We start from the raw sequence: 72,089 nt of genomic DNA, 5'->3' as shown, positions 1-72,089 counted from the left end.
ATTTTCTCATTCGCATTATGCATTTCAAACTAAGAATCCCCCCTCCCCCCATCGCGTCAAGGAGATCAAATATTTTGAATTGAAATTAACACCAAAACGGAATTTAAGAAATACTAAACCCAGTAGTTTTTATGAGGTTTTGATGAGCGACACATTTATTAAAGCAGGTAAAAACAGGATGTGCCATTTGCTTGAAAGCGTTAACTTTCGAAATTCCATAAAAATATTTCCTACGCTCTGTACTGCTTTCCCTGAAAATTTATGAATTTTAATATTAGATTTTTCTCAAAGTGCAATACCAGCTTTTCTAAATCGGATATCTACCAATTCCCGATTATGTTTCTGAACTCTGAAAACTTTGATTCATTGCAATCAAAATACATTATGAATAGATCAAATTTTAATTAAAGTGCGGTTTGTATTGAATAATGTACGAATGATTCGATTTTCAAATTTAAAAATACGTATTTGGAGGGAAGATTCTGACGTAAAGCATGGAGCACTATCATTAATATTTTCCTTGGCATTTGTTTAAGTTATTCAAACATAAGATCTGAAAATATTTCTAGTATTGGTGGCACTCGGATACAAGACTGAAAATATTTAAAATTTCAGCTAATAATATTTTGAATTTAGCGTTAATTTAGCGAAGCAATTTTCAGGCGGAAAACTTAAAATTCACCTCCCCTGAAATGTTATAACAACTAGTTTCGTGTAATAGCATGTCCGAGAATTCACGATTTCAGGGAATAAAGAAAAATCCTACGAAATGAAAGTGAATAATGCTAACTGAATCCAGCTAAATATATAAAAATTCAAAAATACTAAATATGTTAATGCAGTATAGATTGATTTTTTCCATTAATATAAGCCTACACGAATGATATCTAAACAAATAGGGAAATCCATTACTAATAAAAAGGAAATTAAGGAATTATTTCATTTTAATGTGAAAGAGGGTTTTGCCATTAAAGAAAATTTAAAGAGAAACAAAGATTAGTTCAAACAGCAAGAGAATGTTTAAGGTAATGATCTACAATTTCAAGGTACACTATGGATTCCAAATACAAATTAGCGAGGAGCACTTCATTCCTACTCTATTTACAAAGTAATGCCGTTTAAAATCCTACGAAATGTTAGTGAAATCAGAATTTCAATAATTTCTTTTATTCTCCTACCCTTATTTACGATAGAATTGGAAATTTGACTTATTCATTAGGAATTAATCATTTCAAAAAATTCGGGAAAACTTTTCAAGATTGAAAAAATCTTTTCCAACTTTCTTTTACATTTTTACAACCCATAAGAAAAGTTGTTTTTATCACACATTTTAACCTCGATCTCTCCGAAATGTTCTTAAGCATTTAACAATCATTTCTCTAAACATAGAAAATTTGAAATTCTTCAGTTCTACGGTGTAGGAAGTTAATAGCTTTAATGCTTGGAGTTTTAAAATATGTACCAACATTTTATTCTTATACAAAAAAGTTCATCTTGTATTCGATAAAAACTATCTTAACCCTAACATTAATTATCAACTATAAAATTAATTTTTTAGGTGCAACATCTAGATTTGCCTTTCGATTAAGTATTCAAACTTACTTTGACCAATTTTTACAACTCAATCCGCGATTTTCCTTATCACAATTTATAAGAAAGTGTTTGAATAACATCATATAATCAGCAAAACTAGATCACGTTTGCATATGTTGCCTAAAATTAGTAAAAGCGATGTTTGGTAGAATTGTAAACAAGTTTGATTAAATATTCGATATTAGAAATATCCTGACATGAAATTATACCGGGAGTTGAATGAAAGGCTTTTACGAAGAACCTATTTTTAAAGGATAGGTTTATCACTAAACAAAAAAATAAGAAAATTACTTGAATAAAACCGAGTAACATTTGGAAAATTCACTTTCATGATTTTAATAATAAATATTATTATTATATCAGAAAAATATTCATTTCCCGTTTTTAACGTTTGGGAATTCTAATTATTTCCAGGTTACTCTTGCTTTGCGGTTCATTTCTGAGGAAGAATTCGGTTACACCATATTCTAAAATGCCCTTCATGTTCCTTTAAAATTATTTGGATTGGGATTAAATGTATCGATTTGTAAATTATTAAAAGGCATCAAAATTTAAAAACTCTTGTATTTTGAAAGAATAGGGAAAAAACATTCGCAATCTCCGAATATTCGATGCAAGTAATTTCTAAACGTCTAGGATACCACAATTATATAGATATACCTGGTTAGTATAATGCGATGAAGTCAGAAATCCAAAAAATCTTCCTCTTTTATCCCAAAATGACATGGCTCGGTTTGATGCAATTCAGATGATCTTTTCTGAAACCAGTTTAGATTCAGTACTGTATTTTATTGCGAGAAATCGAATGAAAGACGCTTGCAGCAACGATATGTAATCCATTACATAAAGAGAGTTGAGTATATTGATAAAGGTGTCGATTCTTCGTCATCGAAGTTACTTTTTGCGAAATGATGAGCTGGAAGAGAAATTGCGATTAACATTTGTGTAAATTATAAATATATTGAAAATTATGTATATTTTAGAATTGAAACATTGTTATTTTATCTTCATTCATGTGGAAAACATTTTTTCGCTTCATATATTTTGCATCAAGAATGATTATTCTTGATGCATGTATTTTGCATCAAGAAGGATTATTCTTGATGCATGTATTTTGCATCAAGAAGGATTATTCTTGATGCATGTATTTTGCATCAAGAAGGATTATTCTTGATGCATGTATTTTGCATCAAGAAGGATTATTCTTGATGCATGTATTTTGCATCAAGAAGGATTATTCTTGATGCATGTATTTTGCATCAAGAAGGATTATTCTTGATGCATGTATTTTGCATCAAGAAGGATTATTCTTGATGCATGTATTTTGCATCAAGAAGGATTATTCTTGATGCATGTATTTTGCATCAAGAAGGATTATTCTTGATGCATGTATTTTGCATCAAGAAGGATTATTCTTGATGCATGTATTTTGCATCAAGAAGGATTATTCTTGATGCATGTATTTTGCATCAAGAAGGATTATTCTTGATGCATGTATTTTGCATCAAGAAGGATTATTCTTGATGCATGTATTTTGCATCAAGAAGGATTATTCTTGATGCATGTATTTTGCATCAAGAATGATTATTCTTGATGCATGTATTTTGCATCAAGAATGATTATTCTTGATGCATGTATTTTGCATCAAGAATGATTATTCTTGATGCATGTATTTTGCATCAAGAATGATTATTCTTGATGCATGTATTTTGCATCAAGAAGGATTATTCTTGATGCATGTATTTTGCATCAAGAATGATTATTCTTGATGCATGTATTTTGCATCAAGAATGATTATTCTTGATGCATGTATTTTGCATCAAGAATGATTATTCTTGATGCATGTATTTTGCATCAAGAATGATTATTCTTGATGCATGTATTTTGCATCAAGAATGATTATTCTTGATGCATGTATTTTGCATCAAGAATGATTATTCTTGATGCATGTATTTTGCATCAAGAATAAAATTCGAGAGCGAATTACTCGCTAAAACGAATGTCCACTGTACCTGTACCAAACCAACCGAGTTCACAATAATAAAAATTCTATCCTTGAGTTACTTTATATAGCTTTGCAATCACATAAGAAATTTAAAAGAATGAGTGAATAATTTATGGCACAAGCACCAGAACTGACCAAGCTGCACCAAATGATCTAGCATCTATGTTAAAAACGCAATAGAATATTAAAATATATGAATATCTCGTAGCTTGGCAGAACACATGATCTTGCCCTGATATATCACGATATATCATTCCTATGCTTTTTATTGACACTGTGCGTGAGATGTCAGAAATACGACTTAATCAGCTTTCATTGACATTCTGAGGCACAAATTTTCACAAAAATATTTTGGAAGTTTCTTAGCAGATTGGTTTTACAATGTTTCCTGTGGCACCACGGTGTGTTTTTTTATGCGATAAATATAAAGGTGAAATATCTACACCTTGGTTAAGGTTTCGGCGATAATGTTTGGTTGGTTAAGCCTTGATTAAGGTTTGGCGATAAGGTTTGGTTGGTTAAGCCTTGATTAAGGTTTGGCGATAAGGTTTGGTTAAGGTTTTGGTGATAACCATGATTTTCAGTGTGTTTACAAAATGTTATGAAAATAAAATTGAGATTTGCACTTCACCAGGTTTAATCTTATTAAAAAAACACGACATGAAACTAGAACTATGTGATAGTTTTGTAAAATCAATCAATCTGTCAAAAAAAAGACAGACTCCACATGCAAAAAATTGTGGGCCTATATTTTAAGTATAAACAAAACTGTTTTTATGTTTTATACAGCATTAATTTTTTTCACACTTTTGTAATAACGATGTTTATCAAAAATTTATAAATATTGATATTTGTTCAAATTATGCATTTCAAGGAATCTTCGCACACTAGTCGTAACATCACAGCCTAGTCGAGCATCTATCACCTGTAACCTCCACGGCGTTCAACAATTGTTCCGGGTAATCAGAAGCATGAACAGTCTTAATTTACATGCTGTGTTATGCTACTCCTTTAAGAAATAATCCTATTATGCTAGCAAGTTATCAGTAAAGTGTAATAACGTTCATTACGCAAAAAATATAACTACTGGGTTGACATTTGGTTAATAGTGACTTCCTGAGGAGTGACATTCACAGAAAGATTTTTTCCCCAAAATTTCATATTATTGATTAAAAATTAAATTCATTTCTAGTAAAGAAAGGAAAAATTTCCTCAACACTTCTAGAACATGAAAAAAAAAGCTATTATACGAATTCAAAAATCTTTTCAGTGCGACCAATTTCTGGATATTTAATTTTTTTTCCAAATTCATTTTAAAAAATAGTAATGCTTATATGCTGTGATAAATTTCAAGCATCTTATTTAGTTACGTATTTCAATCGCAAGCTTAAGTCAACCCTAAAGCAAAATATAGGAGAGTAATTTTATACATTTTTAAAGTGTAAAAATAAAGACTTAGACGGATATTTTCTTGTAAATCTAATTATATAAAATCACTTCATATAGAATACATTAATGAGTGAGATGGGATTAGACGACGATTCAAGCCTAAAACGTTATTCTACTAAGGAGTAGAAATTCGAAATTTAAAGACTTTTTTTCCTTAATCTTAGTGATAAATAAAGAGTAGTTTTAATTACTTTTAAGCTATTGAGTTTCAAAAACTATAATCTAAATTCTAATTTTCTGTTAATACACAAGAAAATTTTTCTTTTCGTTTCTTTGAGATGATTTGGAATTATTCACATGAAAGTTAAAAATGAAACTACTTGGTCAAATGACGAGCTGAATTATGCACATTTTCGATCTAGGTAATATCCCAAAGCATGAAAATAAATCTTTTTTTAGTAAAGGACAGGCATTTGGAAATATCGAGGAATTGTAATAAAAATAACAGTTCTACGCAAAACTAATTTGAATATATATATTTTTTAAATTTCATTATTTCCATAAGATTTCTTCAGTTTTACGAAAATTAAGAATTCAACTAAGTTTTCATATTTCAGATTGGTTCATTCATGCGTCTAGTAAATGATAGCGACATTTATATAGTAATAGTTTGTACAATAATTGTTTAAAAATGAAAAAAAAAATCTATTTTCTAAGAAAATCTCCGTTTAAATTATTAATAGTAATAAACCTGATCGGAAAAAAGAAATAGATTCAAAATTAATGTTTCAGTAAAAAGATTTTTGAATCTTCAATAAATAAAAATCTCGTATCTTGTTACTATATTCATGTGAATCGGAATAAAAACGTTACTTACCCATTATCATTCAATCGGGTATCGACTATGAACAGGGTTTAAAAACGCTATATGGTACTAAACACTTACAGATATTTAAAATGTTCAGTAATACAAGAAACACTAATAAATTGCATTATGTTCCGAGTACGAATATATTCAGATATTTTATGTAATTTATAAATTTAGTTTTCAACCTTATACAAGGAACAACAAAATCAAAACTAGCAAATCTTCTGAGTATTTATCAGTTTTGTGAGATTCCAGAAATTTCTCATAAATCTTTTTCTTCTTCCAAAGATGAATACGAGGCAGCTAGTCAACAAGTCAATATTAAAAAGGGTTACAAAAATAATTCTCCAAAGTCGAACCCGAAAGAAACATACTCAGTAAATATAAATGTTATTAAAAAAGCAAAAATAATTTCGGTAAATTAAAAAAGAAATTGCCGGTTTTTGAAAAAAATTAGGGCAAAATTTAAAAAAAAAATGGTTTGTAAAATTATCAGCAATCATAGGTGATTATTTTATGATCTATAAACGAGATTTTCACATAAAGGACATCAAAAAGTGATGGCCTAGTAGCATAGGCATCAATGAAGATACACCCTGATATTGTTTGGCTCCAAATCATAAATTAATCCTTCTGAAATATTCCATCATAACCTCTTTAGATTCTGGAAACAGCCGATTATGTAGTCTTCGTCCTAGCTCGAATGAATTATTGTCTCTTCTGTTTCCCAAATGGACATCCAGGTATGATTTCAATTTTCATTATCAAAGGATTGTAAATTGAATAGTTATTCTAAAAATGGCTTAAAACTAGACAAGAGTGTAAAATTTTAAAGACCTTTACAAATGATATTAAAGAATGAAACACGCATATCATTATCCTTAGATTGTGCTGAAAAAATGGGAAGTTTCTCGCATACAATTAAATAAAAAAATTTATTCAAAATTACATTTAAGATTCGTATAGATCTAATGCAGAATATATGGTTGTGCAATACACGAATGCAATAACTTTCTACTACGCATTATATATGCATAAAAACCTCAAGTTCGAAGAAGTGTTTTTTTTTTTTTTTTTTTTTTTTTGCGTTCTTCAAAATGTATGAAATTATAATGAAAGTCAAAATATAAATTGTATTTAACAATCGTTTCAACAATAATAATTCTTTACAATATTTCCAGATACACTGATGGAAGTTGAATTATATTTCAAAAATACAACTGGTGTAAATTCAATTTCTATTAATACGTTATATGAAATGAGTTAAAAACATAAAATGAGATATATTCCTAAAATTAAGAATAGAATGTTTTTGTTCATTTATTTATCTTATCACTGTGTTGTAGAGTTGTTATTTATAATCCTTGTGATGTCGAAATTAACATAAGGCTAAAATAATTTTTAACTTTCTCATATACCAAAAAAGAGGAGGTATATGCAAAAGAAAGTTTGCCGAGAGAGAAAAAAATGATCCTTCTCTGAGGAGAGGACATGCCCCCTTTCCCTACTACCTTAAATCATAGTCAAAAAAAGTTTCTTATCCTTTTCCCCTTCATTCGTAATTTAAGAGGAAGGTTCTTTTCTCTCTCTGAAAGCTGTAAAGGTTCATTCTCCATCTCATGAGATCACCCACCAACAGATAAGGTTCGACTTTTCCCAGCTCCTCTTATCTCATAGAATTCCTAAATATTTATAACCTTTTATGAATCTCTCACACCAATTGTTTTTGACACTCCAATTACACTTTACCTACTTCTGTTCTAAAAAATAAATGAATCTGAGATAGTCATAAATTTTTGTCTTCTTTCCCTAATTCATTTAATACAGCAGCACTGACTAATGTTCCTCTCACTTTTAACCAATCCAATTATTTTTACCTGTTTATTTGTTAGCAAATTGGGGAGTTACTGGTATTGCATTTTAGTTAGATTTTATCTCTTCTTCCCTTTCTATCAATGCTGATTAAAGATTCAGGCTTGTTTAATGGGATGTTTTTTGAACAAATTTCTCATATCAAGCTGCAAATCGCCCATTTTCTCACTTCGATCACTGAAGTCCCACTTGTTTTGCACAGTCTTTGAAAAATTTACAATATGCAGTTTAGACAACCTTATTTTCTTACCTCAAGCCTCATTTTTAATGATCTGGCTTCTTTGAACACCTGAAAAATGGTCGCACCTGCTTTCCCCCTTTTTATCCTATTTATGTCTTCGAAGTGGACATGTATTCACAGGATTAGGCAGTGGAGGGCGGTAAAGGGTTAAAAATTTGTCGGTAGTTCATGAAGGTTCTTGGAGATGAACAGACGTCATTCTTTTACACTGATTGGTTTATAACGATGCAAGAGAAACGTAGAAATGTGTTATTGTAATTTGTAACAAATGGATAGTGATTTGGATTGTCTTTATAAATGAGATATTTCGATTATTATTTTCACATTTCCTAGCTAAGCTGAGCATTAAATATGTTTTCAGTGTTCTGAATTAGAGTGCATAGTATTCCATGCGAAACGCGATTTTAAAAAGGCAACTTTATATATATATTATATAATATAATATAATATAAAGTTAATTCCAATTTCTTATTTTGTCTGTGTACGTATCTAAAGTTATATGCTATATATTTTTTTTAATTTTAAATGGAACTATTTTCTAATATTCATTCTGTCTTCGGAAGAAAAATAATAGTTATTTGTTTTCTTATGCAGTATTTTCAAAATATTTCTTTGGTGTTCGTTTATTTTTTGACACTCTGATTTTCTATTGTTTTAAGAAGCACGTTTGTAAGCGCACTCCTGCATTTATGCTTGGAAATTTTCTAATTTGACAAACTTGCATTTACATTTTAATGTCTGTAACATCTTCCTTTTATTGTATATTGAACAAAATACCTCACGATTGTTACTCTCAATAGTTTTCATAATGAATAAGATTTCTTTCTTCCTTGCTTTGTTTCGTCTGCACTATGAACAGTCTTAAAATGTTTTCAAAAATGACTTAAATGGTGAATCATTATCCTTCTCTGTAGATAATGAGTGAATCATAGTAAACATTTTTAGAAAACTCGTTGCCTTCGAACCTGCATGAGAAACGAGATAAAATCGAAGAAAATGTAAGATAGGAAAATGTTTTATGTTATATATTTTTTATTTTCATGATTTTTCAATTGTGATGTTTTTTTTATTTTAAATTGTTTTAATAAGTAAATAAACATGAATATTTCCATTGTCATTTTTGGGACGAGTCGAATGATGATGCTTGGACACATGGTGTAATCAATACGTATTTTAGTTAGTTTAATCTTTAATTTTTGTGTTTTTCTTAACAGTTTAAAATAATCGTTTCTTTTTAATTCTTATTCTTAGATTCTTGATAAAAAAAATCTCAATTATTTATAAAAATTAATTATTTGAAAACAGCAGAAATGAGGATCAAATTGAAGGATTAGTAAATATATTGCTTCTCCTTTAGTTTTGTGTAACTTTTTTTTCACATCTAACAAGTCTAATGTATTTCTGACTTTTAAATTATTTCTTTATTTTTAAGGCTTTAAATGCTTTTCTTCCATTATATGGTTATTGGATTACTTTTAAAACTGCAGGAAACAATGATTAAGTACTGTATTTTTTATTACTTTTTTTGTCTGTATCTTCGAGATTTAAAAAAAAAATTCTTTCCCCTCTTTTGGCTTGTATTAGTTATTACAATCCACTAAAAATTCAAACGCCAAATCAACGATATCAAACTAAAAGAATAAATTCGATATAGATATAGATCGATTACTTGCCGAAGCCAAAGATGCAAAGTTCTTGATGTTATCAATATTGTTCGTTTGTTATTTAGATTTATTTTACGAAGAGTCATTTCCACCCTAGTTCCCACGGATTTGGTCCGCTCCGGGGCACACTTTCTTTAAGTGTGTCGGGCTTCACGACCCAGAGGTACCCTAGTGGTCTGCTTTGCCTTCCAGATTCCCCTCTTCTCAGTCTACTGCTTTCTGCTGTCTTGCTTCCTTCCCTCGACAGCAAGTGAGGGATCTCTCCATGAGAAGCTGTAGCCGCTCTGTTTATTTCTTGCTTTTCATAGACATCCAAAAATACGTGTTGGCCATACATGGCAGCCCATTAAACTGGCAGTGCATTGTGGTCCCCGGTGTATCAATAGTCCGGTAGCTATCAACCCGAATTGTTAGTCTGCTAGGGGGGGGGGTCACTTCTTGGGTTTCGCGTTAAGGGTGGTTGGTCACTGTCCCCGGAGGTGACTCTCAGCGCATAGGTACAGATTAGCAATATGATAAGCCCCGAGGCTGGAAATATCTAGAGCCGGTGGCTGCCACCCCTTTGTTGAGCTCCGTGGTAGGTGGTGTCGTTGGATCTGAATCCTTATTAATGTTGCATGGGTGCCAAAACAAAATCTTCCTTCAGTAGTCATCACAAAGAACTCAATCTCAAAAGTAATCTTCCTCATTTTAACCATTATTTCGTCATTAAACGAGTTTCTTAAAAGAACGATTAATTTAATTCCGTTTCACCATACCTTGTACAGAAAGTTATACAGTGTACAGCAACAATTGGTTGAAGTCGCCTCTATCCGAAAGATGCGTTCTAGTGACTCGCTGGTAGAAGTAACTTCTAAATTGCAAGCCCAGCAAGTTAAGAAATTGAAAGCCTTATCCAACTTTCTCGTTACTGTCTTCTGTAGAAAACGAAGCCTCCACCTAGACTCTGTCATTAATATCGGGAGTATTAAATAGCTATTGTTGATGGGGTTCGCTTTTTAGGACTGATATTTGATCTTAAAATCACTTTCCTTCCTCATATCCCCTATCTGTGTAAGAAATGTGAGAAATCACTTAATATTTTAACAATCCTCTCAACTACATCATGGGGAGCGGACCGAATATCTCTACTTCGCATCTATCAATCTGTGGTGGTAACATTATAAGCCAGTTAACAACTTCCGGAGAAGAGTGTACACTTTTGTCTAGTGGCTTTGTTACGCGGCTACGAATCCTAACGTTGCGAGTTCGAACCTCAACCCGCACATTGGTGACCCTGGTTCTGAATAACCGCATCCTTCATTCAGCTGTCGTGGCTCCATCTACCGGCAGCAACCACTCACACACGCTCGCCGTCGCCAGCCATAACACTGATCACGTGTATTGATTGGTTATTGTATGATAGCGTAGTTATATCGAGTAGAAATATCGCATAGTGTATGATTCTGCGCGTGCTAGTGTTCTAAAGCAATTAGATACTATGCATCATACAGCCCTCAGGATCTGTTCTGGAGCCTTTCGAACTTCGTCTTTGCACAGCTTATTTGTCGTTTATCACCAACTGCCGCTAAATCAGAGTCGCCAAAAGTTGTGTGTTCAATATTTTTTCTGACTGCAATGCCATACCACTCACCCTATGTGTCACATGAATATTCCTGTTGGCATCGCCCGATTACACACTACTCGTCCCTCTAATATCCCTCCTTTCTACGATAGGATGAAACAATTACTTGCCAATTCATATTTTTTAATGTGCATATCCAACCGATAAATTTTATATTCCTTCCACCTTGGGATGTTCCACAAATTTCATTTCATAATCCATTTTCTACCTTTGATAAATCTACAGTTTCAACCTCCATTTTCCAACAAATTTTTAATTATCACCGATGTCAGTTTTCAGATTACACCGCTGTGTTTATGGATGGATCAAAAACTGCTCATCATGTAGGACGTGGTATCGTCTTTTCTGAAAATATTTTAAGTATACGATTGGACAACACTCGCTCCATTTTAAAGGCCGAATTGGTGGCAGTTTTGCTTGCACTAGAGAAAATTCTCACTCTTGAGGAACAAAAAGTTTTGCATTTATTCCGATAGCATGAGCGCTGTTGAAGTTCTTGACCATCATCATAATATGACGCATCCATTAGTTCTTGATAGTTTATGCCTTCTGCAAACTCTACAATCTAAAAATTTTGACATAATATTTTGCTGGCTACCTAGCCACGTTGGTATAAATGGAAATGAGAAAGCAGATGTTGCAGCTAAGGAGGCCTCTTTATATTTAAAATGACCATTCCCCTATCTTGATGCGAAGAAATATCTTTTTCATCATTTTCACTCATTCTGGCAAGAATCATGGGACCTTCAAATATCTAATAAGTTGCATTTGATCAAATAAAACATTACATTGTAGCAAGTTGTCCTGGCGAGAGAACATCAAATTGACTCGACTTTGCATCGAGCACACAAGTTTCACCCATAAATACCTTTTGTTTGGTGAATAGTGTCCAAACTACACATCATGTCAAGTCGAATTTACCATCATTCATATTTTAAGAGAATGTTCTGTTTAATAGCCATCAGCTGCATTATTTCAGAACATTGTGCTTAAACATCCGTGACTTGGTAGGAGAAAATCCTCACACGAAAATTTTTAAATTTTAAAAATAAATTGGGTTTTTACATTTTATCTATTTTTATAATTTTTAATTATACTTTTTGAAAATTTTATATTTTTATAATACTTGATATTTCTATTGTCAAAACTTTTTAAAATAAACGTTTAAATCTTTTTTATCTCATTTTACCATATGTTTGGCGTAGTAGGCCAAACCTGGCTCTTGTGCCATAAAATTCAAACTCCCGTACTGTCAGTTTTCACGCATCGCCAAATTTCTCCTAAGGAGTAATAACGTGTGGGGAATTGTTTAACGTTCCTCTAGAGGAGATCTCCGAGGAACTGAAATCCAAGGAGTAACTCGTGTACGCCAGATCACGTTCGGTAGGATGGACAACTCCTACCCACCAAATATTACATACTTACCTTCCATATAACAAAAATACCTGAATTCATTTATGCAGGATATATAAAATTGCCTGTCCGCCAATACATCCCCAATCCTTTAAAGATGTTTCCAATGCCAGCATTTTTGCCTCTCTCAGGTTAATTCCCGAGGGACACTAATATGCGCCCGTTGTGCTGAAAAAGGCCACGACAGGCAGCAATGTAACGCCGAAGAAAATTGCATGAGCTGCGGCGGGATTCATGCATCATTTTCTCGGTCCTGTGAACGATGGAAAGTTGAAAAACATATTACCTCAATTACATTTAACGAACACATTACCTATCTCGAGGCTGGAAAAAAAATGTTCTAAATCAGACACCAAAACTTGGATTCAGCTATCTTTTGTAGCTAAAACAACCTTATGTGCAAATAGTTCCTGCACAAATTGTGCAAAATATTCCCCCTTCAACTCAAAAGTATTAAAAAGTCATCCGATTCTGAAATTGAAAATGAAAAAACACTATTCCTGAAACTAGCAAATCGGTCAGACCTAAAACTAACTCAAATTTTCAGAAATCACTTAAATTTAAGCTTTCGAAACGAGGAATCTCACTAAAAGATATCAGATTAAAGTTGAAAAATCTACATCACAAAATTCTGTCGCTTTGGGACTTGCGACGCAAGATAATGTTCTTAAGGACTTAGCGTCCATTTTTGGCATACTTAAGTCCCAATTCCATTTCTCTTCATCGATCTGATGAAGATGAATTGGTTACAAATGAGTTGCGATGTTTCGCCAACTCTTGATAAAACTCGCTCCAACATTCTTGATATTTCTGTTTTTTAATGGGTACTTTCGTTTCCTGGAGCTGTCATGGCCTTTGCTCCAAATTTGTTAGTATTAAGCATATTATTAACAATCCCACTTGTTTTGCTTTTAAGGAAACTTTCCTTAAACATGACATTCTTATGAAAATTCGTGGCTGTAACTGTGCTCTGAAAGATGCTAATACTGGAAATGATCCTTCCAGGGGAGTTTGCATCCTAACTTCCAACCTTTATCCAAGCTCTCATTTAAATTTACACACTTCTTTATAAGCTGTGGTTGTTCAAGTCCACATACAGACCCTTGTCACAGTTTGCAGTATTTACTTGCCCCCACGCTGTCATTAATCAAAATAAACTTAACAGTTTAGTGGACCAACTACCCAAATCGTTCTTGATTCTTGGCGATTTTAATGCTCATAGTATTTTGTGGGGTTCGGAAAGTACAAATTCTCGTGGGCGATAAATTGAACAGTTTATCTCTGATAGCTCTCTGTCTGCTTAATCATGACGAGAAAACCTATTTCCATGAACCCACAGTTACATTTCACAGTCTGGATCTGGCTATTTGCTCTCTCGATCTCTTTCCGTTGCTCAGTTTTACAGTTGGGAATGATCTCTTTGATAGTGATCACTTCTCGTTAATGATTCCCTATGTTGATAGAGACTGCGCGACTTCTTGTCCCCTGCGTTACTTATTCCAGTGGGTAGACTGGACTGCTTTCATGCAACAGGCAATAAAATCCGAGAATATGATCAGAACGACTGATATTACAGAGGCTGTACAAAATGTAGTTGACTACTTAATTGACGCTGCCATCCCCAAACCTCCCCTCCCCACGTCTGAGGAAATTCCCGAGACTGTGGTGGAATGCAATTTCCCATGACAATCACCGAGAACAAAAGCAGCGGTAGAATATTGTCCGTAGATATTCCACAACAGAGAATTTAATTGCTTTTAAACGTGCCAGAGCTAATGCTCATCGTATCCGTAGGTAAAGCCAGAGAGAGAGTTGGATTAATTTCATCTCTTCTATCACAGCCTTTTCTTCTCCGAAACTATTCTGGAAGAAGGTTAAGGTGGCTAATGGAATTTACAAAGAATTTTCTATTCCTGTTCTGAAGACAGAAAGCAGAAGTGCATCTTCTCCATTAGATGTCGCCAATGCTCTCGGATATGCATTTGCACAAGTTTAGGCTGCTTATTGGTATAAGCCATCATTTGTAGAAATTAAAAATCCTGCATAACAGAAACCATTGTCTACTCAAAAATACCTTCCTTACAATTCGGAATTTAAAATGCACTAATTACTAACGGCTTTATCGAAGACTCATGATACCAGTCCTTGTCCTGATGAAATCGCATATAACATGATTCTCCATTTGTATACCACTTCACTTTCCAATCTTTTATTTTTATTTAACCGCATTTGGATTGAACAGAAGTGTCCTTTACAATGGCGTGATTCCAATTCTCAAACTCGACAAGGACTCCAGGCACTATAGGCCTATTGCACTCATCAGTTGTCTTTGCACGATTCTTGAGTTCATGGTTAATGCCCATCTTATATTTGAACTGGAAACGAAAGAATGCATTCTGCTGCTGCAGAGTGGTTTTCGCCGAAGACACTCAACTTTTGATAATATTTTCTTACTCGAAACTCAAATTCGCAATGCATTTTTCCTTCGAAATCATCTGGTCTCTATCTTCTTCGACACAGAAAAGGCACGGCCTATGAACGGTGCCTGGTGGTTTGGTATTCTCTTTACATTTGCAAATTTTGTATTTAAAGGAAATTTTCCCATGTTTTTAAAACAGTTTTTATCGTTGCGCACACTTCATATTCAGATTGGTAATTTATATTCCGATCCTTTTATTCATGCCGAGGGTGTTCCACAAGGAAGTCTCCTCAGTGTTACACTTTTTATCATTCATTTCAGTCAAATTCTTAATATTTTACTTTCATCTATTCAAGCTACGTTATATGTGGACGATCTTCGGATTTCCTACCAGGGGAGCAATATGCTCTCAATAGAGCGAAAACTGCAGGTTACAGTTGGTGCGATGAAAATGGGCATACGATTTCTCCTGAGAAGTCAATGCCTTCACTTTTTTAGGAAACGAGCCATTCCTTTGGATCCTTCAATCCATATTAGGAATACCAGAATACCTGTGGTTAATGAAATAAAATTTCTGGGAATAATATTTGACCGTAAGCTCACTGTCCTTCCACATGTCCTACATCTGCGGAAGAAGTATGACAGGTCATTAAACATTCTCAAGGTACTTTCCAGAACCTTCCTTGCTCCTTAATTTACCAAGCAGTGACTTTATCCTGTATTGAATACGGATGTGTGGTATATAGCTCTGTGCAGTCTATTGTCTTAAGCAGGCTAGACACTATACACCATACTGCCTTAAGAATCTTCTCAAAGCTTTTCGAACCTCTCCAATGAAATACTTTGTTTCCTATCACCAGCTACTACTAGATCTTCGGAGGAAGAAAAATATCTGCCCAGTATTGCATTCTAGCATTGTCTGTCCCGAAGTATCTTTTGCAGTCTATTACTTCCGGCGAGTCTTCGGAGACTTTATACTGACCGACCCTCGCGTATTCTTTCCTTTTGCGAGGGAATTAAATTACTGCTTAATAATTCTGCCCTTTAAGACATGGTGATTCAGACCACCGAGGTATTTTCTTTTCCGCCCTGGGGCAATCCTCAGTTTTCCTTTTTAAATCCTTTCTCAGATTTTCAGAAGATGACCGTTGAACCTATAATATTCCAAAACATTCTTGGTTCCCATCGCTCTCATTATTCAGATTACTTTCAAATTTTCACGGATGGCACAAAGTTAGACGGACATGTTGGTCGTGGTATTGTCTTTGGTACCAATACATTCAGTTACCATCTCGATACGTTATTTTCTGTTTTGTCCGCTAAGTTGGTGGCGATCTTCTATGCCCTTCAAAAAATGTCTATCTCCCTTGAAAGGAAATTTTGTATATATACTGATAGTATGGGTTCTCTAGTGGTTCTTTCCCGTTTTTCATAACGGAATTCACCCGGTTGCACTGGAAATTTTAGATCTTTTAAAGACTTTAAAAGATAGGAACTATGACGTATTATTCTGCTGGATTCCGAGTCATATCGGAATTGGTGGAAATGAGATGGAAGATGCTGCTGCAAAAGGAGCTATTTCTTTTCTCGGGCGAGATATAACGGCGCTCAAAAATTATTCTTGAGGGCCGCTTGTTCTCAGTATGGCAAGAGTCATGGGATCATCAATTCAGGAATAAATTTCATTTTATAAAACCCAAAATTTCATTGTGGCCTTGTTTCCAATGCGTGAGTACGATGTCTAGACTCCGCATTGGTCACCCGTCTAACTCAGACATCTTTTACTAGACCAAAGAATTCCTATTTGCTCAAGTTGCTTAGTAACTTTAACCGTTGTTCATATTTTGATCGAATATCCTGAATTTAGCTTTCATCGTCAACGATATTTTAACTGCTCGTCATTGGACATGCGAAGGCTGGTGGGCGAACATACCCATCAAAACGTTTTTAAGTTTTTAAAAGCTATTAACTTTTATCATTTTATCTAAAACACTTGACTTCGTAAATTTAACTTTTTGTTATTTTTATTATAATACAACATATAAATATATTGGATAAATTTTAATACAATTTCATATATAATAATGATTTTTATTTATATAAAAAGTATTTTTTAACTATATACCATAAGGCTGGCGCAGTATAGCCCTAATTGGCTCTTGTTCCACTAAATACTACAATTCAGTCCAATCCTACAATTCCTTACCTTCATCTATAAGAACACTAAGTTTCATGCTTCTATTAATAAAATTTTCTGAGAAACTAAAAATTCAAATTTATTGACTTAGACCATTTTTCCGTACTTCTGGTCGACATTTGAATGAATCTTTCACTGATTCGGGAATGATGCATACATTACAAAATGTTATTAAACACATTTATTAACATTATTATTTAACCTTACAGAAGTGGCCATTTTGAAGACTGATGTTTCTTTCTAGATCAAAATGACATTCATTTGTTCAGAATACATTTCACAGAAAAGAAGGATGTAATTTTACCTGAAGTAGGGCCCAGTTGAAAAATTCTGGACTTTGATCATGTAATTGTCCATATAACTGTTGCAAAAATTCAAGAACTTCAAGAATGCTGTATAAAATTTCATGTTTTCATCTTCATTCATGTTGTTCCATTTTTAATGCTGAGACCTCTGCAGTTTTGCATGCTTTGTTAGAGATTTTAAATAGACGTAATGAATACTATATTATTTACACTGATTCTGTTAAGTATTTTACGGTCTTTAAAATCACTTGACACAGTTTTAACTCGTCTGAGAATCGGTCACACTAGATTCACACATAGACATCTGTTATTAAATGATCAATTGCCAATGTGTCCACGTTGTGATTGTGGCGTAACAGTTTATCATATCCTTACTGAATGTCCATATTTTAATATCAACGCTTGTTTTATTTCAAAACAATAGCAGTGACTTTGCCATTGTTGCTTGGCAGAGACCCACATAAGAACCTTTTTGTCTTTTTAAAATCTATAAGTATTTATTCCTTAATTTGAACTCATTATTATGGTTCCATTATGACTTTTTGTAATTTATCACCGTTTTACCAACCGTTATATTTGTATCACTTTTTATAGAAACAATTTTTATTAAACTTTGAATTAGAAATAAACTTGTTTGGCGCAGTATGACCTTCATATTGGTTATTGTGCCATAAAACCTAAAATCAAACCAAATCAAGAATGCTGTATCAATGCCAATTATTAAATTGAAAGGTTATCTAATTTTTGGAATATTGAATTCTGAGCTGACTGTTCGTGTTCTAGCAAGAGAGTAATTTGAAGAATAAGCCCAAATGTCAATTTCTAGATCACTTGTTTAATGTCTCATCTTTGCAATTGTCCAACTGTCGACAAGTTCCAACTGTCGGCTAATCGACTAAAATTAACAACACTATGTGTGATTAACAAATTTCTTTCAAATCGTCATAATTGGATGATTTACTACTAGACAAATATTTGCTTATGACAATTTTTCTGCATTGAATAAACTTGCGTTTTTGTAATAAAGTTTCCATCTAAATTTCTTCATTACTCCCCCGAAATTTAGAAAATGTGAAATTTTGTGCGTAAATAAATGAACGTAAGAGAAACACTTTACTAATTGATATTTTTTCTCTTTGGGAAATGTATCTAAATTCAATATTTTAAAACTTTTTACTATCAACCCTAACAGAAACGAAAATGTTTTTATATAATCTTCTACTTTATTTAATGAAACTTTGCAAATAGAAGTATCTATCGAAGTGCAATATTTCAAGAAACAATAGCTTGTTCTATTTTGGGACACCCTGTTTATCATAAGACTGAAGAGCAGCCTGATGCCAGAATTTCAGCCACATTGAATGACCCGATACACCTGAATTTAAGATAACTTATTGATGTATACATTATAATCGAAATATTATTAAAGGTAGAGATTCTTTAATTGTCAAATTTTTCATAATTTTGAATATAGAACTTGATTTTATAACTTTTAAAACTTTTAATGTTTTAGACGCATTACCTTTCATTTGACGAATATGAGTTTTCTAAATATTTATTATTTTACTTTAGCTCAGTTGAAAAAACATTTATAATGGCATCACCATCGTTTTAAGGTTTGTTTGATTCTTTATTCAATAATTTAAGCTTCCACTGCAGAAGAAGGGAAAAGCGTACTATTGGTGGATTTTAATAACCATCAGAAGTAAGTAATTCTCTGTCGTATGTTTAAATATTTTGACTCCGTTGTTCCTTGTCTTCCACTTTTAATCGGACATAAACCACATTTTAACCTTTTCCTTTATTTAAAGGAGGCGGGTTTTGTCAAAGAAATTTGAAATGTTGATTCCTTCTTATCGTTACTCTTAATTTGTAGTTGTCTTTTTAATATCACATTATAAACATTTTATACATAGTTTTAAGACGTAGCACTAATGCTTTCATCTAGTTGCGGCGCAATTTATACAGAAAAGGGATCTTGCGCTAGAATAGTACTCATTCACTCACTCTCTGTCGTTTGTCAATATTTTTAAAATCGCGATTCTATATTTTTTGTATTATAAAGAATGAATACGTAATCAAAAAGTCATATTTTTGATATTCAAATGAAATGTCATTGCATATTTATAACAAATTTTTAAACTACTGTTATGTGTTCTCAGAAAAGCAAAGCGAAAAAAAAAAAGTATTTATTTAAGCGAAAGAGTGCAGGATAATTCCTCTTAATTGTCTTTGTAGTGTAGCTATTTTAAATTATATATGACTTAACAACTTTATCAATAAAAGAGATGCTGCTTATATAACGTATAGTTTAATAATTATGTTGCAATAAAAGAGCATCAGATAGGCATAAAATATGAAAGAATACGACTTTCCCACTATTCATCTCTTTGAAAAAGCACTTTCTTTTTTTTACTCTACTTAAATAATTGAAAAAAAAAAACGTTACACTTTCGAATTACATTTTATTTTTCTTATTCAAAAATGCTAAGATGAAGCAAATACTAATGAAGCAATGTCTGACAGAACTCAAAAGCAGACTAAAGAAAAATATAAAAATAAACGAAACTATTCTAAGTAGTCACACAATAATATATACATATTTCTTACAAGCACACTCTGTTGACATATAAACAGGCATCAAGTATATTGTGTTTGGTAAAAATGATCAACGAACTATTCTTCGGCCCCGCTTGTCCTCTAATATTCAGCGCTATCTGCAGATTACCTGTAAATGCAAAAGATTAGCAAAAATAATATCTACCTATTATATAAAAAAAGTTATGTAAAACAATGCGTTTTAATCTCTTTATGAATGGTAGATAGCGAGTCACCTGATCCATGACATTTCAGGTTTATTTTGCTAGGATTGTTTGAAATATTTAATGATTATCACTTCATAATAAGTATTTATATCGCACTTGACGGTGAAATGATGACAAAAAGGAAAAGTAAAACTTTAATTAACACGAAATTAATTGCAAGTGAATTTAAAACAATATTATTTTTAATTCTATTTTTAAACATATTGCTTGTGGCACCACTACTGAATAGCCTTCAGGCTTATCTTTTTCGAGTAATGGAAAGTAATACACGTGTTGGCCCCAGAGCCTGACTAAAGCAGGGGCATACGGGTCAGTTGCCCCAGACCCCCACATCAGAGGGGGGGGGGCAAATCGAACAGAAATTTTATTTTACGTTTCCTTCTTTAATGAACTTTTTTAAACAAAATATCAGTACAGTGTAAAATTCGTCAGTTTTATGTTAGCTTCTTCGCTAATCTAGCGTATGAACACACAAAAAAACCTATATTTTATAGATTTGTTACGAAATTTAGGCTAAATCGGGCTCTGGTTTGCCCGGCATATTTTTTAAATAGTAATGGGGCTTCCAGCAATGAAAAAGGAAGAAAAAATGGAAGGAACACCTAGCGAGAATCCGTCACTTTGAATAGAAAATCTGATCGTAAAGCTGCTAATTGGCTGCAAAATGTGAAAAAATGACTCCGTATTTGGATACTGGAGATCGAAGCAAAGAATTTTCTCATTGTGGGGCTTGAGTTTTGAATCGGAAGTAGACCAATCGGAAAATGTATACTTAAATCATGAAAAGATTAACTTTCCAGCATTGAAGAAATGGCTAGTAGAGTTTTAAAATTTTCCAATTAAATAAAAAGTTTATTGGATTTTAAAAATTGCTAAACGGAAATGGCAAACATCGCGTACAGTATCGAACAACATCGGGGTTGACCAGCAGGAGGCAAAGGCCCTTAGTATTGTAATAAATTTATTATTCATCTACTAGCCACAAATTTGAAAAGTGCGCATTTATTATGCAAACGAGGACTGGAAAAAAACGATGAAGAGGTGACAAAAAGTGTTCTTAATTTCAAACAATTATGTTATAGATCCGCGTTAAAAGAGCGGAACTTTTAATATTGAAAGAACAAATGTAAATAAATACTACTAATTGTTATCTTTAGTGTCTGAGTGATTTTTTCGTGCATTTTTGTGAATGTATACTGATTCTGCTTTCATCAAGATGGCGCTGCGTGCTCACGCTAGCGGATTATTCATGCGATGCACAAGCCAACTGTATTTTCTTTCTTCTTAAAAAAATAACATTTTTATTTAAAGAATAAACAATAAAAATAAGTTTTTCTTTGCTAGTTAATGGAATACATAAATAAATCTCAAAAAAAAAGAAAGAAAAAAAATAGATGGCGTTGTGTGCCCACGAGAGCCAATTATTCCTTACGATGCAAAAGTCAACAGAATTTTCTTTCTTCTTTTAAAAAAATAACGTTTTTATTTAAAGAATAAACATTAATAATAAGTTTTTATTTGCTAGTTAATAGAATATGTATATAAATCTCAACAAAAAGAAAGAAAATAAATTTGCTCGTGCATCACGTGAATAATCCGCTGGCACGAGCATGCAGCGCCATCTTGAGGAAAGTAGGATGACCACAAATGTAATCTTAAATGTCTATCTTAATACAATTTTATAATTAAAGATGAAGTTTCACTTTAGACATCATATTGTTGGATCAATAGCATAATATATTAAATAAAAATCTGGTAATAATGTAAAACGAAATTATGAATGGAAAAAGCGTTGCTTTTTTTTTAGACAAATTCGTGTGTAAAGTTCATAAATGTGGTTCCTTTGATTTAGAGTCTATTTTAAATAGACAAAGGTATTTTGTAATAGACATCTTTATTTAGAACTCTGTTTAAATGATGTTTATAATATCTGAACCTGCAGTTCATTACTGCATAAAGAAGAATTTATTAATTTTGTTACTCACAATTTTTAATAAACTAATAAACATGCAATGATTGTAGCGCGAATAAACAAAATAATTAGCAAACCGTTACAAACAAAGTCTGGAGAAATGGAGACTGTCCAAGCGAGTTAAAATATTCAAATTAGACAAAATCTTAAAATTTTACAATATTTTCTATTGAAAATTGGAATTAACTAAATGAAATTTTTCCAAAATTATTTTAATAGATTTATCGTAAATTGCAAAATTGCAAGAAATGCATTTTTGCCACACTTGTAGTTTTCCTTTTAAATATAAATCTAATATATAAAATTCTCGTGTCACAGTTTTCGTTGCCATACTCCTCCGAAACGGCTTGACCGATTTTGATGAAATTTTTTGTGCTTATCCGGTATCTATGAGAATCGGCCAACATATATTTTTCATCCCCCTAAATGTTAGGGGTAGTCAATTATTAATTAAAAACTAACTTTCCCGCCAAAAAAATCTTCCATTTTCCCCACCGCCAACTTTTCCGCCAAAAAAATCTTCGATTTTCCCCAACGCCAAATGATTTAGGCTTTAGTTCTTTTTTTCTCCCAACAGTAATGAGGCTAGGGTTAAGATTTTTCGGCGGATTATTTCAAACGATTCTGTTTATTTTCTTAATGTTTTATGCATTTAAAATTAAACATTGTTAATGAATCCATGTTTCAGATTCATTCTGAAGTACTTTTGAATTAAAATAGCACAGAATAAAGGAAATTAAAAATGTCTAATCTTCATAGCGTTACCCCAACTGGCGTAGAAAAATTCACGCATTTGCGTTACGTAAAAGGCGAAGAAAATTCACGCATGCGCACTGTGTACTGATCGTTGGCATGGCAACCATTATCAACGGACGATTTAAATTACTTTTAGGTTAGTTGTATGCTTTTGTAAGTAAATTGTATTTATGTTAGTTATATATTTTTTGTATATGCTTATAGTTTTAAGTACATCGTTTTTTAAGTAGTTTTTTTTAACCTGTTTACAATGATTTAAATTATTTTTAGGTTAGTTGCATGCTTTTGTAATTAAATTGTATTTATGTTAATTATATATATTTTTTATATATGCTTATAGTTTTAAGTACATCGTTTTTTAAGTAGTTTTTTTAAACCTGTTTTCGACAGATTATTTTAAACGATTCATTTTATTTTCTGAGTGTTTGATGCATTTAAAATGAAACATTGTTAATGAATCGATCCATTCATGATGAATCTGAGAAAATTTTGTTGACAAATTCTTGAGATATTACATAAATTAAGAAAGATATTCTTTAGTGCCCATAAAGTTTAAACGCTCAGTGACTCTATTATCAGTAATCATATTATTAAAAAAAAATGCTTTGTTTCAGTAAAAAAATATTATTATATTAATTGCAGATTAATCCTTTACACTTTAATTTAAAGCATAAATTCTACGAGGGGTAACAGAAAATTAGAGAGATACATATCACGTTATGACTGAAGGCCTTTATAATATTATGAGTGAATTATATGACTATCAAAATTTGAAGTTTTAAAATATTTTGCTGAAGAATAAACTATTTTGCTGAAGAAGTTGGAATTGCATAAAATATTTAATTATTAAAATTTTAACGAACACTAAGATTGGCGAACCGGCTGGTCGCCAAAGGCGGCTAGTATTATATATGAATTCATTTTAGATATTAAATCATGCATTTTATATAAGAAAACTCAAAAATAATTTCAAAATATTAATTATCGCTTAAATTATTAATTATAATAAGTAAATGTTTTATAAAGATTAATCACATTTTCATTTTTTTTTTTCATTTTCATTTCAATTGCAAATTAAAAATGTAATTAAGTTATAAATGATTTGAATGATTTTCAAATTAAAGATGCAATTTGTTTTTAACTTCATATTGGAAAATTTATTAAAAATAAAAATGTGATTAATCTTTATGAAACATTTACTCATTATAATTAATAATTTAAATGAAAATTAATATTTTAAAAATTATTTGAGAATTCTACGCAGTTATTTAAAATGAATAAGTAGGTATGTTATTAATAAACGTTTATTATTATGTTTACGTTTTATTGATTATTATTATTATATTACGTTTTATTAATAAAATAAAACGTGTTGTGAAGGATTGATGTCCCATTCTGAAGATAGTCAAGTCATTGTGGGCGGACTTAATATCTTAAACAGATGACAAGAAAAACGCTTAATATACATTCGATTGATCCACGATAACAATTTGATGACGCATTTAGTTCACCCACGCGGTGAGGGCTCCTCACATTTGAAGCTGAGATTCAGAACAGTGATGCCAAATATAGATATTAAATAATGCAAATATCTCGAACAAAACTTCGTGCTTTTAAAATAAGATTCGAACGAGATATTTGAATTGGATTAAAAAAAGTCTCGCTAGTCTGGCATTTAAGCTGAATATGTAAGTAACTGAATAAAGTTTATGGCATCATTTAAATTTTTTTTTTCAAAACAGCACAATAATTCTTTTTTTTTATAAATAACATTATGAAAGAAACTTACGTTTATTTATTAAATTTTTTAGGGCCGCGGTGGCCTGGTGGTAAGATCTCGGCTTCAGAAACCGGACGGTTTTAGGTTCGAGAACCAATCCCACCGCCATGTAAGCGGGTCTGGCACACGCTAAATCGATCAGGGCCAGAAGTCCTCCCACTGGTGTGGTGCGGAAATTAGGAGAGAGGGTGCAAGTTCAGGTGCCGTCATCTGACCGCGGTTCAAAATGACGAGGTCAGTCCCAAAATAGCCCCAGTGTTGCTTAAAAAATGGGTCTTGAATATAACTAAACAATCTATTAATTTTTTGGTAACTTCTTTAATTTAGAAAATAGTTTCAAATATCTCGTTGCCAAATATTTTTATTTTTGCGAGGATTTTTATTCAGTTAACTGACATCAAAATTCTATGAATGAAATAGGACTGCGTTCAGATTCCAAGAGTACATAAACAGGAAATAGAAACTGTTGTCAATTTTTAATTTAAAAGAAAAGGAATGAAAGTTATTGACTGCAAAGAAAAATAATTATGCTTTTTTCTTTTTATTAATGTTACTATAGAAGAACTCTTCGCTTATTTACTAATTTTTTTGGAAAGTTCATTAATTGAAGAAATAGTTTTAAGTACTTCGCTGCTGGAAAATTTTTATTTTTGCAGGGATATTTATTCAAACGACTGCCAACAAATTTCTACGTAGGAAATAGCCGCGTGTTCAAATTTCAAGAGTACATAAACAGGACATAAAAACTGTCGTCAATTTCTAATAAAAGAAAAAAGAACACAAGTTATTGACTTCGAAGAAGAGCCATGATTGGAATGAACGTCAATTGAGAAATTTTATCACCTTGTTATCAAATTTAATGATACAAAAAATTGGAGGTGAGGATTCCGAAAAGAAATTTTTAGAACTGCGACGAAAAGGGAACCACTGTAATAGCAGATAAGATGCCCGATAAAAAGAAATTGTGCGAACTTGTGAAAGAAACCGAAAGTTTCAAAACGAGTGGCAATAATTGTGAGATATATGGGGTTTTTTGCAACAAAAAAATATCTGCATTTATTTATAATCACTAACTGTATCATATGTTTTTATTGATAAGGTTCTCATATTCAAAAATTATATTTAGGAACTAAGCTTTCTGGAATCACGAATTCCAAAAAGAGTTTTCAAATAGAAACTTGGCGGGGAGTAGGGCAAATACTTCTTGCCCTATTTTACATCTCAAGGTTATTGAAAATTCTTTCCGTATCGATTCTGTTTTTTTATAAGAAAAAAAAAAACTTCCAGACCTCGGTTTCTTTAGAAAATTTTTGATCGTTTTCACAAAGTTTAAAAGAAGATAAAGGCATTTATTAACAATTGCTGTAAGAAAATTCATTGAAATATTCATTTGGATTCGATGTACGCTAAACCCGATATCGTTCTCTTGTTTATCCCAATATTAAAATCGCGATAAAAAAAGAGATTGCTTTTCATGTACATTAATTCCAAAATAGAAATTTACCTCTCTATTTTATTAGAAAATATACAAACTTTTTAATTCATTCTCAGTTCTTAAAGGGATCTACAGCAAAGCACAATGAGAACCATTAAAAAGCATTTGATAATTTCATTCATTTTTCACCAAATTGTACCATAAAAACCGGGGAAGAATTGATGAAAAATAGTAAATGTGTAAACGATGGTCGAGAATTGCCGAGATGTATTATACCAGATGTTGTCCCGAATGGAACTCTCATTATTTGGAAATATGCCATTTCTAAACTTTCGGAAACGTGGCAAAACATAAAAATGTGAACCGGAGCTATATAACCCACATCCAGAAAGCTATATGGCATTAAATGCCAGCAGAGTAGTGTTTGCTTTGAAAGTCCGGTGCATTGGGGATAAATATATTGCCACATTGAAGAAAGACAGTCGAATCTCCATGGCCGAATGGTCATGGCATTGGTCTCATGATCAAGAGACCTGGGTTCGAATCCCACTAGAGACATTGCGATTAATAGTATATGTAAATACTTAATTCCTGAATTTTATGTTTTCCTTTATTTCATGTTCCAGAAGATACTGGACATTTCTTTAGTTTACCAGACAAGTGTTCTGGACTTTTCTTACTGCCTCCAGAAGAGTATTCTGGAACTTTCTTTTCTTCTATAAAAGCAGAAGATTTGTCAGTTACTGTATTCTCAGTTCAGAGTTCAGTTAATAAATTGGTTTAGCTCTACCTCTTGTGTGTGCCATTCAGTTCTATACTATAGTATATACATGACAATATGAATAAATGTTTCCAGGAAATATAAATTAATAATTATTTTCTCTTTACTTCATAACTAACAAGATCGTTCTGACCGCCTTGCCTCTGTGAATGTTTTAGATCAACATTCGTGTACAACCATGTACGGTTACAATGAAGTCGTCATAATTACAGTAAGATTAGGATCTAATAAAACATCTTAAAGATCAATCAACAGTCCATTTTCTGATTGCATGTTGAATTGCGTATTACAAAAATTTGAAGAAAATTTTAAAATGGGTTGCTGTTTCAAATAAATCAAAAAGAATTTTTTTAGGTACTGGAATCCTAAAGTAAGCAGACCTGAAGTTAAACAATGAACAATTCTCTACTTATGAGAAGTGTCTAAGGTCGAATATACAAGAATAGGGGCTTCAAATGACTATATTAATTGATTTCAAAGTGCGTTTGGCACGCAATCTTTCTTCATCAGAAGCAAAGCCGATGACTTCCTTACAAATTCTGTTTCTTGACAAGGAAGGGTCAGAAATCTCTTGATCTCAGGTGGAATATATGCCTCTGTTAGAGATTTTATATAAAAACATTTCTTTTTCCAGATCACATTGGAAGTCTCTAGCAAAAAGTAAAAACTGGCCATTTCAATATTTTTGTTCAATTTCATTCTAGTTTCTTTGATTGAAAAGCGTAAAAATCTGTGCTGCACATTTCCCATAAGGCCAGACAAGAGTTTCTAGATTGCAGCACAAAAGGCTACTGATTTTATGATAATACGTGAAATTGATTTTCCGTTGATGTACCAAGTTTTTTACAAATTACACTGAACACGTATATGTCTCTTAAAATGGTCTCTTAAAATTCTATTGAATCGTATAAAACGTAAATAGATTGAAATAAAGAATTGATGTTTAATTTCTCGTGTAAGAAGTATATAAAAAGTATTGTAATCGTCAAAAAAAAATTGAACTGGAGATTTTGACGAATCTCCACGTTTTAGACCTCCATGAAATCGAAAAACACATTTGGGAAAATGTCTCTGTCTGTGACAAAGATAACTGAAAAATGGTTTGAGCTAGATGGATGAAATTTGGTATACAGTCTTTACACCGAATTTGTAGATTTCTATCAAAGTTTGTACAAAATCGGTTGATAAGAAGTCTGTTTGTCCGGCTGTTCGAATATAAGTTAACACGATAACTACAAAATGAAGATATATATATATATATATATATATATATATATACTTAATTTTGTATGCAGATTTATCTATAGTGTAGATACCTTTTATATAATTATAGCCAGTCACCCCGTTACCATAGAACTAAGCCATATACGTAGGGAAAATTGTGACTGGCTGAGTGTAAACGCCAATCAGAGTTTGACCCAAATCCAAAAAGAGCTAGACAGTCTCTTGGTATGTACTGTCAGAAGCATGCAAACGCAATAACTCAAAAAAGCAATGACTTAAATTTATCAGATTTGAAATATGATTTTGTGACTATTAAATCTGTGTCTAATTTTTGATGCAATCGGTAGAAGAAAACGCACACAAAACACAAATTTAATTTTCGGATACTATTAACCTCCTGTCAGGATTAATCGCCAAACAAAACTCGCCAAGAATTACACAATCGATTCAGTAAAAATATTAAATTTCAAGCCAAAGTTCAACATTTCTTAACTATTGTAAGCCAATGTCATGCAAGGCGTTCTCTGGGATAACACCTTTATTAGAAAGTATGCGTGAACATTTTGTGGAGGCCAATCTTTCTGTTTTAAAAGCATGTAATGTTGCGTGACATGATAAAAGATTCTATGACAATGTAATCATTAGCATCGCATTAGAAACGCTAGATACGATTCATTCAGCTGTTAATCAACTATTCTCAACCAGCACTATCTGCATTCACGTGTCTTATTTGGATATACATTTTGAAGGAAATGAACAACAGTGAGTGCAATAATTTCCGACTAAGAGATGAATTTTCAATCATCTCTACTTATAATAAGGATGAATGCGTTTCCGTGATTGTGTGTTGGCGCTTTACAGACGAGGCCCGTTGTTTTAGAGCTACCAAATACGGCACATATATACTTTGGAAGGTGAGAATGTGCACTTCGGAAAGACTTTTTTAAAATTTTAATTTATTAAAAACTAAGCGAAATTCCAACATTTGTCCGCGATAAATTCCAAAAATCTTATTACACGGGAAGAATTTTTATATCCTCTTAAAATTAAAAAAAAAATCTTATTCAATAATATCTATCATTATGGCTTATAATTTTCCAATTTTCAATTTTCAAAATTTTAAGCATTTGCCAACAATACATTTAATATAAAATAAAATTAAACTTACACGAGCACGCTATGCTTGCATTAAAAAAAATTAAGTTAACTATCATTGCTATCTAAGCATAAGAACATTAATTTTTAACATGGTTTTTGTGAAATTAAATAAACGTTTAACATATTATCTCTTAAAGAAACGAACGCAAAAAAAGTTTCTGTAACTTTTAAAATATATGTATGATTAATTCAATAATTCTGTATTATTTAAAATAAACATCGTTTAATATATGTTGAATGTTCTCTTTACTATCCTATCAACGGTTAGTTTCTAAACCGGAAGCAATAGGCATACAGATATAATAAGAGAAATAGTCTTAATGAAATAAAGAATTATATTTTATGAACTTTGAATCAATAAATGTTCTGATGTATTACAGACTTTTAAATTTTCATATAGCTCCTTTGTCCTATTAGTCTTATTTTATAAAATATTCTAGAGACACTAATGAAGAAAAGGTCAATCCTTTCGCGGCAAAAACTGATTTGAATCATGAGTCTTAATATCATTATTTTTAAAAGTGCGCTATTTTAGACCTCTTCATTGATCGCCTCGAGAAAAATTAGCCAATCAGCGCCCGGAATTTCTTTAAGTCTAATTAGCCTATAATAATAATGTTTAAAGTTTCTGAACTCGGTCAATTTTGGTCTCAGACGATTGAAGTGTTTTTGGATTTCAAATTTAGAGCATTTAGAATATTTTGCTGAATATCATCCATAAGATATAAAGCCTGTATAAAATTAAAATCCCATAATTTTTCCAGATGTGCATTTATTGGTTGAAACAAAATATTACTTATGTCATTTAAATTTTTAATTGAATATTATGTTAAATCAAAAATTATTTTATGGAATAAGTGTTTTAGATACCGCATAAATAAAAAAATTTCTGTACTATACAAAAGACTTCAATGATTAACGATTCTTTTTTCTATATTCATATTTGGTATGTAATGAGATCCTGGATTGTGGAAAATAATTTTTCCTAACAACAAATATCTGTGAGAAAATCCAACTTGTTGGATTTTATTCATCACGTCCAAATTACTTGGCGGCGTGAGTGTTTAAAATATTAGAGGTGTTATATTATTTACTGATAATAATTTGACATTGATAAAAAAATATACGCTCAAACAATTCGATTGAAAAGTATGAAAATAGTTAAGACGCCATCCCCTGTAGATGGGTGCCTCGAAGAATAAGTCTTCTCCAAAGTATAGGCGGTTAATATATAGCTCCACCAAGGGTCATTTTCTTTCTAAATGTAAATAAAAGATGTTTTTTGAAGCTGGATTTTAAACAGTCGCCTCCACCTTTTCTTTATTATTTCGGGCATCTTCAGCAATAGCATTTCCTGCTTAATTAAATGCTGCCCAACTGCATCAACTTTTCATATCCTCGAGCTAATATATGTATTCTCTATTGTTCATTCAAAATAAATGCAAGAGAAAAACAGAAAAAAGAAGTTAAAAAATATACGAGAAAGAATAAAGCATTTGCTGCACAAAGTTATCTTAGAAGTTACATAAAAATGACAAGTATTGAAATAAGCAATGGTGATTCTTTATTTGATTTCATTTGGAAAATGTCTTGACCTATCTTGATTGAAAATCAAGCCATTTTGTGGATATTTATGGATATTGAATAATGAAATGTATTCTTCCCATTGAAGGAAAACAATAATAGATCTCAAGCCTGGAAAGAGAAAAATATCTTATCTTCCACTGCTTTTAAAAGGGGAAAAGATTTTATACTGTACACTCCCGAGTGTCCGGCCTAATGTGGCGGAAGGGCAGGCCGGATAACAAAAAAGCCGGATAAGGCAGAGTTCTATGAATTTATTTCTTTGCCTACCAATACCAGAAGACCAAGTTTTTATACCAAAACTCGCATAATACGTATCTTCTCACTTCTTACTGAGTACTACACCCTCCGTTTATCTAAAGCCACGTAGAATGTGAACGCGGCGGCGGCCCGGTCGAATCACAGAAACAGTTGTCGGTAAAGTGTCGAGTTAAGAGAAGGCTCTGTACTGGTAGTTTATGTAAATTTATACTGCACTGCACGTTATAGAATTTATTAGAGAAAAAGTAAGTTAAAGGATATAAACTGTTCAATTTTTAGCATAAATTGTGTAAAGCTTAGCTTAAATGCAGGAAACAAAAAAAAAAAAAAACATTTATCTAATACTTGAGAAAAGTAACTCAATATGATTTTATTTTTCATTGATAAATTATTACGCAGATATGAAAAGATAACCCTGAAATAAGAGTCAAAATTTAGTTTTTAGTTTTTGAAAAAGTCCTTAATAAATAACTGTTTCTACAACGCCTTGCCTTCCTCATTTAATTATGATAAAAGAAAACTTGGCCGGATAGTGGTGAAGTGTATAGTCGCGAACCGCATACACAGGAGTGTACTGTATTTGTGAACTTAAGCCCACTTTTTAAGACTGGACATAGGCTATACCAATAATTCAACGGAATCCTATCTCCTTCGCAGCGCTAAACAGTTGGGTCTTTGATCACCCTTCGTAAACTATTACTCCCTTGATTTATTGTTATAACATTCTTGAGAAATAGATTACTGATGAGAGAAAGGAGTGGATGACACATAAGGTTTAAAATCAACATAGTTTTAATTTTTCAATTGTTTGATATTGGGAAGAGATTAGGGCTAGGCGATGACCGAACTTCATCATCGCGATATATCGTCCTACACATATCGATGCTTTTCGATATATCGCGATATCATTATTTATAGCTATTATAAGTTAGAAATGGCATCTCTTAACATATTGACTGATCAGAGCGACTCCAAATAAAAGGAAGTTTCAGTTTATATAAGACAAATATTTGTTTACTTTTGAATTAAAATAGTTAGAAAACAATTGTGTTAAAACCCCTTTAATAAAGTGCATCAATGCCAAAACAATGTCACAATTTATAACATTGTGTTTGTTTTTTTCAATATAATAATTTTTAAAAGTTTAATTGATTTATTATAATTATAAACTGATTTATTGTATTGCAATTTATCGTGAGTCACAAGGCGAAAGCGGAAGTATAATTTTTAATACGTGCATGCATGAGTATGAAAATGTGAGCTGCGGAAAAAATTATGGTTTTAATCTGAATGAATCCTTTTTGCCTTTATTTCTGAAGATGTATATTTAGCAATTATGCAAAGAACAGTCAATAACCTTCTGATAACCGCAAATAATTTTCCATAATGGTATTCAGTTAGGGAACAGAAAACAGTTTATGACAAAATCATAAGCATAAAACAAGTATTTTTATATATTAGAACATGATAATATTTATAGAAATATTAACAAAAATTCTGTATGAAGGTGAAAAAGCATGAAGAGCAACAAAAATAAGCACTAACCAATAACTAAAATGAAATCAAAAACGCAAATTAATAGTGAATATCGATTTATTGTATCGCGATTTATCGTGAACTCTTATTCATGATCATGATTTCGACAGATCGATATTTTTCGAAAAAAGGCACCGAAAAAACGATTACTCAAAAATATCGATTGTTTTTCGATAAATCGAAAATCAGCACAGCCCTAGAAGGGATACAACAGTTCCTACATATATAGTTTCTCTGTCTTCTCGCAACTGTATAATTCAGAAGATAGCAGTATTTTATTCATCTCTATATCTAAAGATACAAAAATATTCTCATATTCTCCTTACTTGAAGCACGATCTTCACCCTAAGGGGTGACGATCGCAGTTGCAGAAGTTCCCGCCCTCCGGAGGATCCTTGGTGCAGAGGAACTGGCAGATGTTGCTGCGGAAAGATGCATCGTTGTGCGCAACGTCGGGAAGATCGAGCAAGCTGTAGTTGCCCGTCGGTGCAGCGTATATTATCCAGGAAGCAGACAAGAGCAGCACAGACGCCGTCAGTAAGAAGAAAAGTAGACGCTGTGCAAACAGCATGGTGGACGAAATGTAAACTTGCTCAATAAAACTGAAGTTTTTCCAGGTAATAAAACTGAAATAATCAAGCAACATAAACTTCAAATCATTTAGAAAGAGTTTGGTAATTTAGTTAACATTTCATCATTGTTAGTGTCAGAACATCATCGCCATAGTAACTAAGAGCATCGTTACAGAAATAACAACGCTAAATTACAAGATACATAGTATTCTAACCACCTTTGGCGTTTAAGTTGTTCGCCAAGATTATTGTTTTCCTTTTTTAAGCTGTTAAATAATAATTTGGAATGCATTTTTTTTTTTTTTTTGAAAAATTTACTTTGTTATTTGATAAAACCAAAAAATATGAGTTTAATTGAATGAATAAAGGCAAATTTTAACGCGTAGACATTAAAAAGTGCATGTTCAAGGAAACAAAAGTGGAAGTTAAAATCCTATTTCTAACATTAAAAAAAAACATTTTTTTATCTTTATTTTAATATTGGTAATAACATGCGAGTGAATATTTTGATGATTGAATTTGAATGTCATCAAAACATTAAAAAATTAACTGTTACAAATTGTGTTAAAATATATTATATTAAATATGTATATTACATAATAAAATATATTATATTAAAAATAAAGAAACATTGTACAGAGATGAAATTAATTAGAGATGGTTAATTGATATTATTAGCCCTTTCATTACTGCCCGGTTCAACTGATCGTGCGAAATCTGTCCTGACCAGTGGGTGTCTGGTTCAAACGAGAAGTGCAGCATGTGAAACGAGTTATCACCAAGGATGTACTTGCTTTACATCCTGCGTCCTTCATTTAAAACAGAAACCGACACGCCAAGATAAAATTTCCGCAGCCGGTTGGGCCAGTATAGTAGTGAAAGGATTAAAAAGATAATTATTTGATTTTTTTTCTATATATATAATGCAAAAACCATTTTTTGTGAAATAATAGTTTTGGGAGCTACGGTCAACTTTTTTGGAAGTTAACGAAGGGAAAACGACAAAATTAAATTTAATTTTTAATAAATTAAAATTCTAATTAAACTTTCAAAAAAAATCTGCGAGGTATATATCCTCACTTTCCAAGGTGTATATGTGCCAAATTTGGTAGCTGTAGGTCAAACGGTCTGACCTGTAGAGGACTAACGCACACTCACATTCATCTTTATTATTAGTATAGATAGCGATAATAAAGGTCAATTTGATATCTTGAAGGATTTTGTCTTCTTTAATATCCTTCATTCTCATTATTATACTAATAATTCCACCGAATTTTATGCAAGGCTTTCTTTAGGATATAAAGAATGTTTCCTTTTAAACTGATGAAAGAAAGATTTTAATCTTTGAAAAAACTTCGTTTAGTTTAGTTTAATTAGCGTCTCATTTTGAAACTTCAAGAAGATTACTCGGGGACGGATTTAATCATTTTGATTGTAGTATCTATAATAAAAGCAGCATCAGTATAAGGGTCTGATTTGAAAGTCTTATTTAAGCTTGTGCTAGTACCACATAAGCTTCGAATCCAGTCTGAAAACCGTGATCCTACAATAAGAAAGTTGAGACGTTAATCTCAAGACGACTGCGATCCTCCCTTCATTTTCATTACTGAAAATTGAGATTTTCAAATCTCATCTCTTTCTTTGTTATTTTAAAAATAATGCTGCAAAATTACAGCTGATTTTTAATAAAGCTCCTTTGAAGTTGTTTCTAATGGCACTTGTCATAGACAAGCCCGCTGACTTTAGAAGTTGGTGTTTTTAAGCCAAGGGTGCGTCTCTTATTTTTCAATAGCACCATCTAGGGCCAAGAGCACGACTTAGCTACACACACGTCACAACCCTTTTTACGGGGCGGACTGCATTCATGCATTTCATTCACTCATCCACAGATCCTAATTTACACCTGAATCAGAGAACGATCACCCCTGATCCAGTTCCCCCAGTGGTATTACTCTCGACATGGAGGATTTTGTGACCACGACAGATTTATACGCGCGCCAGCCACCACACACGCGGGGAGTCTTCGGCCGGCGGGGTTAGAACTCGCAATCTAGAGTCTTTTGTTATAATGATTCTAAATAAAATTTCTTGCTATTTTAAATAGACAATAGCAATCAATTAAATATTGGAGCTTTTCTCTTTACATTTTAGTAGTTTTGAACATAATTTCGTTCACAGTCAGTTCAACTATGCTATTTCTAAAATAATTCTTATTTAATCAGCTTAAAAGAACAACTAAAGATATGTTTCTTTTAGTAAATTCAAGAGCATGGATTCCCAGTGGGGTGGCATTGATCCAAAGCGGTACTGGAGCCTTCCATGGGGGCTCCATAGTTCAATATTTTAACTATTTTTTTAGCAAGTTCTAAAACAGTACAGTTCTCCAGTGGAACTGGAAGTTTTTCATGCAGGCAACAAAAAGTCCAGAGACATCAAAATTTTTATGTTCATTTCTAATAACTAAGTCCAAGAGCATAGGTTTTGAACTGGGCGGTGCCATTGGGCACTGGAATCTTCCATGGTGGCAATAGCAAATCCATAGGTATCAATGTTTAAATATTTGGTTTGATTAACTATTATAGAAAAGAGCACGTCGTAATATATTTTTTTCCTATAAGGCGGTCGGTCGGCTAAAAAAAGATAAGAACTTCCATTCTAGAGATTCCTCGGCATCAAATGCTTTCGATTTATATAGACAAAATCTCACAAATCGATTATTTTGACTTTCTCGTATGCGAAACGTATATTTAAAAAACACCATTTGAAACATTAAAATTTTGACCTTGAGTCTTCCTGATTTGACGTGTAATATCACCTTAACTTCGAAGAAATTATTTTTGAGCAAATTAATCAGAAGTCAGAAAGCAGAATCAGTTTCGACAAGTTAATTCTGAGCTGTAACGACAAGATGGATGAAATTTAGCATCCAGTGTGTACACCAGAATTGCAGGTCTACTCGAAATTTTAACAATCTCTGTCAAAAGAAGTATGTATTTTCCTATTTTTTTCTAAATATATCCTCTATTTATTCATTATTCTGAAATTCAATGTAAAAACTCTGTGCTTGGAACATATACTGCAACTCAACATGTGGTAGTCATATAAACTGGGAATCTTTAATAAATGTCATTTGGAACCAGTAATTCTCCAATAAAGAAGTTGAGAAGTTAACACTAATGCATTGTTTTCCACGTAATAAAAATAAAATTCCATAAAGATATTATATTCATATTTAATTACGGCGCTTATGAAATGTTCTTCGAGTCTTATCAGTAATGCATATTAAAAGCATATTTATGTTAAGTTGCTTAACTGTAATTATAGATATTTTTTATAAAAAAAAAGTGATGAAAATTATGAATAGCAGGACAATCCAATTAGCATCAACAAAAGGATCATTTTTAAATTTTAAGGTGACAAAATTATTATTTTCTTCTGGAAAATAAGTAAGAAAATAATTCTAGAATTATCTCTGAAAGATTACAAAAATGTGAAATTGGATAACAATAGTGATAATCATTGGAAAAAGTTATTTTGGTTAGTTTCAAATTGAGAATCTCTGATTAACACGCCATTTAATTGCTTAATACCTAGACAATTTGATATGCGACCATTTGCAAAACATAATATAATTAGGAAGAGTATGAAAGGAAACGAGGGGCGGACATTCCCGATTTTTTTTTATAGTCTTCTAACAAATCACGTAATATCAATCAGAATAAAGACTAAAAATATGATAAATATTTTGATAGATTGTTGAATGAATGCCTTTATTTAGGAACTTTCATGACAAGAGCTGATACTACAGTTATCGTTCACAAGAGTCAAAATTTAAAGGAAATTTGGATCTCAAGTCCGAAATATCGTAGTACAATAATATTTTAGATTGAATTCGTCAATCTTTATAATATTTCTTTTTAAATTGACTCTTAAACATATCAACGAGAAAGGAACGCAAAAATATATTTAGTATCGGCCAATAAGCATATGTATAAATGTGGTAATTAAACCAATAAAAAATATTGCTGTAGATTATACTTGAGAGTATTTTTATTATTTTTAAATTACATATAGAATGCATATTAATGAAATTGATATCAATTAATAGGCATTTTTAAAATGGTGTAAAAATAGTTTTTCCGCCTTCCTGTATACCGAAGTTACTTAGGAAACGCATTTCTATTGATTTTTATGTAAAAATCTAAAAGTTTTGAAAAATCCTTTTTTAGTGAGTTAACAATTTGTACTCTGCCTATAAATAGTATAATACTAAGAATTGCAGCAAGTATTAATAAATATAATATATATAATATAAGGATATAATAAAAACAATAATGATTTTTTAAATATTCGGGACCTTAAAAATATCAGAGATTTACTTTAAAAAATTATTTAAAACTTTATTTATAATATTTTTAAGAAGTAAAGCGAAGCGTACACGTCATCGTATGATGCAATATATTTTTAAATCGCAATAAATAAGAATCGCAGTGAACAATTTATGAAGTTATAATGAAAAAGAATCCATTTTATTATTTAGGATATTTATTTTAGGAAATATTCACTGTCATGAGGGACCAGAAAATAAACAACTTTCAAAACAGAAAAGCACAATTGCTAGTTTTAATCTTAGATAGTATTAATTTAAGAAATGAATTAATTAGAAGGTTGAGAAAAACAATTATTTCAACTATTGCAAGAATATTAATTTTTGTATTATAACACGATTCCAAAAAAATGCTGAAAAAGTTTTTTTTCTGCATTTACGATATTCTTATTGGATATGGTTTACATATCAACAAAAGGATTCACATTTAATACTTAAAATACCACCAATTTATAATTTAAAACTGTAAGGGAAAATGTTCTCTTAGAATAAAATTTTGAATATGCACTTATATTAAATTAAATGGAGAATTATAACGGTTATAAAAAAAATCGGCTTACATACGTTCACTGTCCCTAGAATAAATATCGGTTCACCTTCCAAACTTTTCTTGAAATCTTTCCTGAGAAGGTGTTAAACTTCGTATATTGTAGTCTAATCTAATACAAGTGGGTGCTTTTCAAATCCCGAGATTTAATATTCTCACTTCAACGCTTCCTGTTTACAAAGCTCTCAAAATATCGAAATCTTTACACGGACCTGCGAGGTCTATGGTTATCAAAGAGTGTAGGAAGTATCCTTTTAAAATAAAGGCAGACTATTTCGTCAAGTACCTGTCACAACTGTCACTCGCAAGCGAACCTGTCAATTCGAGAGATACAAGAAGATAAAATCTCCTCTAAGAGATCTTATTTTTCACCAGGTAGGAACTGTATGCGACTTCTCTCATGTAACAATAAAGGATAGATTACGAGGCATTATCTGAGATGTTGGATCTATGACGCAGGGTTATTGTGATAATTGACCTTCAAACCAAGATTTTTTTTTATTATTATTATTTTAGCTCTAAGTGAGAAAACAAGCAGATAATGAAAGCAGTCGTGCAGTTTACATGTTAAAAGGTGAATATAGGTGAATCAAAATTTGCTGAGAAAAATCAAAAAATCAAAAAGGTGGTAGTTATTTTAAAAACCAAAATTGATTGATATCTAGAGCAAAATAATTAATTTAGTTTTTAAAAAGCTAGTTTCATGTCGATACATAGGGAGATAAGAATGGGAAAATTTGATCCCTCAAGCGCACGTGTATAGGTGACTGTTCAGAGTTCTCTGAAAAGCGATCACAATACTGAAAATGATTCATGAGGATAAACAATGACTTTAAATGCCAGATAACAAATGGATGAAATTTCGAAACAACATTCTCAAAAGCGAATGTTGGCTCAAAAATAAGATGGTATTTTCCCCCATCTGAGAACGAAACCTATGGTCGCTTTAGACCACCCATGGCAGTTTATATCATTCATAAATTATACAAAAGAGCGTATTAGCAAAATTATTCGAGTTTTCAACTGATTAGATTCGTGAGTAAGCGAAATTCTAATATCCAAACAATATAGAATCCGTTGCAGTCAGGATGAGTCAAAAATATTACAAACATATACACACACTCACAAACTAATAGACAGTGGAAGGAGCAATAGAGTAAAATGAGCCGGGTTCAATCATATGAGGGTGTTGCCTTGAATTTAACCCTCTCCAAGCCTTTATACAATATATTTTCAGGGGCCCTTTTTTTCAGCCTTTTTGTGCATATTTTTTATTTACCTTAATTATTTGTTTAAGTAGTTTTATGCAGCAAATTCTGATTATTTGACAAAAAACTTAACTAACTTTCGAGAGAGTTAGATTCAATAATCCTCATGCCCCCCCCCCCAAAAAAATTATTAAAGTATTTGACCACAGTCTAAACTGTATTTAATTACAGAAACAAAAAATTTGTAAACATAAATCATATTTTTTAAATAACACAATATAACAGTTGTAAAACATCATTAAACAAGAAAATTAGAATAATTTTTTAACCTTTAATTGATACTTGTTTTGAATTTTTGAATCATTTCGAGGTCATAGCCCTTGTAAGTTAAATAAAAACATAAAATTAATATAATCCGAAAATAACACATAAGAATATATCAAAATGTTGAGGTCTTTAGGCATTGGCCTACTTTGCCTATTTAATCATAGTTAGTTCTTCTTATTCATTCTTGTTAGTTTGAGGTCATAGCCCTTGTAAGGTAAATAAAAACATAAAATTAATATTATTCAAAAATGTATCAAAATTTCGGGGCCCTCTAATGTCGCGGGGCCTTTAGGCATTTGCTTACTTTGCCTTTTTAATAATTCAGTTATGTTTGGACGCAAAGCGTTAATGCATCCGTGCAACTTCCGATCTCCGATATTATAAAGGAATAGAAAAAACAATACCTTATGACTGCCACATTTATATTTTGCAAGTCACTGAGGACAGTTAAAGTAAAGAGATAAAAAAAATCATATTATAAGTCAAGCGCCCTGCACTCTAGCTTCGCCACTCAGAAAAGGAAGAAAATTAGTCACTTTATGAATATCAAAAATATTATAAGATTCATAATAACACTTCACACTTATATAAGAGACCGTTTTGAAAGTACATGAAGGATATTGAGTGGAAAAGCAGGCATCAGTTCAACAACCATCGATTTTTTCAAATTTCGACACCACATAAAATAAAAGAAGCTTGTTCATTAGTTGTGAATTTATTGGGCTGCAAGTGCATCCCTTCACAAGCCACTAGCCACAAATCAAATTCACCGCACAAACCAGCTCCACCGCAATTATTGTGCCTTTTACGAAACAGAGAACTAGGAAACTATTCGAGCAGTCCAACTCTACGGAAGGGAAGCGCAGATGTGAATCGACCAGTTTTCGAATAAGTAAGTTGAAAGAAGGAAATTATTTGTAATTTGAAAAGATCTGTATTCATTTATATTGATTTCCACATATATATATTCACTAATACATTTAGATCTATTTCAAATTCACCACATGAGGTCCAGAAGGAGAATGTTTCTGTCCCAAGCATTAGAAAAATATTTAGTAAAGATTAAAACAAATAATTTATTTTTCGATTGATTTGCATTAAATATATAGTATATATAAACTTCTCAATTCATTGTCATGAAATTTTTCTTGTACTTCAGTATTTGCTTGCATTGGAAGAGCTTACTCAGCATTTGAAGCACGATTTTATACGTATATTCAATATTTGAAATACTTACAAATTAAAAATATATCTTAAATATAATAAACTTGAATGTAAATAGAGTGGGAAAGGCTGTTATATCCGGGGTGAAATATAGAAAAGCTGGCAGTTAATCCACAGCAAATTAGCTGTTGCCAGCTACGTAGTGTAAACATCATATATGCGAAAATAAAAGTGTATTCAATATTGACATTTGATACAATCCTGACAATCATATAAAAAAGCCCATTTTTTTCATGTACAATGAAATTCCGATTAAAATGTAAACTCATTATTCGGAGTTCTCACCGGAGCTCATACTAATACTCCGGTGCCAGCCACACTCTTCCGTACAACTCTTCCACTCTCCTCTCTTCATCTCCTTCCAGTCGTGAGGCCGGAACAGATACATGGAGGTTAGAAGCACAATAAACATTATCGTTAAATGAATTTGTAACTTGCATAGTTGCTGCCTTATCATGCGTTTCAATTATTTCCCATGCTTTCAGCATGTCCCTTAATTCACTGGAAAGTTATTGTTCTGCTATGTCTATTTTTTTTTTTTTTTTTCATCTCTTCCTGACCAAATCTCTTCGACAGTTCTTTGCTGTAACGTAAAATGTAGCTTGCTATGTTCTTTGGAAGTTCTGGTTATGTTCTTCCAACAGTTGAACGATGTCGTTTCTATTTACCTCTGACCCCATAATCCTGGCCAGAGATAAATTCCCGTCGATTAAGAACCCATAGGCATGTGCTGAAACTTCTCGGAACCGACAACGTTATCCGGTCACAATTTCTTCTATATAGATATAAGTGTTTTCTTCAAACAAACATTCAATACAGGTGGATCCAATATGTGATGTCACTGCGTCTCATCGCCAATCGTTCAGCAAAACATCGTTAAGCCGGTCACTTTTTTTAAATTTTCGTTAACGCTTGTAAACTGTAAATTTCTTAGAAGGGAGGTTCAAAATATTGGGGGAAAATGTGCATTGATTATGCAAATTTTGAACTGTGAAAAAAACTATATATAAATGTTATAATTTTATAAATAAATGATGAGTAAATTTTGGGGAATTTATTTGCAGAAATGAGTAAAGTCTTTTCAGAAAATGTGTGCAATTTTCCCTTTGATGACAAGCTAATTGCTTGACAGGATAATTTAAATATTTGTTCGATTATTGAAAATTTTGGAAAAAAAGTACTTCGATTGCTCAACGAAAAGCTCGTATGCTCAGATCGATTGCTCACGGAACATGTACTGGCAGTGAAGAATAGCTTATAGGTGCATTAAATTATTCTAAAAAGAAATGAAACAGATACAAACGTTCCTGAGCTGTGAAACATGGTCTGAAAAGAACTTTTCACCCCGGTGAACCTTCAAGGTCTTGCACCCTTTCGGGTAGGCGGGTCGTCGTGAGGCAGACCAAAACCAAATTTGAAAAAAAGTTTGGATGGTGGCTCGTAATGAAGATCGTCTTTAAACAGTAACAAGGCCTGAAGAACCAATCGTGTTTATTTTGATTTATGAGTTCATGTTTTATGGCTATTTTAATATAAAGTTTAGATTTTATGGCTATTTTATAATCTCCCAACTTCTTCAAAAATAACCTCAAAACTGGGGAGGGAGAAAGTAAGAGGCTTCAACGACCGAAAAATTCTTGGTAATACAACAAAATAAAGAAGTGAATTATTTATTGAATAAAATAAACCTTAAAAATCAAGGCAAATCCAAAAATATTATTGGAGGAAATTTCTAAACTTTGATATCTGAACATCATTGGCCGTTATATTTCAAAGAGGTTTTCCCAGGATCCTGAAACACTAATGAAATTTACAGGTGTTTAGGTATTTAGTCAAAGAACATTTAGATTTAAATTCATCTCAAAAGCCCGAACAAACGGTTATGTAATAAATGTGATAAAGTTTAAAACTTATTGTGCCGAAATCGTAAAATTTCATGTGTGACTGTATCTTTGATATGTAGCAGCAAAAATATTCGTGAATTAGATTCCAATGACTTTAAACGTGTTTTTACCTTTGTATAAATGTCAGAACAGACAGCAGAAGTCGGAAATAAGTACATACTTTTGAATAAAATTATATTTTAACTGAAATTTTGAAAAGAAGTTACAAAGGCGACGTAATAATGTTATTCATCTTCGATACATTTTTGAATTTTTAAAAACTTAATATCTTTTTATGGTTTATTTTAATATATTTTTAACTGAACTTTTTAAGTTTAGCAGATTAATAAGTATTTACTTCTGAATAAAGCCATGTTTTCACAGAAATTTTGACAAAAAAAAGTAATAAAATCGATGTAATAATAATATCATTGATGTTTGGTCCATTTTTGATTTTTTAAAAAACTTGGATCTTTCTATGATTTATGTAAGCTCATTTTTTTTTCTCAAAAAATTGAATGTGTTTTTATAATATCTCAAATAGTTATAGTAAAGATTATGAAGAAGAAAACATTTGCTCTGGGAATTCAGTATTTCAAAAGCCATAACGAATAAAATATTTTTTATGAAATCCTAATTTATAACATTGATTGAAGTGCCTGATTTTAATATATATGAAATTATTTGCTATTATGGACAATTATAGCCAATAATTTACATATGCAATATATTTAAAGGTAAGTCTATTCCGCATGATCTAATAAATAACTTTTCTCATATTAATACACCACAGTTTATTGTAGCATTGTTTAAAGAAGATAAATATAATCCATTCCTAATAGTTTATAATTCATATTCAGAGTTGTTCTAATTCTGATGGCACTTTTAGTTGTTTTTAAAATTTACAGTTGCATAAAAATTCTTGAGATTTTTTTTACCGCCTATATAGATACTGATTTCAATTATTCATTCTTACATGTGTTGTTTAAAATATTTATGGAGTATCATGATTAATATTACTAGAACATCTAGTATAATTCTTGTAAAGCAATGAAACGTTTATATTGCTTTAAATATTTTAGAATACATTGAAATAATTCTAAAAAATGTGGAATATTGCCTATTATGAACAATAAAAGGGGGAGAATGGAAACCAGGTCAGTCATATAAGAAATGTAAGCCTTTAAATGTAAAAAGAAGAGCATTGTAAGATTTATATTTAAGTAAAACTGAAATTTTACCTCTTGAGATTCCAAAACACTGTAGATTCGTTACTGGTATTTGTTCATATGGAAACCAAACACTCTAAAGTTTGATAAATATCAGAGAAAATTCAAGAGGTGTCATTATACGTATCAGCTTAAATCTCAAAACTTCAACGCACTTATCATTGTAATCCAGTCGGAACCGGAAAACAAGACAAATTATTTTTCCCATTTTTACAATGTAATTCTCGAATTAAAAATAACTTTTCGTATCTTGAAAAATTCATTAAGGTCATTAAATTTTAAAAATTACAGTATATATATTTAGTATTTTATAAAATTATTTATATGATCACTTCGGTATTTAAGAATTTTGATAATATTAACCGATTGTTAATAATAACCGAATTGGGTAAAATCAACTGTATTTGTATCATATCAAAGGGGGAAAACATCCATTTACTTCAAATCTATTTGTAATTTATTTCAAAAATACAAATTAAAAACTTATTCATCGGAGCTTATCGGCAATAATTCCCTAAAGATTCATTTACATATTGTTCGCACTTACAATTTTTTTAAAAAATTCGTTGAAAATTTATCTTTATCCTATTCGTTTCAGTTGAAATCCTCAACGTTTGTTACTTGGTTATTTATAATTCAGAAAGCTTTTTTTTTTAAAAAAAGCTGTGAAATGTTCAACTACACCATGGTGTTGAATTGACTAATTTTAAATAAACTTTCATGCATGTTAAGAATTTCAATTTTATCTTTAATACTTTAATCATTTAATTTTTATTCCGATTTTTTGTAATTCAGTAGCAGGCAGTAATAATTTATGGCTTTTCAAAATATTTCAAATTAGACCTGGCTGCATAACTGATAGTTTAAGTCAATCCATATCACTTTAGTCCAAACAAAAGACTGTGAATCCCATCCCATTGGAAAGATGCTCCCTAGATATTTCCTGAAAAGATGTACAAGAAATTCTACAAACGTCAATCGTAACGCTAGTTGAAAATGATAGTTAGTAAATTATCTACTTCAAAACTGATTATATTAAACGATGTATTGGCCACACAAAAACAATATTTTTATGTACATTTGAATATGTCATTTCGAGTTCGAGTGCAATTTTGGTGTAGACCTTGGTAGATTTTACATTGTTTAGTTTACATTTAATAGCTTATTTGAATTTGAAAACATGAAGTTAAACATGATGACTAAAGTTTTCATGGAATTAATGGACTGTCTGTCTCCTAAGACACTACCTCTGGTCTTGAAAAAAGCATTTGAATACTTAGTTGTCAGTATCTTACCATGAACTACGATTGCTTTTGCAATGGGAGCTAATCGGCTTTTATTAAATTTAGTCTTCAATAAGTTATTGTACATTCGCTGAAAGGGAAGTAGGAATTTAAAGTCAATTGCCAGCAACATGTGACCGTGTATGATTTATAATTGCAAGATTTTGGATATTTCATGGATATTTACCATATTAATAGGATCGTCAATATAGATAGGAGTATATTTATTTTTAAGAAGTGCAGTGGAATCATCAGAAAGTCATTAGTTGCTGAATGTAACTGAGTCTGAAAATAGAGTTGTTATTTTAACCGAAATTCTGCTCCGAATTATTTGAATTTATCTAAATAACTGTAATTCTTGATATTAATGTAAGATTCTGCAGAATCTTCAGAAAATCCTTTTAAAAAAAACAAGCCATAAATTTGTTTTGCTTGCTTTGATTCATTTTCCCAGATGGTAATCCTCCCGAGGGGCACCTCGCAATGAGGATTAGATGCCTCCGGCATGGTGGTTGGATCTCGCCACTCTGGAGGGTACATAAATAGGTGGGGGATCTGACTCCTCCCATCGATGACGGGACGTACTTACTTCGGGGAGGGTTGTACCGTGGTCGGTCATTCAGCCTTATGATTTAAATCCGTGTGCCTTCGTGGCGGGTCGGAGAGTCAGTTTGTTGACTTTCGCAGATGGTAAGTACCTTATTTTTTGATAATTTATTAATTTTATTTTTAAAAAAGGAAAAAAAATTACTTACATTATAGATATTTATCGTTAAGATACTATCAACCAAAAAAAAAATCAATCTTTACGAAAATAAATTAAAAGTAAACATTTCCTGAAGCAAAACTAATAATACAATACTTTAATTTAGAAAGCACTACATCTAAAACACAAATTAGAAATAAATATTAATTGCAAAAATGGAATAAGAAACAAAGAATCTGGTCTGAAGACTTTTTCAAGGGTCACGCTCAGGCAGGGATTCAAACCAGGGCGTATTCAGCTTTAAAAGCGGGAAAGTTGACTTCAGTTTAATATTATGGTTAGCACTGATAGGTTTATTTTTCTTCATAAAATTTTTGGAGTATTTAATTTTAACTGGTTTGTTCTTTGCTTTAGTATTTTTTTACGTTTTTCGGTTTTAGGATTTAATTATCTTATTGTAGTTTGGTTTGATTCAATTTTAATGTGGTCTTACTTAGATTTGAATTTTGACGAAAGTCAGACCACTCACAGAAAAAAATCCCTGGTTTGAATCCCTGCTTGAGGGTGATCCTTGAAAAATCGTCAGTTGTTTGCCATCGTTCATTTCTTTTTTCAATTCCATTTTTGCATTTAAACTTAATATTATCATGTGAGAACATGATGTTGTTTCGGTTTGAGGTTTTTGACGCCGCAAAATGCCTGAATAGAAAATTGCCGATTGATTGAACCCTAAAAGCATCCATTTATCGTTTTTAGGGTTATTAGAAAGTTATAAAGAAAGTTGACATAATTGACGGTTTATCACCAACAAAAAGTTACAACTTAGTGCGAATTTCCGCCATGTACCTGATTCTCCTGTCTGGCCAATAAAGAGCAGGGTCGTAAGAAATTAACATCCGAAGAAGCAAAAGGAATTAAACGAGAATCATCACGAAAAGCTAGGAGATGTATCGAAAAGTTATATATAATGACATAATGTTTTTCTATCGCATTGATACCACGTGACTTAAAAAAATAATGTTCTCACATGATAGCTTGAAATTCGCGATAGCAGATTTCAATTTTTTTTATATCTATTTATTTCTAATTCGGTTATCAATAAGATATTAACAATCGACAACATATTGATTAGACATTTGAGATTTAAAGATGCAATGATTTCAGTCAGGATCTTAATTTTGTGATAAGCAACTTTATATTAAAAAAACCCAATAAAATTTGAAATTTTTCAAGTTCAGAAATAATTAAAGTTAATTTCTAAATTTCAAAAACTAATATAATGCTTTCATTTTACCAGTTTAGCTCCAGTTTGAAACTGAGACCTGGGAGAGGGAGAAAATTCAAAAGGAAGTAAAGAAAAATCAAAGTACCATTGACCATTTGAAGTATTACTGCAATCAATATAATAAAGGTGTGAAAAAGAGAACTTGATCAAGATAAAATTAACTTGAAGTGGTGAACGGTAAGTCACTTAACACCAAAGCAAAAAGTTTCATTTGAGAAATGAATTAACTTCAAATTAACTTGAAGTGGTTGGTTTATTCGTTCAAAACTTAAATTCAAACCAAAAGATTAGGTGTGATAGTCGCCTAAATTTAATAATCAAGTTAGCTTAACAAATCGCTAAATAGATGGCAGCACGTCTGCACTGAGTTAATCTCCAATTCGAGAAGAAATGAAAGCATATGTTATCTCTTTTTAAACACATTACCATTTAAATTTACCAAATTTTACTGAAGAATGATGAAATTAAATTAAATTTTACTCATCTATCTTTACTATATTTAAATATTTTTTTATTACCACCTAACTTTTTTTTATAAAATACCAACCAACGTTAGAGAGTTTTATTGCAGTTCATTGGCCACCTGCCGGAGCATTTAGCTACACTCAGTTATATACCACTCGAAAAATTATGCGTACTTAAAATAGTATTTAAAGTTATGAGTTTCCTTCACGTATTAGTGTTAACTAATTACCTCAATTCGGAAGCTTCTTTGCTTAATGAATTGACCAATGTCATTTTCTTAGTCATTACACAAAGGTGGTGCTTTTTTAATTTGCATTTATAATGTTTTTTTTTTAATCTATTGAAAAAGTGATTGGAGATATTCAGAACATAGAAATGTTCGATAATGATGAAAGAAATAGAAATAATACTTCGAAATAAAGTGCTACTAATTAAGATATACTTCAAGATTTGATAAAAGAAATTTTTACAACCTGTAGACTAATCGTTCTCAATATAAAATTATCTAATAAAATATTAAAGTGATTAATAAATAATACATAATATAAAAGAAAACAAAAATTATTATTTATTAGAACAAAATTAATATTTAAAAACACTTTGTAAATGTAAGTTATTTCCCAGTTGTTTTCTTGTTGCATCACATGAAAAGCATCCCGACGTAATTGAGGTTTCCTCTCGTTGTTAAAATACGAAATAATAGATGTAAAACATTATCTTTGATACGAAGATGTGGTCAGAAACAACAATATGATACAAAAGGCACAGTGTCGTCGCTGCTCATATAAAGATTCAAACTCGTTTAATAAAAAATCATTTAGCGAACTGTTATTCACTTTTAATCAAAAGAATTAAATTGACAAGAGCCGGTGGTACCCTCATCTCTTCCCGACTGCTCGCCATTCTATGCACTGTTTTAACAAAACTCTTTTTTCTTACAGATGGCGCAACGATATTATGCGTAGATACACATAGCGAAAAGTCAGTCAACGAATACTCCGTATATTAGTGAACAACTCAAAAACAAAACCCTATTTATTAGTATGAAAGATAATGCGAAAACGTTACCATGATTTTCACTCTGTAAGAGCAATTTCTTTTTTTTTATTCATCATGTTTATATAAGAAAATAGATCGTACCAAAAAGAAAAAACATGGTTTATGTGATAAGTTGATAAATTTTAAATAAGCCAATCAATGAGAAAGCATAGAGGGCGCTGCGTTAGGAGTTGGTGTTGAGAGCAAAAGCCGAGCGAAAAGTTGCCAAGTGAAACAGCCGTGACTATGCCTTGATTCTGCATCAGTTCACTGCAGCTTAGAAATTTTTCAAAAAGACATATATTATGTGAAGAGAGGAAATGGAAAGCAACACAAGCTCATAAGCAGAAACATTAAATAAGCTTTTTAAAAGAAGTGAAACAGAGAATAAACAAATAAAGAGATTAGAAACGGTTTAACTGTGATAGCTATATGATGCTTTTTGTTTCTTTTTATTGAAATGTATAAATTTAAAAAAATTATTTCTGGCTATCATAATTTTATACATATAAAAACACCATTTTTAATGCAATGCAAAATATCTGTTTAAAAAATATCTGGTATAAATAACTAAAAAGAATTTATGATTTTAAGAGAATTCATTTGCTTTTTCATTTCTTTGTAATGGCGTACTTTTTAAACTGTCTTCGGATAGTGTTGAAAAAAGTTACTTGAATAAGATTCAATGAATTACAGTATAAAAATTTTCAATAACGGCCAATTTATAGTGTTGTATCTGCTCTTTTTGGACCAACTTTTGCCCTGGAAATTCTAATGGTGCGTTAAGTAAATAATCAAAACAACGATCTTGTCTGTTACAAATAATTACTGTGCTGTTTCAGTCCTATCAAAATTTCTGTCATATTTTGACTTCGTATTCAAACATAGCGTTATAAATGTACAGCATATTTGCAATCATGGGATTCGTGTTTAATCACCGTACCAGCAGGAGTAAACAAAATCAATAAAAAAAGAAGTAAAAATTCTAAAAATATATTAAAATGCAATTTATGAAAAACATAATTATTCTTAAAAGTTAGATTGTGTGTGTATGTGCTTAATTTTTCACTTGTTCTGAAAAATTTTAAATTTTTTCCAAAACGGTATAAGAATAACGTTTTAATGCGCTTTAGCAGAATTATTTGCCAAATCATAATTGTTAACAATCGAGGCTAAATAAAAATTGGCCTCAAATATTTTATAAAAAAATTCTCTTTTTACCTCCTATATTAGTAAGTGACAAATCTTTAAGAAAACTATTAACTTAAAAATGAATTTAATTCGAAATTTTATGCATTCTTTTTGTTATAAATAAATGTGGCTTATCGGAGAAATTATAAAACTTTGTTTTCCCAAGTTATTCGTTTCGATATTCGAGCAAACTGAAAATTATCGTTTAAAATTTTTACTTGATGAACATCCACCCCCTACGTTTAAATATTAAACAAAAATTGCATAATTTTATAATTACAAAAATAGCGGTAAATTAAAATATCAATCAATACTTCGTGAACCATTAAAATTATTTGAAATTCAGTTTCGCATGTATAGGGAATAAATGCAAGATGTATTCAGCACCCCAAAAATAATAGATGCGTTATCTAATGATGATGCTTGAAATTTTGATGATTCAATTTTTTACTCCATTTACGATTTATACCATATTATAATACAATTGCGGAGGATTAATTTTATGATGTTTCAGCGCATAAACAAACTTTAATAAATATAAACAAATACAAATGTCCCTTGCTTGTTACAGAATATTGAGTTCGTTATGCTTTAATTATAAAGAGAAATAATTTGAATAGTATGTTTGCAAATTTAAACAGTTACAATCCTGCCAACTATTTATTAAATAAAATTTCCTTTTTCAGTAATTTCTTATATTCTCTAAGTAACATTATATGAGTCGAGAAATGAAATTTCTAGATTGACAGTAGTATCCTCCATACTTTAATGCGGTGATTTTTAATGAAACAGTAAGGTGAAGGAAAGCATTTCTTATTTGATTTCATTTTTAATGTGAATTTTTATCTATAATCTTACATTACAACAACGTGAAAAGCGGTATTTAATTGACGAAGTGCATGCTCATTGAATGCAAAAGAAAATACAATTCAAAGTTTTGAAATTTGTAAATGATCATTTAAAAGCGAAACAGAACATTTAATGTAACCGGAAAACTATTTGTAGGATTAAACTGAAATGTTGTATGCCACCTTAAAATGACTTTATCCTGTGATTTTTATCGAAATTTAAATGTGTTGCTATTTAAAAATTTAATTAAAAAATTTTTTGCATACTAAAAATTATATGTGTATTATATGTAGAATCTCTTATATTTTCATAACAAAAAGTGTTAAGGTTAATAACTATATTATTATTTTAGATATAAATAAAAGTTCAAAATTGTATTTTAACATTAGAAGGTCAAATTATCTTATAATTTCGGAAAGAATAAACCTAGATTAATGAAATTTGGTTTGTGGGAAGAATTTTTGATGTAGTTTTGAAATTTGGTGAGAAAAGGAGTTGTTGTTATTGAAAATTTTGATATTTGTGATTAATTCAATATATAGACGGTCCCTTATGAAATTTTTAATAAAAAAATCTCTGAGAACACGTTTATGCCTTTCGAATAATATCTTTCTTTTATGATTTTGAGATGAACAATACCGGAATAAAGACTGGTCACCCCTTTACTTTTCCGCGAATGTACACCAATTAACAAATGTTAAATGACATGCGCAGTTACTTTGATCATGCTATTGTCATATCAAGTGAATTGGTTTAGTTTCATTTTGCCCATAATATTTAACAGATGGCTTTAGCAAAAAAAAAAAAAAAAAATGTTAATATGTTTGATAATGCGCATATCAATTATCTTTGATTTAGTCATACATAATTTAGGGGAATTAAAATGTTAATGTCTGAAGATTGATAATAGTAAAAGATAAGCAATTACATTTCTCAACATTCAATTTAGGACTTGGGAAGAGAAATGGCAATGTCGGATCTAAGTGTAGCGAAATTTTGAAGTTTTCAATTTAACATTTAAATTCTCCCAAGAATTTTTATGTAAAATTAAGATATCATTACCATTTTTTTTTTTTCCTTGAAGGAGAAATGTACCTATTTTAACATGAAATAAAAAGTAGCAGTTCGTGCGAAAATGAAAGTTCTAAAATTTCTTGCTAATTATAAGAATAGAAAACATAAATAAAAATTCCTTCCAAATCCTAATTAAATATTCTCATATATAAATTCTTCCAAAAACTTATATATGGAAACAAAAATTTATGAATTTATATTAATTAATTCTTGTTCGAAATTAAATTAGAGTTAGAAATTGTGTTAGAAATTTTATTTCCTATAATTTTTTCAATACGCTTGCCTAAACATTTCATCTAGTATTTAAAAAAATTTCATTTTTTAACTCGTGTTTTTGTTCAAAATATTTCAGACTTTCTATGGAAATTTGAAATAATTGCAATAATCGAAAATTGCTCTGACATTGCGAATTACAAAATAACACTCTTTAGGAAATAATATCTTTGATCAGAAAATAATTAGCTAATAATAAACATTAATTTAAAAAATATAGAATTGAGTAAGACGAAGAAATTCAAAGTTTAAATAAAATTTACAATACAATTAAAAATTGAATTTTTTGGACCTTCTTTTGCAATCTATTTAACTTAATAAAAACTCTTTTATTCCGTTAAATTTCCTTTAATGAACGTCGGAAATTGAATTTACAAAAACTTTTATAGTAAACTGAAATACTAGAATATAAATATATTCACATAATTTATTCCTAATTCCACCAGAATTCAATTTGTTTTCACTACGTAGTTCTAAATTTAGTTACACAATGATTAAATGAAAAGAGCATTGTTTTTATAGATGTAATTAAAAATAATTATTTCTTTTTATTACTCAATGTAAAATATTTGAGAGTTTATATCTTTTAAAATACAAAAGCACTAATGAATAAAATTACTAAAACCATTTGAGGAAAGTGAATTTCTGAAGTTAGACAGTTAATAATATTGCAGCCTTTGATATAATAGTCTGAAATAATAAAAAATTAAATTAGTAATTTGATTAACTTTCGCATACTTTCTAATAAATGTGTTATTCCAGAGAACACCTTGCATAACTATGGCGTTTGTACGATAGTTTGGTAAACCTTTAGCGTAAACTTAGCATTTTTACTGAATCTGTCTTATCATCCTTGGCGAGTTGTTTGGCGATTAATCCCTGGTACACGGTTAATACTATCTGAAAATCAAATCTGTGTTTTAGATGCGTTTTTCCCACCCGATTGAAACAAAAGTTTGGCTCAAAACTATACTTGTAATCACAAAATCCCATACCAAATTTGTTGTATTTAAATAATTCCGGTTTGAATTATTTTACATGTTTCTAAAAATATAGATAGACAGGAAATCTACCCCTTGCTGGGTTTGTTTCAAACTTTTATAGGTATCTACACTATAAAAATTAAATAAGTGAACCGAATTTTATCCATTTAGATCTTTTCACTTTGTTGTTATCATGTTTACTGCCTCAGCTCAGATTTTGCTCAAAATTTGATAGAAATCTACTAATTCGGTAAAAAGATTGAATGCCATATTTCATCTGCTTTTGCTTCAAATGAAATAGAAGTTGTGAAATGGATATCTCCCGCAGATATCTTCCGGTACACCAAAAATGGTATTCTTAGGAATGGAAAGAAAGTAACTACAGTAAATCTTTTTCTCACTTGGAGATCATCAAACCTTGACAGCGTCAATATCCCAATCGAATGATAGATGTTTTACACTCCCGCTTTTGCACTGAAACCTTTGAGTTGTTCATGAAAAGCTATATAGATTTGGTATGTTCAAATGTCCAGTTCACCCAAATGTCCGATTTGTAATGAAACTGAATATAGAACATATTCTATTCTATTGTTAAAAAAAATCTAAATTTTCATGAACAACTCCAGAAGCGAATGGGAATTGGGTCCACTTTCTTTCTCTTGGCTCTTTGATTTAACGGAAGATGCAGAGAGGAAAGCACATTTCATCATCAAATTCCTTCAACAACTTACTGATCCTTAAATTTCCTTGGACAAGTTTTACTCTTTGTCCTTAGTACAGTCATCTTTTTTATGAATTTAGCTTTTCGTTTCATCTTTTCCTTTTTGTCGTTTTAAGTTTAATTTTGAACCATCTTCTTTGTACTATATTTGTCAAGCTCCTTCACACACAACATTTCTTATTAGGAGTTGAGAAAAATGGAGAAAAAGCGGGCAACTGGCAAGCCTAAATCTCAAAGTAGTAATTACTATTCTGATTCTGAAATAAGTCGAATTGTAAGTCAGCAAACCTCAAAAATGTATTTCTACAATAATTTTTAACAGTTTTCTTACATATTTTTAATCTAAAATTGCAGCCTAAAATGTGTTTTTATAAATCTCTAATTTATGCCATGATATTTAATGTTTAATAAAATCACAGTAATTAATATTTTCACCAAATTCAAAATATTCTAATTTATGAATTTTTATTTTGAAAACATTTTTTTTTTTTTTTACTGTTCACGTAAATTTGTAAGAATTGAATTCACAGCGCATATAAATTGAATTCACAGCACAAGAATAAATTGAATGATTGTAAAAATCAAGTGGAAATTCAAAAATTTGTTGAATAGTTTTATTCTACGAATACCTTTTTTACATTTCTTTATTCTTAGCATTTATTTTATATTCTTTTTTTTTATTTTAACTCTAATTTTTCCCCCATGACTTCTAACTAAATTATAGCTTTTATTCAAATTTTACTTTTCTAGTCGATAATATTTAAGTAAATTGTAAAAATGCTTCAAAACGAAATTAATGAAATACTAATTTTCCGAATTAAAATAATGGACTAATTTTCGAACAAGCATTTTCACATAAGTCAAATTTATTTTACAAGTACTAAACCGACAAATCCTAGCTAAAAATATATCAAAATATTCAATATAATATTCGAAAATATTTACCTTTTGATTTCTGCGGTTACACCAAAGCAGACTAAAGAAATATTGGATATCCCACAGTGTGATTAACAGAAAATATCACTCAACTCATCCAATGATTACGTTTGACTTCGTGCGGCCGACGTGTCTTGGCTCTTGAAAGAATTAAAAAGTTCAGTTCTTCTTCGATTAGGGTTATCTGGTGTGAGTTTGAGCTGCATTATCGGATCCGAACAAATAACAATCCAGATAGCAGGTACAAAATTTTTTTGGACAGCTGATTCTGATTAATATGTTAGATTATGTCTGTTACCGCAATCCATCACTATAAAACCGATAAAAACTCAAACGAGTCGAATGTATCAAGTACGATAAATATCTAAAAATATTAAATAATTGTTATGAATCAAAAATTATTCTACTGTAAACAATCAGTGATAGGTTTAACTATGTTGTTAACAAGAATTTTCTCCAAAATTTCGAATTTTATTTCAAAAAACTGCATCAAAAGTCTATTTCAAATCTTAAATTTCGAAAATTCATATATAACTTTTACAAATATTTGCTATTATTAACGCCTACCTTAGGAGCAATACCAGTAGAATTCTTCTCTGTGCACTAGCTGGTACAGATACTGTTCTATTAAAACATTAGGATTTAATAGGTTTAGGTGTTTTTTTGTGTCTTTTTTTGTGAAATTGAAGGTTTTCTTGTTGTTTTTTTAATTTTTCTTTTCTTTTCTTTGAGGAAATATTTAGATACAAATCACATACTAATTACATATGAATATTTTTCATTCTTATCTCATCTTACATCCATCAGCAATATCTCACACAATTCTGAAGTACCAGTAGGTTATCATCCCATGTCAACAATTCAAGTATCACAAAAATTTACGAGATGGCGCTATACGACATAGTCAACATAAGAGCAAATAGAAAAAGGTTCTACAAGTTAATTATTTTTTAAAAATATATGTGTGTGTGTGTGTGTGTGTGTAAAATCATATTTTTTCTAGATGCACGAAATAAATTTATATATATATGTAATGATATTTTAAACTCTTAATTTAATCCAAATTAATTTCCAAAATTTTATCTTAATTTAGCCCATCGTAATTTCATTCTAAAATATTCTCTTATTTCGTGATCCAATTCCACTTTTGGTTTAATTAATCCCTTTGTAAAAATAATGCGCCATCAGTATTAAGTATCAAATTACCCTATATATAAGATTTGCTTGTTGAAAGCTATAAGATACGCTTCTTTCAGATGTTTTAGATCTATTATTGGACCACAATTAGAATAGATACTCTGTATAAATGAATCAGTGCTATCTGAGAAATATGTTACATGGAGATGTTTGTAAACTGAGCAGAGTTTACAACTCAACTCAGCTGTAAAACTTTTTTTTTATCTAAGAATGGCAATGTTTTTTGTAACAACCAGAGAAAATAAATACCGGTAGTGCTCATGGTAGCTAGAAGATGTTTCTCGTATTATTATTATTTTCTTTTTACGATTTTAGTGTGTCTCATTCATTTGTAGAGTTGCGAGTTCATTTGAGTGAGTGCAAAAAGAATTCTGTGTATAATTTTTGACCTGCTAGTAACATTATTTGGAGTCCGCGACAGGACACGAAACTGATGGTTATCATGTTCAAAAACGTTAAAGGTTTAAAAAGGAGGATCTCATAACTTTGTTGGAAGAAAGCAATGAACCTTTACCTGTTTAAGTTGCAATTATTACTTTGAAATAAATGATTTTAAATAGTCAAGTTTATAAAAATGATCCGGAGTTTGTCCAAGAGGTTTTGTTTACGATTATCAGGGAAAGACAAGAAAACGAAAGTCGAAAGCACCAAGAAGACGAAAGAAAAATTTCATGACGAGGAAATGGAGAAGCAAAGACAACATGAGTTATAATTAGCAATAGTATCTGCTGGAGTGCGTTTAGAAGTACCAAATTACGAAACCGTTGAATCAGGTAGTGTGAAAACGAAATTCCACTTACCCAAACTTCATTAATTTTCCGGATATTTAAAGGACTGATTGCCATTTTGGAGTCAAATTGAGCATGTTCATAATGACGTAAATATTGCTCCCAAAAATAAATTTCAATATTTGATCCAAGCCACTGTTAGTGGATCGCGCGCTCGGGAAGTTGTTGTGAGTTTCCCGCTAACCGGCGCTAACTACAGCAAAGTTATTGAGTCGTTACAATCTCGCTTTGGCCGAAATGATTTACTCATTGAATTCTACGTCCGTGAACTTTTGAAATTGGTTATAGAAACACCCAACAGTCCGCAACGAATTTATGTGCACTTTATGAAAATTTGGAGGCACAAATTCGTGCATTAGAGACTCTAGGCGTTACTCATTGAATTGAACGGATAAAAGTGCCGCTTTATTACACCCATTGGTAGAGTCTTGCTTGCCAGAAGAAATATTGAGAGCATAGCAGAGGCAAAGAATTCTTGATGTGAACCGCAAATTAGACTGGCCGGCTCATTAGCATTTTTTTTTTCACCATACGTTTGGTGCAGCATAGCCATGTCTGGCTTTTGCGCCATTAAAATCCAACCAATCAACCAATCATTAGCATTTTTGAAAGCAGACGCTGAAGAACGAATTTCTTTAGCAATGCAGGGTTTTGACCTGAATAAAAGAAAGGATAAGAATCATTCTAGTAACAAAAGGTTTGAATCGAAAGAAAATAGAAATAAAGTATCAACAGCTTTCAGCTTATTCGCCAATGCATAGACCCAAAAAATCAAAAAGTCATGTTTTTTTTTGTTTTTTTTTTTGTTTTTTTTTTCCAGCAAGAATCATGCAAGTGGAGATTGCTTTTCTGCTCGAAAAATGAGTTTGATGGAAAAAAAAACTACTTTGAAAGATAAAAATTGTTGTTATGCCTACTTGAACCCTGGTCATTCAATTAGAAAATGTCAAATATTAGTAAAATGCATAATATGTGGTAAAAGACATCAATCTATAATTTGTGATCAACTTGCTAGTATAAACAAGCATGTCTAGTGATTGAAAACTCTCCAGAAAGTGAAGTTAATTTGTCAAATTTATCCAGAAGTCCAAAAGTTCTATTACAGTCACTTCAAGCCAAACTTGTTTCAGGTAATAATGAGTTGACTGTACATATACTTAGCGATTCAGGCTCACAAAATTCTTACATATTAAAAGAAGTAACCGAAAAAATGAAATATTCACCTATTCGAGAAGAAAAGTTTATCCACTCACTGTTTGGTGGAGTTAATTTTGGTGAACGCAAGCATAATTGCTATAAAATAAAATTAAGAAGTCTAAATGGAAATTTCAGATGTAATTTTGACGCTTTGGAACAGGCCAAAATTTGTGAAGATATTCAACCTGTTGGAAAAGGAGCTTGGATGAACGAGTTGGAGCATTATGGAATTGAGCTCTCTGATGTAAACGATTCTTCCAAGCCAATTCAAATACTCATTGGTGCTGACATCATGGGCAAACTGTTGACTGGTCACCGTAGAGAACTAAGTAGTGGTCTTGTTGCTTTGGAAACAAAACTAGGATGGACAGTAATGGGGAAAATTGCCTCAGAAAATCAAAAGGAAGAATACTTAGCCTTGTCTGTGACATTCTTATTTGTTAAAGGTGCTGATATTTCAGATTTGTGGAAGCTGGATTTGATTAATATCAAGGATCCCATCGAAAGAAAATCCAGAGCTCAGCAAGATTTGGAAACCAAGCGATATTTTTTAGAAACTGTCAAATTTAAAGATGGTCGTTATGAAGTATCATTACCGTAGTCTGATGATAAAGCTTCACTGCCAGATAATTTTTCATTGGCGAAACAAAGATTGGAGAACGTTACTCTAAAACTGATTTCCAGTGGACTGTATAAAAATTATGAAAAGGTTTTTCAAGATTGGTTAGCTGAAGGAATGATAGAAATAGTCCCAAAAGACGAAAGGAAGTTACCTGGACATTATTTACCTTACCATCCTATATTAAAGGAAAGTAGCACTACACCCATTCATCTAGTTTTTGATGTGTCAGCTAGAATGAAAAGTTAACCTTCTTTGAATCAATGCTTAGAGAGTGGAGACCGAATCTCATTGAAGTTATACCTGATATTCTGCTACGTTTTCGGGAAAGAAGAATTGGCATTACAGCGGACATTCGAAATGCATTTCTTCAAGGCAATGTTGAAAAAAACGACCGTGATGTTTTAAGGTTTCTATGGTGGAAAAATGAAGAACGTAAGAAATTAAAAGTTTTACATCATACAAGAGCAGTTTTTGGTGTAAAATGTAGTCCATTTCTGCTGGGAGTCGTGATAGAGCTTCATATAAATAAATGTGAATCATTTGATGCTGTTTTCAAGAATAAGCTACAAAGAAGTTTTTACGTTGATAATGTTGTGACAAGTGTTGACAGTCAAGAAGAATTAAAACATTTTATTTCCAACTCCACTGAAGTAATGAAAGAAGGTGGTTTTGATTTAAGGGGATGGGAAAATTCGGAAGAAAACTCAAAAGAATCAGTAAAATCCGAAACTCCTATACTAGGGTTAGTATGGAATCGCCAGAAGGACATTTTGAGAGTCAACATGAACTGGTTGAATGAAATAAATTTAGTGAAATTCACGAAAATAAAATCTTGCCATTTATACGCAAAATATATGATCCCATTGGTTACACGTCTCCAGTTTCTAATCCTCCCAAATTGATTTTACAAGAAGCTTGGAAACTGGAAATAGGTTGGGATGAAGACATATTAGACGATAGACTAAAGCAGCAGCTTTCACAGTGATTTCATGAACTTCATTTGTTGGAGCAGATACATATTCCCAGATGGATCCACTATGATTTTACCAATATAAAGGGATGCACTTTTCATTGTTTTTGTGACGCTAGCAAAGACGCATATACCACTGTCATATTCCTACAGGTTGAACAAGGAGAAAATGTAGAATTAAGACTAGTTGTTGCAAAATTCCACGTAACACCTCTCAGAGGCGGTGGCGGAACAATTCCCCGAAAAGAACTATTGGCTGCTTTGGTGGGAGCTGGCTGACTGAATCGGTTAAAGAAGCTCTACGTTGGAAAGACATGAGATGTTTCTACTGGAGTGACTCGACAACGGTAATTGCCTGGATTTCAAGAAAAGAAAACTGGTCTGTATTCGTCAGGAACCGTGTACAAGAAATAAGAAAACCAAGCATCTTCATGCACCATGTACCTAGAGAAATGAATCCAAGCATCCTTCAAGAGAATGCAATGCCAAGCAACTGGTTTCTCTTGCTTGGTGGGAAGGTCCCAAATGGTTAAAAGTCTCTTTCGAGCATGTCCTGAGCTCTCCAACTCTGGAATTTAAAGAAGAAGAAATTGAATTGGAAAAACTGAAAACTGTTGAAATTCTGACAGATATGGAAAAGACTTCTTCTGATGACTGGTGTTATAAATATTTTTCCAGTTATCAAAGTATAGTTCACATGATTGATTGGATTCTTCTTTTTAAGAATAATTGCATTAACCCCAAGTCAACTACTCAAGGGGAATTATCTAAAATGGAATTTGAAGAAGCTGAAGTATGTATAATACGGATGATCCAAAGAGAATCTTTTCCTACCAAAAATGATGATAGATTGAAATTTCTTGGAACTTTTCGTGACGAAAGAGATATACTAAGGTTGAAAACTAAAATTACATATATGAAAGACGAAGATTATTTTCTGAAGCCTGCAATCCTTCCATCGAAAAATGAAGTAGTGAGACGACTCATCGCCTACACCCATGAAAGGAATTGTCATGCCGGAATTCAGATACTTTAAAATTTGCTTAGAGAGGAGCATCGGATTTTGCAGGAGAGAAAAATCTGTGAAAAAGAAAATCCTTTCCAAGTGTGTGCCTTGCAAGCGGTTCAAATCTAAACCAGTTGAAGTTCCTTTTGCTCCGCTGCCTAGTGATAGAGTTACACTGTCAAAGGTCTTCGAAGTGTCAGGTGTAGATTATGCTGGTCCTCTCTATTTGAAGTCAAATGGTAAGGCATGAATTGTTGTATTTACTTGTGCCGTCTATCGAGCAGTCCATTTTGAATTGGTTCAATCACTTACTACTGATGCTTATATTCAAGCCCTCAGACGATTCATTGCCAGAAGAGTCAGAATTTCCGTTCGATATTCGGATAACGGCATGAACATTGTGGGAACCAGCAGTGCTTTAAAAGCATTGGATTGGAAAAAAATAGCAGTGTACTAAACCGCTCAGAAAATTACTTGGAAATTTATTCCTCTCACAGCAGCGTGGTAGAATGGATTTTGGGAGTGTATCGTAAGAATGCTTAAACTTATCTTCAAGAGCATACAAATCCAATGATCTTCCTTGACAAAACGTGTAAAATACTTGCAGAAATTACGTGAACATCTCAGGCAACGATTCAAAAATGAGTATCTTGCTCTTTTAGTCCACAGAGGAATAAGAAGGAATGATATTTTGAATGTTGGTGACGTTGCCATTGGGCATGACAATGTCAAACGCATCGATTAACCAATTGGAATTATCGCAGAGGATTTTCCTGAAAAAGGATGGTGTTGCAACGGGAAACGAACAAAGTTGATTTTTTTCGTAGTTTCCTGTAATTCCTTTTATATATATATATATAATATATGATGCATCTGTTCATTTCCGGTCTGGTGGCGCCAGAAAGGATTATTATTTATATTGGGTTTTTTTGTAATTTACTAGTTGTCGGTTAGAACTCCTAACGGAGTGCTTGTATTTTAATAATCTGCATTAAAAATGTTAAAGAAAACGTCCTCACTGCTTTTGTCATATGGTCAGTAGAAAAGTTATTGGATATTTTTAGTGTAGGCAAGCTCTATCCCGGACACTTTGGTTCGAACTTTGTTCAGCAGAAAGGTATGTGGATTCTTTTTTGTTGATCAGTAGTAATTAAAGAACATCAAATCCGCAATATGGCATCCCTGCCGGGATTAGAGCTTGATAAGTTTTTGACAGAATTTTATGAATAAGCATTTGAAAATCGAAACTTCGATTTATTGGAACATTTTCGAACATGTTTAGAACTTTATTTAGATTTGAAAATTAGAACATTTTAGAACTTTATTTAGATTTGAAAATTAGAACATTTTAGAACTCAAGAACAATTTCGGTTTCAATTTTGAAAAATTAGAACTTTTTCTAACCAACTGAATTTGGTGTTTAGAAAATTAGATTTCCTTTTAGAATTACTTGCAATTTGAAGCAATAAATGAAACTTTTGAAATATTTATGAATGGTTGGATTTCTGACACTAGCATCAGGAATATTTTTAGAAACGAAACTGAATTTTTATGAAACTTGAATTTAGAATTTTAGAATATTTGAATTTTTATGAAACTTGAATTTAGAATATTTGAATTTTTATGAAATTTGAATTTAGGAGTTTTGAATATTTGAAATCTTGTGAATTTATACTTTTGTATATTTATAGAAACTGAATTTGAATGTGCTTTCTATTTGAAAGTTTGAATATTTGTTTTTGAAATTGAAATGTGTAAAAATTGAAGTATTGTGGGGAATAATTTATTATTGAAATTGAATGCTTAGATTAGTAAAGAGTATTTTTTGAATATTTAAAATGTCGGAACAACAGCAATTTGATTTGTTAAAACGAAAACGGAAGTCTTTACGCACCGCGGTAACGAAAGCTGTAAACGATATAGAAACTGAATTGGCTAATGAACAATTAAATTCTGAAAAGTTAGAGGAATTTTCGGAAATTCTTAATTGTAAATTCGAACAATTATCTATAGTTGATCAACAACTTGAGCCTCTTTTTAATACAGATAATTTTGAGGAAGAATTTGAAACGGCACAAGAATATAGAGATAAAGTTTTACTTTGTCTGTTCCGCACTAAAAAGAAAATTAATCATGTTGCTAAGTTAAACTTGGATAATTCGTCATTAGTAGAAAACACGGCTCCGACTATTCCAACAGAAAACTTTCTTCCCCAGAATGTTGAAAGTATCAAAATTAAAATCCCCAAATATCATATAGCCAGATTTTTTGGCGATGATGCCTCTAAGTGGCTGACATTTTGGAACAGCTTTGAAACGGCTGTACATAACAATGATTCATTAAATAAAGTCGACAAATTTAATTATTTAAAGGCTCATCTTGGAGGATCTGCATTAAATACCGTAGAAGGATTTCCTATTTCAGCAGCTGCGTACGATGAAGCAGTTCAATTATTGAAAGAACGATTTGCCAGTACTGAAGTATTGGTTCAAACCCGTATGAATAAAATATTATCTTTACCACCATTAAAAGATTCTAACGACATTCGGTCCTTCCGACAATTTGCTTATAACTGTAATGTTCAATTGAGAAGTTTGGAGTCTTCAGGTATTTCAACCTCACAATATGGAAGTATCTTGTGTCCAATAATCATGAAACTTATTCCGGCTGATTTACTTTTAGAATACAATAAATCAGAAAAACAAAAGTCAGGTTCTAAAATTGAGGAACTTCATTGATCCTTCCTGATTGAATTGAGGATCCTTCATTACTCATACCTTAGCTGCCAGAGAGAAAACGCAGTCTATTAACAAAACAAATAAATCGTGTATTGAATTGCGTAAACGACATATGGAGTTTAAATCCCAGGATCGCGAAAATAAAAGAATAAATCAAAAAGGTATCTCTACTGCTACTGCTAATGAACTGTTAGTGACTCCACTCAATGAAAATAGAAACAAAACGAAGAATAGCTGCGTCTTTTGTGAATCGAGGACTCCTACTACGAATAGCTGTGGACGTGCGATGACAGATCTTTCTCTACAGGAAAGAAAGAATATTTTATTGCGAAAGGGTTGCTGTTTTAATTGCCTTAAAATAGATCGGCATCTTAGTAGGAATTGTCCCATAAATAAAACGAAATGTGAATTTTGTTCAGGATTACATCACAAATTTGTATGTTTTAGGCAGCAACACATAGAAAGAAAAAATCTGGTTCAGACTGAGTCGACAGATCTAGGTAATCAGAGTGGGGAGAAAGGTTTCACAGCAGTAAATACAAAATTGGGATGGACTGTTATGGAAAAATCGAACTCTAAATCCACTTTTGAATCCAAAAATTCATTACTGGTGCATTCCTTGCTTACAAATCAGACAAAAATTTCGGACCTATGGGAATTAGATTCTTTGGGAATTAAGGACCCAAGTGAAAAGAAAACGAAACTTGAGTTGCAAGATCTTACTTTAAAACATTTTGAGAATACGGTCTCGCAAAATGAAGATGGTAGATATTATGTATGCATTCCTTGGATCGATGGACATGATAAACTTAGTGATAATTTTCAACTAGCCGAAAGAAGGTTGAAAAATACTGTAAGATCTCTAAAAGGTAATGGTAGACTATTAGATTATGAGCAAGTGTTTTTTGAATGGGAAAATGAGGGGATTATTGAAAGGGTTAATGAAAATGATCATGACAAAAATAAGAAAATTCATTACCCACCACACAGACCTGTGTTCAAAGAAAACTCTACAACCAAAATCCGCCCTGTATTTGATGGGTCCGCTCGTCATGGACACTTTTGTTCTCTGAACTCTTGCATTGAAGCAGGACCTAATTTAATTGAACTAATACCTGCAATCTTGAATAGGTTTCTTTTAAGAAAGATAGGAGTAATATCGGATATTCGTATAGCATTCTTGCAAATCGCTTTACACGAAAACGATAGGAACTTTCTACGTTTTTTGTGGTGGGAAGGTGGCGATCATGAAAAGGTTATTATTTATAGACATTGTCGAGTAGTCTTTAGAGTATCGTGCAGTCCCTTCCTGCTAGCTGCAGTATTAAACTTTCATCTAAAACGGGCACCTAAACATTTGAAAGCTGCAGCTGAAAAGCTACTAGACTCTATGTACGTTGACAATTGCGTAACGAGTGTGGAAACATTCGAAAAAGACTTGTCTTTTCAACGAGACTCTAGAGAATTGTTGGCATTAGGAAATTCGACTTATGTGGTTGGAGACATAGTAACATGCATTCACCTATTTTGGAGGAAAGCATTGATCAACATGATCTCTATTTTCCCGAGGTACAAGTTCTTGGTCTTTTGTGGAATGTGGAAAGAGATACTTTGTTCATCTCTTTTGAAGAGCCCGTTCTTGAAGAAAGACCCATTTCGAAAAGAAAAATACTTCCCATTGCTCATCGAATTTTTGACCCGATTGGAGTCACCTGCAATGTCACTCTAATTCCCAAACTGATTCTGCAAGAGTGCTGGATGATGGAAGCGTCTTGGGATTCTCCATTGCCTGAAGACATCGAGAAAAATTTGAAATTTGGCAGCGTCAACTTAAAGACTTGAAAGAATTAGAATTTTCCCGGAGGCTGTCACACCTCGATCTTAAAGACGCCAGCTTGTCACTAGAGGTCTTTTGCGACGCTTCAAAATTGGCTTACGCTACTAGCGCATTTCTTTGAGTTGAGAAAGATGGCAAGATGACCTGCCAGTTAATCTAAGCACGATCAAAGGTTGCTCCTTTGAAAGGTATTTCTATCCCAAGATTGGAACTTTTATCTTGCATGATCGGAGCAAGGTTAGCTGATACGATAAAGAGAGATTTGCATTTGGAAGATATTGAAAGCACTTTCTGGTCTGATTCAATGGATGTTCTACGCTGGATAAAAAGAGAAGGCCCATGGGCTACCTTTGTTGCTAATAAAGTGGAGGAGATAAGAAAACTATCTTCTGTGGAAAATTGGAGACATGTACCTGGTATTTCAAACCCAGCTGATCTCCCATCGAGAGGATGTACAGTGAGGACCCTCATCAAAAGTCATTGGTGGGAAGGACCTGATTGGATCAAAAGGTCGAAAGAAGATTGGCCAAAATCTGCTCATTTTCCAAATATGGAAGTGGTTCATTCAGAAAAGAAGAAGACTATCATAACCGCTTCTATTTAACAACTTGAGGAAAAGTATTATCATCGATTTTCATCGTATATTAAAACTGTCCGAATTACAGCTTGGCTTTTAAGGTTTCTTAAGAATCTGAAGAATGGGAGAAATCGAAGAACAGTAGGTCCATTGAATTATGATGAAATCAAGAAGGCTGAACGTATTTTGCTGAAACAAGTGCAGTTAGAAGCATTTTATGATGAGAACGACAAAAGGTTAAAATCTTTACAAGTTATCAAAGACTCTGAGGGAATTCTAAAAGTGAAAACCAGAATATTTTTCAGGGAAGACCATAGAGATTTTCGTCTACCCATAATTCTTCCTTCCGATCATCCTGTTATCATGACTCTCATAATGTATAAACACGAACATCATGGACATTCTGGAGTTCAGAGGCTTATGAGCCATCTTAGGGAAAATTACTGGATTTTGAAGTCAAGAAAAGCTATTAAAAAAGCTATAAAGTCCTGCATCATTTGCAATAGATTTGATGCAAAACCGGTTTCTGTTCAGGAGGGCTTATTGCCTCAAGACCGTGTGAGAGATGCTGAAACTTTCGAAATCGTAGGATTAGATCTAGCTGGACCTGTCATCCTTAAAGAAGAAAGAAAGGCTTGGATTTTGATCCTAACTTGCGCGGTTTACCGTTCAGTCCACCTCAAACTTTTAACTTCAGTATCAACTGAAAATTTCCTACTAGGTTTGAGGAGATTTATGGCACGAAGAGGTCGACCATCTGTCATCTATTCAGACAATGGTACAAATTTGAAAGGTGCTCATCGTCTACTGAAGGAAGTTGATTTCGATAAACTGAAGAATATTGAAGAACTAAGTCCTATTTCTTGGACTTTTATACCTTCAAATGCCCCCTGGTGGGGAGGGTTTTGGGAGAGACTTATCGGCCTTATGAAGCGGATTTTAAGAAGAACTTTAAGAAAGACATCTTTAAATCATGAAGAAATAAACACAGTTCTTTGTGACTGTGAAAGAGTAATGAATTCAAGACCACTTATTTATGTTTCGGAAGATGCCGAAGATTTCGAACCCCTTACTCCAGCAATGTTCCTGCACAATATTAGAGAAACCGGCGTGCCTGATTTAGACCTAATTGAAGAAAGTAAGTTTAATAAAAGATTGGCCTATCGAAACAGAATCCAAAAGGATCTAAGGAAACGTTTTCGATCGGAATACTTGGGACAATTGCGAGAAATACAAAAGGTAAAAAGAGAAACTGCTTTATGTATTGGAGACATCGTTTTGGTTGAAGATAATACCAAAAGACTAAACTGGAATTTGGGGAGAATTTTGAAACTGTTTCAAGGAAAAGACAATAGAGCTAGAGTAGCTCTAGTTAAAACCAAGTTTGCTTCTTTTCTGCGTCCTGTGCAGAAATTATATCCACTTGAAGTGAGCGAAAAGGATAAACCTGTTGAATACAATACTAATTCTCCTCTAATTTCAGGTGCTTATAGACGAGAGACTTTTCCCATCTCTTTAGATAGGAAGACTTCTCTGATAGAGCCCCCTGATGGTCTTCCACTTCCTTCTTATGAATCTGACTGTGGAACCGACATGAAGCCGATGATGGATTCTTCGCTTCTCCCTCCGAATGAAACTTCTCATCCTGTCTTACCTGACGGAACTGAACATTTGGAACCAAGACGATCCCGTTATGGACGATTGCTGAGACCTGTCCAAAGACTATGAACTTTTATTTGAGTTTATGAACAGCTTATAAACACAAAGTGGGGAGTGTTGCAACGGGAAACGAACAAAGTTGATTTTTTTTCGTAGTTTCCTGTAATTCCTTATATATATATATATATATATATATATATAATATGATGCATCTGTTCATTTCCGGTCTGGTGGCGCCAGAAAGGATTATTATTTATATTGGGTTTTTTTGTAATTTACTAGTTGTCGGTTAGAACTCCTAACGGAGTGCTTGTATTTTAATAATCTGCATTAAAAATGTTAAAGAAAACGTCCTCACTGCTTTTGTCATATGGTCAGTAGAAAAGTTATTGGATATTTTTAGTGTAGGCAAGCTCTATCCCGGACACTTTGGTTCGAACTTTGTTCAGCAGAAAGGTATGTGGATTCTTTTTTGTTGATCAGTAGTAATTAAGGAACATCAAATCCGCAATAGATGGAGTCCCTAGAGTTGCGAGATTAAAGACTTACAAAGGTGAAAGAATCCATCAATTTCAAAGGCTCTACCCTTTGGAAGTGTCTGCCAAAACTGATGTTGATGTCTTCAAGACAGCTAGAAAAGCTGATGCTGTCGTTTCGAAGGCAGCTAGACCAACTGACCTTTCTTCCGAGAACATTGATACTGTTGGAAAGCGGCACTATCCCAAAAGTAAATCAGGAAGAACCATAAAAATTCCACGTCGATAAAACTTGTGAACATTAAAATTTGAACTTTAATTTTAATTTTGGAATTTTAAATGTTATATAATGTAAGTTGCAAATTTCAGACTATAAATGTAACTTTGCAAGGTGGGAGTATATGTAAACTGAGCAGAGTTTACAACTCAACTCAGCTGTAAAACTTTGTTTTCCAGGAATGGCAATGCTTTATTTTGTAACAACAAGAGAAAATAAATACCGGTAGTGCTCATGGTAAGTAGAAGATGTTTTTCGTATTATTTTTTACGATTTTAGTGTGTCTCATTCATTTGTAGAACTGTGAGTTCATTTGAGTGAGTGCAAAAAGGCGTCCGTGTATAATTTTTGACCTACTAGTAACAATATTCAAGAATACACAATAATAAATACGAGATTTTGATTTAGAATTGAACAAGCCATTTCGATCCAGTGACTGGAATAACAAGATGCTTCAGGTGATGATATTGGAGAATGTCATGAAATATACAATTTATGCTTTTATTCAATTTTATAAATGAAATAAAAACGAAAAGCCGAAACTCTAGTATCATTTTCTAGTGCACTTATCGTTGCACTGGTGATGATTAGGGGTGAAAAGGTCATATTATGTAGCGGGCGGTATTTATCTTTATTATGCTACTGTTTCGATTGTTTGAAGGATTAGATACCATTCGGAAAAAAAGTAAAGAAAGTGCAGATTGTTACTAGGGCATTCGAGTTTGCTGATGGTACTCTAAGAGATTCTAATAGTTTTATGAGATATATATTATTCTAGCCGTCTTTGAGAATCAGCTTATTCGTAGAGATTATTGATTTATTAGACTGTTAAATGATTAATATGGTATACATTTTTCAAATTTTATCTAGTAATTTGATAAGGCTGAAAAACATGAATTTAATTGCGTCAGTCTACAAAAAATTGCACTTGCAATTAAAAAAAATGTGCATTCTACGAAATAAAAGCGAAAGTGAAAATCTTACTTCGGAGTTAATGTTCTAAAAATGCATTTTTTTTTTATCTTAATTTTATCTTTGGCAAAAGCACACGATCGAATGTTTTGATGGATGAGCTTGTATTTCAATCACAACATTAAAAGCATTGTTACAGGTTGTGTATCAAATTAAATTTTAAAAAAATATTGAAAACGGAGAAAGAAATTGTATGGAAATAAAACTGATATATCTAAATATATATATACCTTTTTGAGTTTATAAAATAATATAAAAATCATTTTTTGAGATGATAGTTTAGGAAGATATTAGTATCTATTTCCATAGGCAAGTCATAGCGATTACCTATCTGCCGATGGTTAAATTTAACTGCGCTTTCGATTCCTTACCTTCTATTTGACTCTTATTTTTAACACGATTTCTTTTGCATCTTCTTTCCTCCAAGAGAATAGAGTGTTCGGACTAAGACCAGCTCTCTTCTTCCCATTTTTAATAATATTCTGTAGTTTCTTAATTAGCTAAGTGAAATATTTAATTCTATACTGCGTAAGAATATTCGATGAAGTAGTTGGAAATGTTCGTAAGATAAATTGTTTACATTTGACTGTTGCCAATCGGTAATCTAATATATAAAAATGAATTTTTGTTTGTTCGTTATGCACTGTCGTACCATTCAATCAATTGTAATGAAATTTGGTCAACTTATTGCTTACACTTGCACGAAGGTTATATTTTAAAATTGACAAAAGACAAACTGTAAACGTCACATGTCATTCGGAGTTGATCGCAAATATATCAAACAAAATAAAATTATCATTGATGCCAATCAATATGAGTCTAATGAAATCGAAATATTTATTGCAAGCGCTGTTTTTTATTTTTTATTTCCGTTAATGAATAGTCGTCTACACAAGATATTGCCATTCAGCGTGCCCAATATTTTAGCTGCGGCGAAAGCATATTATTTAGAATTTATCTCACACATACAAAATAGAATTATTATAATCGATGCCGAACAATGTAAGTTATATATAATGGAAATTTTCCAGAGCAAACGTAATTTTTCTATTCATTTAGTGAATCAACAAACTATATTTCGATTATATCAGCATATGTTGTGTTAATAGCTTCGTCAAAAAATATGCCTCTCAAGCGTTCATCACTTAGTAGATCTACCAGCGAAGCGTATAGAAAGAAGCATATTCGAGCTTCTCAAACAAACGTGGAAGCGAGCTCTGAAGCAAAAATCAGAAGACTGACATGCGGCAAGAATTAAGGCAACTACTCTTAACGGAAAGTCGAATGGAGAAAATGGGCTCGTTCCATGCATTCCCATTATTCTCACCGACATGCCTTTTGATTTCAAACGACAGCAGTTCACCCATTCGACTTGCATTCTCCATCACCAACAACAACGCGCAAGGTCAATCCCTTCAAGTGTGCGGATTGAACCTAGAAAATCCATGTTTTTCACATGACTAGTTGGATGCTCACGTTTTGGACAGCCAAGAAATATATTTGTTTTTGCTGAAGACGAAAAAAAACCAAAAAATATTGTCTACCCTAAAGCACTTGAATAATAAAATTTTTAAAAAAGTATAATAAATATTATTTATACTTCTCTTTATAAATCAAAAGATTTCAATGAATGTATTTATTGTCGACAAGAAAATAAATATCATTCTTTCTATAATTCCTAATTAAACAAGATAGCTATTTCAAATTTCAAACGATATTTCCAAAATTATTTCATCTGCGACAGCAACGCGCCGTGTACCAGCTAATAGGTAATAAAAACGATGTCTGTGCCACATACGCTAGCGCTACTCATACATACACACACACGCACACACATGAAATTTTCCAGTGTCAATAACATCTTCACAATGAACTTATCTGCATAATTTTTCGAATAGTGAAATGGAAACATATAATAATGCTTTCAGCTGATGAAACTGCGCCAATGAATTACCGCTATGATGTAATTCTTACAAATGAAGAAAAGAGGTACTGTGTCTGTATGATAAGTTTAGGCTTCTTATCAACTTTATCTCCCTTTTAAATGTTGACATTTTCATAAGAGATACTTTTATCTAATGAACTCTTCCTCAAGAAGCAGATGTCCATATCTGTTGCCTATTAGAAAATTTAAAATAGCAAACTTAAGCTTTCTGTTGAAACTATTTTTATTACTCATTTCGGAGGAAAAAGAATAGAATAATGCAATTAAAAATTAAGTAATTTTTCCAATTCATGATCGTATATAACCAAATAAAGTGCATCGTTAATCAGATGTAACCAAAAATGTATCGCTCATGTGTTATGTAGCCTTTGCTCTTGGAAAGTATCAATAAAAATATTCTGGAAGTATCTAAAATTGCTTTTCCCCACTTACAATTTGATACTAATATTCTTTGATTTCGGGGTTTTTTGTTTTTTTTTGTTGTTGTTGTTTTTGTTTTGTTTACTGTAGATAACTTCAAATATTGTTATCGAGAATAAACAACTTTTACATTGTTTTACTTTAAAAAAAAATTAGCTATTTATTGATGTTGGTGTGATTGCCTTGTATTTTGAACCTGTTAATGTCGTTAGGGTGACTTACTTTTTATAAATCGCAATAACACAGAATCATTTACAACTCCTTATGGTGTAGACCATTGGATCTAGAGCAACTAAATTCGGCACTTAGTTACTTCTTAAGTAGT

General features: G+C 31.8%; 3 protein-coding genes and 1 long non-coding RNA gene across 5 annotated transcripts; 3 read left to right on the top strand and 1 right to left on the bottom strand.

Annotated features, from left to right (window-relative positions):
• Window positions 1-20,035: 20,035 nt before the first annotated feature.
• LOC129976413 (uncharacterized) lies at window positions 20,036-55,255 on the bottom strand. Of its 2 annotated transcripts, none has more exons than XR_008785142.1 (3): window positions 55,093-55,255; window positions 33,229-33,528; window positions 20,036-20,318 (listed from the first exon to the last, which is right to left on the bottom strand). It is a non-coding gene; the product is annotated as an uncharacterized LOC129976413 (long non-coding RNA). The 2 variants fall into 2 exon arrangements; XR_008785143.1 differs by lacking the exon at window positions 55,093-55,255 and adding an exon at window positions 38,426-38,790.
• Window positions 55,256-62,701: 7,446 nt separating this feature from the next.
• On the top strand, window positions 62,702-63,601 carry LOC129975556 (uncharacterized). Its single transcript, XM_056088618.1, has one exon. It carries the CDS (start codon window positions 62,702-62,704, stop codon window positions 63,599-63,601), a length of 900 nt encoding a protein of 299 aa, XP_055944593.1.
• A 112-nt stretch (window positions 63,602-63,713) lies between these two features.
• On the top strand, window positions 63,714-65,443 carry LOC129975555 (uncharacterized). Its single transcript, XM_056088617.1, has 3 exons — window positions 63,714-63,790; window positions 64,049-65,108; window positions 65,171-65,443. The coding sequence occupies exons 1-3, from the start codon at window positions 63,714-63,716 to the stop codon at window positions 65,441-65,443; spliced, it is 1,410 nt and encodes a 469-aa protein (XP_055944592.1).
• A 935-nt stretch (window positions 65,444-66,378) lies between these two features.
• Window positions 66,379-67,743, top strand: LOC129975554 (uncharacterized). The gene has a single exon (XM_056088616.1). It carries the CDS (start codon window positions 66,379-66,381, stop codon window positions 67,741-67,743), a length of 1,365 nt encoding a protein of 454 aa, XP_055944591.1.
• Window positions 67,744-72,089: the final 4,346 nt, after the last annotated feature.

Source organism: Argiope bruennichi, chromosome 7, assembly GCF_947563725.1.
Source record: "Argiope bruennichi chromosome 7, qqArgBrue1.1, whole genome shotgun sequence".
NCBI lineage: Eukaryota > Metazoa > Arthropoda > Arachnida > Araneae > Araneidae > Argiope > Argiope bruennichi.
This window is presented reverse-complemented; position numbering and strand designations above follow the sequence as displayed.

What these genes read in the sequence shown, in the direction of transcription:
- LOC129975554 (XM_056088616.1), top strand. Translation starts at nt 66,379, where the DNA reads ATGACTCTCATAATGTATAAACACGAACATCATGGACATTCTGGAGTT.
- LOC129975556 (XM_056088618.1), top strand. Translation starts at nt 62,702, where the DNA reads ATGTCGGAACAACAGCAATTTGATTTGTTAAAACGAAAACGGAAGTCT.
- LOC129975555 (XM_056088617.1), top strand. Translation starts at nt 63,714, where the DNA reads ATGGAGTTTAAATCCCAGGATCGCGAAAATAAAAGAATAAATCAAAAA. An exon ending in ACTGCTACTGCTAATGAACT is followed by an intron (nt 63,791 to 64,048) that starts GTTAGTGACTCC and finishes TGTATGTTTTAG; the next exon opens with GCAGCAACACATAGAAAGAA. An exon ending in CTTATGTGGTTGGAGACATA is followed by an intron (nt 65,109 to 65,170) that starts GTAACATGCATT and finishes TATTTTCCCGAG; the next exon opens with GTACAAGTTCTTGGTCTTTT.